The sequence below is a fragment of the Somniosus microcephalus genome, chromosome 19, assembly GCF_052327205.1.
Source record: "Somniosus microcephalus isolate GS21.2 chromosome 19, FLI_Smic_1.0, whole genome shotgun sequence".
In the NCBI taxonomy this organism is placed as follows: domain Eukaryota; kingdom Metazoa; phylum Chordata; class Chondrichthyes; order Squaliformes; family Somniosidae; genus Somniosus; species Somniosus microcephalus.
The window spans coordinates 26058572-26130456 of NC_141005.1; the positions used below are offsets into that span (position 1 = coordinate 26058572).

At 46.6% G+C, this 71885-nt stretch overlaps 2 protein-coding genes and 1 pseudogene across 3 annotated transcripts in view; 2 read left to right on the forward strand and 1 right to left on the reverse strand.

Moving 5' to 3' along the window:
• LOC147104234 (2'-5'-oligoadenylate synthase 1-like) overlaps positions 1 to 21231 on the forward strand; it is a 23347-nt gene extending 2116 nt beyond the window's left edge. Inside the window, exons 2-7 of the mRNA XM_085961425.1 lie at positions 101 to 294; positions 7328 to 7634; positions 8549 to 8721; positions 13539 to 13789; positions 15570 to 15702; positions 20387 to 21231. Coding sequence (XP_085817551.1) covers positions 121 to 294; positions 7328 to 7634; positions 8549 to 8721; positions 13539 to 13789; positions 15570 to 15702; positions 20387 to 20629 — 1281 coding nt within the window. The 5' untranslated portion in view covers positions 101 to 120 and the 3' untranslated portion in view covers positions 20630 to 21231. The remainder of the gene's footprint in view (positions 1 to 100; positions 295 to 7327; positions 7635 to 8548; positions 8722 to 13538; positions 13790 to 15569; positions 15703 to 20386) is intronic.
• A 16736-nt stretch (positions 21232 to 37967) lies between these two features.
• LOC147104235 (2'-5'-oligoadenylate synthase 1-like) lies at positions 37968 to 53419 on the reverse strand (annotated as a pseudogene). The gene is made up of 6 exons (XR_015072291.1): positions 53215 to 53419; positions 50504 to 50804; positions 48523 to 48698; positions 44637 to 44887; positions 43458 to 43590; positions 37968 to 40872 (listed from the first exon to the last, which is right to left on the reverse strand). The product of XR_015072291.1 is annotated as a 2'-5'-oligoadenylate synthase 1-like (transcript).
• A 4288-nt stretch (positions 53420 to 57707) lies between these two features.
• Positions 57708 to 60290, forward strand: LOC147104236 (polyubiquitin-like). The gene is made up of 2 exons (XM_085961433.1): positions 57708 to 58078; positions 58966 to 60290. The coding sequence occupies exon 2, from the start codon at positions 58978 to 58980 to the stop codon at positions 59443 to 59445; it is 468 nt and encodes a 155-aa protein (XP_085817559.1). The 5' UTR covers positions 57708 to 58078; positions 58966 to 58977; the 3' UTR covers positions 59446 to 60290.
• The last annotated feature ends 11595 nt before the right edge of the window (positions 60291 to 71885 follow it).

Consider the following 71885-nt stretch of genomic DNA (forward strand, 5'->3'; position numbering starts at 1 on the left):
GGAGTGTCGAAGCTCAATGATGTGCCCAGATCCAGAGTTGTACAGCCTGAGTTGAAGTAACAGTTACTAAATTCTAGTTTCATTTATTTGTTTTTTCCAGAGAAATCCGTGAAGCATAAGATGGAATTTTATCACTTACCTCCTCGTAACCTGGATACATTTATTTTTAATGATCTCCAACCCGATCAGAGATTTAATCAGCAGGTGGGCGAGACCATCCACAAGATCTGCAGTTTCTTAAAGAAACAATGTTGCTGTGGTAACGGGCCCATCAAAATTATTAAAACAGTAAAGGTGAGTCCAGCAGAACTAGATGTAATATCTCCAAGTTTGCAGATGACACAAAGCTGGGTGGGCGTGCGTGTTGTGAGGAGGATGCCGAGAAACTGCAGTATGATTTGGACAGGTTGGGTGATTGGGCAGATGCATGGCAGATGCAGTATAATGTGGATAAATGCGAGGTTATCCACTTTGGTGGCAAAAACAGGAAGGCAGATTATTATCTGAACAGCAATAGATTGGGAGAAGGGGAAGTGCAATGAGACCTGGGTGTCCTTGTGCACCAGTCACTGAAGGTAAGCATGCAGGTGCAGCAGGAGTTAAGAAGGCAAATGGTATGTTGGCATTCGTAGCAAGAGGATTCGAGTACAGGAACAAGGATGTCTTGCTGCAGTTGTACAGGGCCTTGGTGAGACCACCCCTTGAGTATTGTGTGCAGTTTTGGTCGCCTTACCTGAGAAAGGATATCTTGCCATGGAGGGAGTGCAGCGAAGATTCACCAGACTGATACCTGGATGGCAGGAATGACGTATGAGGAGAGATTGGGTCAATTGGGCTTATACTCGCTGGAGTTTAGAAGAATGAGAGGGGATCTCATTGAAACTTATAAAATTCTAACAGGACTGGACAGACTAGATGCAGGAAGGATGTTCCCGATGGCGGGGGAGTCCAGAACCATGGGTCACAGTCTAAAGATAAGGGGTAAGCCATTTAGGACAGAGATGAGGAGGAATTTCTTCACCCAGAGTGGTGAACCTGTGGAATTCTCTACCACAGAAGGCAGTTGAGGCCAATTCATTAAATATATTCAGGAAGGAGTTGGATATATTTCTTAAGGCTAAAGGGATCAAGGGATATGGGGAGAAGGCAGGGACCGGGTACTGAATTTGGATGATCAGCCATGATCTCATTGAATGGCGGAGCAGGCTTGAGGGGCCGATTGGCCTACTCCTGCTCCTACCTTCTATGTTTCTATGTAGAATCAAATACTTGACAGCACGGTGGCATAGTGGTTAGCACTGTTGCCTCACAGCGCCAGAGACCCGGGTTTGAATCCGGCCTCGGGCGACTGTCTGTGTGGAGTTTGCACATTCTCCCTGTGTTTGCGTGGGTTTTCTCCGGGTGCTCCGGTTTCCTCCCACAGTCCAAAGATGTGCGGGTTAGGTTGATTGGCTATGATAAATTGACCCTTAGTGTTAGGGGGATTAAATACGTGGGGTTACAGGGATAGGGTGGGATATGTGTTGGTGTAGGGGTTACGGGGATCGGGTGGGATATGTGTCGGTGCAGGCTCGATGGGCCGAAATGGCCTCTATCTGCACTGTGGGGTTTCTGTGATTCTGTGTGAAATAGACCAGCAAAAGAGTATTTATACTGGAAAACACTATAGCACCTTTGGTGTCTCATTGAATAATTGCGCCAATATGATACTGAGCCATTCAGACCGGGCAGGTTCCAGGATCAATACCAGGCCTTTGTTGAGTTATGTAATCTCAGCTAGGGCAGCAGGGCCGCTACAACTGGTCTCAGAGCCTCGTGACTAGGGAGAGGGAGAATCATGCAAGCTTCCTTTTCAATGACCCTGATGTCACGGGGATCAATCTCAGTTAGGATACTCCCCCATTATCAAATTACCCAGTAACATCCACTGTCTAGGGTGATGAGGAATGGCCCTCGAGCGAGGTTCCAGAGTGGTTTCGGTGGCCTTGGGACATGAATTAATACCTTCAGTAGAACAGGGAAGAAAAATTGGGTTGTGGGGGTGGAATAAAGGAAAAGAAAGGAAACAAAGACAGAGATGATATCTGTGCCAGAAAGTTCAAACTGAATTTTTATGTTATGCTGAAGGTGAATATGGAAACAATTCTCCCCCAAGTCACTTTAAACTGCACTCTTTAACTTCCAACTGCCGAGCCTTTGTCACGATACCCCTGAAGCTTTTGATTTGCTCAACGACATCCTCACCACCACTTTCAATGCCTTCATCTCCAGTAAATCTTCACTGACTCCCATCTCACTTGTTCCCCCGACTATGGCCCCCATCTTTGCTCTCTCATCCAAGGGACACAAGCTGTCATGTACCTGCTGTCCATCTATCACCTGATCTGACTGGACCACATCAAGCTCTACGGGGCCTCGCTGCCCATTGTAAAAATTGCCCACTATTCTAGGATCATCCTGGAGGGTAAAGATAATCCCAGGCTCCTTCTCTCCACTGCCAACTGTCTCTTTAATTGCCTTTCCCAGACCCCTCCTCACCAGCGAGAGTGATAAGATGGATTTTGTTGTCACCACAATTCAGCTGCCTCTGCTGCTTCGCCTCTTCCCATTGCCCACCAGGCCAAACATTCCCCCAGTTCTCCTCCTCCCGATCACTGAAACCCTGTTTCTCTCTGGTTTATCCTCATCTTCCCCATGCCCTTTCCCAGCTCATATTGTCCATGGGACCTACCTCCTGCTCTCGACTCCATTCCTCCTGGCCCTCTAACTTCCCTTCAATGTCCCTATACTTAATGGCATTGTAAATGGTTCCCTCTCCTCAGGCACTGTACACTCCACTTTCAAAATTGCTGCCATCACCCTCTCCTCAGAAAAAACCCCCACCCCTCATCCATCTGTCCTTAAACTACCACCCCATCTTGCAGTGGGGGCCTCAAACAGCCATTTGGACCCTTATTTGTTTATGCAAAGGGCCTAACGCCCGTTTCAGGCGTGGGCACTGTACCCCAACATTTTCTGGACCGTACCAATATTCCGGCTTGTAATGAGCGTGCGGTTCTTGCTTACTATAATGAAGGCTTAAGAGGCTGCTTAGTGCATGAAGAACAGGCGCTGCACGGACAGATTTCTAACCCATTGTCTTTGGCTGTCTCTGCAAATTCAGGGTCCTTGTGGCTAACTTTATCCTTCCCCTTGGCAGCTCCCTTAGGCTGAACCAGACTGTTTCGATCCCAAGCTGAATTCCTGACCCATATTCCCTCATGCCTGTTCCGCCATTCAATTAAATCATGGCTGATCTGTATCTCAACTCCTTTGATTCATATCCCTCGATACCCTGACCAAACTAAAATCTATCAATTTCAGTCTTGAAAATGTCACTTGACCCAGCATCTACAGCCTTCTGGAGGAGAGAAGTCCAGGGCCTAGAAATTGAGTGGGCTTTGCGCCCATTTTGCGGCGCTAGAGGTCATTGCGCTGGACTTACAGCTGGTTCAGAAATTCCCTGGGGCCCTACCATCGGCGGTAGACCGGTTGCGCTGCGCCGGCACCGATGACGTCATCGGTGTGCGCAGCGTCCCGGTTGCCATGGTGACGGGCCCCAGCGCCGAAATTGAGTTGCGGCCGCCTCGCCCGTGGCAGCCGCAACTAAGACTCTGGCAACCGAGTCTTACAGGAGTTTGCGCCGGCGCATTAAGGTCGCGCGGCGGCCGGCCGCTTTCCCGCCGGCCGCCTGCCCGCACCTCCCTCCCCGGACTCCTCCACCACCCCCCCCCCCCCCTGCGGAACAGATGCTTCTGGGCTGCGAGCCCGGCACTTCCCCGAGGTGCCGGGCTCATTTTTGTGAAGATTTTATCGGCCAGCGGGCGGGTGCAGGCAGCTCCTCCTTAACTGAAGGAGGTGGCCTGCACTTCCCGAGCCTGCCGCACCGCATCGGGCGCCGCAGCGCCGGAATAGCGCCGCAATGCGGCAGGTAGCGCCCATTTTCAGGCGCAAACACCCTTCAGTAGCGCCGGCAGCCGTTTGGGCGCGGCGCTACTGAATTTTTGGCGCGCGCAGGGGGACTTAGCGCCGGCGCTAACTTTCCGGCGCTAAAGCCCTGGCGCCCAGATTTCTACTTCCCTTTATGTGAAGAACTGCTTCCTGGTTTCATTCCTAAATGACCTAGCTCTAATTTTAAGACTATACCCCCCTTGTTCTGGGATATAGTTTCTCTCTATCTACCCTGTCGAATCCCTTTATCATTTGAAATATCTTGAGGAGGCAGAGAGAAAGCAGGGAACTATAGGCCAGTTAGCCAGATATTAGTAGTAGGGGAAATGCTGGAATCTATTATAAGGGACGTGGTAACAGAGCACTTAGAAAATCATAATATGAGTGGCTGAGTCAGCATGGATTTATGAAAGGGAAATCATGTTTGACAAATCTGTTCGAGCTTTTTCAGGTTGTAACTAGCAGAATAGATATGGGGGAACCAGTGGATGTAGCGTATTTGGATATTCAGAAGGCATTCGATAAGGTGCCACACAAGAGGTTATTACAGAAAATTAGGGCTCATGGGATTGGGGATAATATACTAGCATGGATTGAGGATTGGTTAACGGACAGAAAACAGAGAGTAGGAAAAAATGGGTCATTTTTGGATTGGCAGGCTGTAACTAGTGGGGCACCGCAAGGATCAGTGCATGGGCCTCAGCTATTCACAATCTATATCAATGTCTTTGATGAGGGGACTGAGTGTAATATATCCAAGTTTACTGATGTTACAAAGGTGGGAAGGTAAGCTGTGAGAAAGACACAAAGCCCAGGATCTCACCTGAGGAGGCACGTTGGGAGCGGGACTGCTGGTTTCCGGGTTCTAGACTCGCCCCCAGCGACGTCTGATGACCTGATGCTATTTTCCCCTGATTGGCCTTGTTAAGCCCGCCCTGCGGCTTGCCAGCGAATTAGGGAAAGCCGGTGTCAGATGATGTCAGTGCATGACGCTTCATCTACCGGTTTTGTTAAAGTGACAGGCACCATAATTTTTTTGACAGATGAATTATCAGTGTTTGACAGCTTTGAGGTGCTGTCAAACACTGACAATCACTGTCCAAAGGTGAGCCCTTGCACCCAGGCTCACCAACGACCCTCTCCTTAGGAGAAAACAGATGGCAGCTGCATGTGAGATTGCCGGTCAGATGAGGCTTCACAGAAACATCAAATCTTGTCACCTGCAGATACATATAAACAGAATTAAAATATTTCTCCCTACAGTCTCTCACCTGTCATACTTACCTGCGCACCATTGCACCCATCACGCTACCTCAGCAGCTGTCATTTGCACACTTACACTGCAGCAGACCCACAGCTCGCCTCGCTGACCCTGGCAGGGTTTCCCGCCGTCAGGAAGGCCGCATCAGCAGACTGAAAATGGGGAAATGCCTCTTAACTGCCTGTTAACCACCTGTTAACAGGCAGTTAATTGGCTTTAGTCCCCTCCCCGCCGCTAGGAGATGGGTCCTTGTGCAAGTCAGGGACCCGCCTCCCGGGAAGATGGTTCGGAACCCACTCCCAATTTTTCCCATTTTCCCAGCAGTCCCGCCTCCAAACCCGCCTCCTCTAATGGCTGGGAAAATCCAGCCCAAAGAGTCTGCAAAGGGATATAGACAGTGGGCAAGAACATGCAGATGGAATATAATGTGGAGAAATGTGCGGTTAACCACTTTGGTAGGAGAAATAGAAAATCAGAATATTTTTTAAATGGTGAGAGGCTGGGAAATGTTGGTGTTCAGAGGACCTAGGTGTCCTTGTACATGAATCACAGTAAGTTAACTTGCAGGTACAGCAAGCAATTAGGAAAGCAAATGGTATGTTAGCCTTTATTACAAAGAGATTAGAATATAAGAGTAAAGAAGTTTTACTACAATTATGTAGGGCCTTATGGAGTGCTGTGTACCTAAGGAAGGATAGACTTGCCTTAGAGGGAGTGTAACAAAGGTTCACTAGACTGATTCCTCGGATGTGGTGATTATCCTATGAGGAGAGATTGAGTAGACTAGGCCTATATTCCCTAGAGTTTAGAAGAATGAGCGATGATCTCATTGAAACATATAAAATTCTTCAAGGGCTTGACAGGGTAGATGCAGGGAGGATGTTTCCCCTGGCTGGGAAGCCTAGAATCAGGGGTCACAGTCTCAGAATAAGGGGTTGGTCATTTAGGACTGAGATGAGGAGAAATGTCTTCACTCAGAGGGTGGTGAATCTTTGGAATTCTCTACCCCAGAGGGCTGTGGATGCTCAGTCGTTGAGTATATTCAAGACAGAGATCGATAGATTTTTGGATACTAAGGGACTCAAGGGATATGAAGATAGTGCGGGAAGATAGGGCTGAGGTAGAAGATCAGCCATGATCGTATTGAATGGCGGAGCAGGTTCGAAGGGTCGAATGGCCTACTTCTTCTCCTATTTCTTATGCTCCTATCTAGATCATCCCTCAACCTTCTAATCTCAATGGAATACAAAGCAAGTATCAGAATTTAAGCCACAATTTCACCCTTCTGCATTTCTCCTCTGTGTTATTGGATTTGGCAAAAGTTGGCAATACTGGGCATAAGCAAGGACGTTATGATGAACGTTTATAAAACACTGGTTTGGCCTCAACTGAAGTATTGTGTCTAATTCTGGGCACTGCACTTTAGGAAAGATGTGAAGGCCTTAGAGAGGGTGCAGAAGAGATTTGCAAGAATGGTTCCATAATATGAGGGACTTCAGTTACATGGAAAGACTGGAGAAGCTGGGGTTGTACTCCTTAGAGCAGCGAAGGTTGAGAGGAGATTTGATAGAGGTGTTCAAAATCACGAGGAGTCCAGACAGAGTAGATAGAGAGAAACTGTTCCCGTTAGCGGAAGGGTCGAGAACCAGAGGACACAGATTTAAGGTGATTAGCAGAAGAACCACAGGCGACAGGAGGAAAAGCTTTTTTACGCAGCAAGTGCTTAGGATCTGGAATGCACTGCCTGAAAGGGTGGTGGAGGCAGATTCAATCGTGGTTTTCAAAAGGGAATTCAATAAGTACCTGAAGGGAAAAATTTGCAGGGCTACGGGTAAAGTGCGGGGGAGTGGGCCTAGCTGAGGTGCTCTTGTAGAGAGCCAGCATGGGCTTGATGGCCCGAATGGCGGTGCTGTAAGCATTCTATGATTCTATGAAGTGATGATAAGAAGCCTATAAGGTTAACATTGAATTTAGGCCTGAGCTGATGATTTGAGATTCAGTGCTGATTTGAGTGGTAATGCATTTTCCTAATCATTTATTTAAAAGGTTGTGCTGCTATTTCACTTTTGTTTTCAGGGTGGCTCCTCTGGGAAAGGAACAGCTTTAAAAAATGGCTCGGATGCAGATCTGGTTGTCTTTGTCAGTGACTTCAAAAGTTTTAGAGATCAGAAGCAAAATCGGGGTGAAATTTTGAAGATAATTCGTGATATGCTGCAGCAATGCCAGCAATGCATCGCATTCGAGATCATCATGTCAAAACCCAAAATAATTACCTTGTCGTCTGGCTTACCGTTTTCTCCTCGTTCCCTGAACTTCCAGTTCAGATCCACAGAGCTGTCTGATTCTATTGCGGTTGATGTTCTGCCAGCATTTGATGCTTTAGGTATGAGGTTTTGAATGTAAATGGTTGGGTGGAAAATGTGGTAAATTAGATATATTTGAAGGAGTTCTTATTGTGTGGACCAACAGCAGAAACCCATCCATTCAGCTGCCTCTGCTGTTTCTCCCTCCACACCCCACCCCCTTGCCCACCAAGCCAAACCTTCCCCAGGTCTGTCCCGCCATAGTTCTTGATCTTGACTACTCCATCCCCCTCCAACGTCTCTCCTCCATTGGCCAGCTTGGTGAGACGCCAGGTTTCACTCTTATCTATCCAAGTGTAGCCAGGACATCTCTAGAAATGGAATCCATTGTTGGCCCCTCCTTTTCCTTAGCACAGGGCTGGATGGCCACTAGAGGTGCATCGTAGGCAACCACCTGTCCCAGGCTCCAGGAATTCTGGTTTCAGGCTTCCAGATGCGGGGAAGTGGGTGTCAAGCCCTCCGCGGAAACACTCAACAGCCGCGTACATGGGCCGCATTATTCAAAGAAGAATATACCTACTGCAAGTCTTTTCAAGGATAGAAGCGGAGACCACAATTGGGGTCCAAGCCAGGAAAGTAGCCTAGGTCCTCATGGGGGTCTCTACCTCTGCCCTTTAAGAGATGCACTGGGTCCCCAGAAGGCTGGGGTGCAGGTGCAATCCCTGCCCAGGCCCCCCTGTTTCCCTTGCATCAATTGGCCTTGTCGGGGCAAGTGCAGGCTCTTTGCCCCTCAGGAGAGACCCGTGAAAATTCCAAGCGATTGTGCATTTCCAGCATTTTCTGTTTTTATTTCAGATTTTCAGCATTTTATAGATACTTTTCTTTTTACCTCTAGCCCTTCCAAAATGGTGTTCCATCAATCACTAGCAATTTGTGTTGTGTTAAACTGTCCAGTACCTGAACAGTAAGATTTCACCTTTTCAATGTCCTGAAGGTCAACTTACAAGGACCTGCCCGAATGCCCAGGTGTACGTAGACCTGATTGAAACTGAAGGGACTGAAGGAGAATTCTCAACGTGCTTCACCGAACTTCAGAGGAACTTTGTAAAGTGTCGCCCAGTTAAACTTAAAGGCCTCATCCGCCTTGTGAAGCACTGGTACAACGTGGTAGGTTTAGGCTAAATATGCCTGTGCTTCAGGCTCCAACATTCAACTACTGTTGAAATTGCTTTATCATATGAACAACAAACTTGTGAACGTGTTTCTCTGTTATCTTAACAAAGGCACCAACCATTTAAAATAAACAGGTTGACACCTTTGTTAAAATAGCATAGGACTTGTTTCTGCCTAATATTCTACAATATGATTTCAACCTATATGATTCTTGAAGCCTAACCAGTTGATCCAGCCCTGACATGGTGCTATAGAGATTCCGCCTCTATGGTTTCCAGCCAATAGTTTCCCACACATTCATTTTAATTGATGGAAAAGCATAAGCTGGTCAATTTCTACCCAGTGTCTCCAAGTTCTCTAGTTGACCAGTAAGGGCTCTTTCAGACTGACCTTACTTACTTACCATCGGGGTTCCTAAATCAGTAGACAGTGCTACCATGTTAATGTAGCGATATAATGTTAAGGTCATTAGGTTGCACAGTCAGTCATCAACCTGTTCTTCTAGGTTTGTTGGCCTGGTTCTAATCTAGCCCAGACTTAATGGAATAAGAAATAAGAGAGGAAGGAAAAGAGGGCTAAAAATCAGTAGTTTGTGCCTGTTTTTTCAGATGTAAAAGGGTCACAACAATGACAGGTTTAGCAGTGGGTATCCTGCACCCAGTCTGTGTGAGCATTTGGGCCACTGTTAATTTAGTCGGTCCGCTCTTCTACACATCCCGGGTGGTCGCCTAAGCTAGGTGTTCGACCCCCTGCATATGTTAATGAGGAGCCTACCGTCTGTTTAAGGACCGCTCTGGGAAATTGATTACCGGTGAACAGAGCAGGAGGCAGGCCTCCTCGGGAATCTCCTGCACAGTGGATGCCACCAACAGGTGACTTGTTTAAAATAACAATGTTGCAGAACCAGGAGGAGTCAGACACTTTCAGGCTGGCCCCGGGACTCCCAGTTTGTGCGCGGAGTGCGATTTAAAAAAAAAAAAAAAAATGTCTGGCACTGTCAGTTTCTGCATAATCGTATAATCGTTCAAAAAAGGGTGTAAAGATAATCCCAGCAACTACAGGCCAGTCAGTTTAACCTCGGTAATGGGGAAGCTTTTAGAAACGATAATCCGGGACAAAATTAACAGTCACTTGGACAAGAGTGGATTAATTAAGGAAAGCCAGCACGGATTTGTTAAAGGCAAATTGGGTTTAACTAATTGATTGCGTCTTTTGATGAGCTAACAGCGAGGGTTGATGAGGGCAATGCGGTTGATGTGCTGTACATGGATTTCCAAAAGGCGTTTGATAAAGTGCCACATAATAGGCTTGCCAGCAAAGTTGAAGCCCGTGGAATAAAAGGGACAGTGGCAGCATGAATACGAACTTGGCTAAGTGACAGGAAACAGAGAGCAGTGGTGAACGGTTGATCTTTGTACTGGAGGAAGTTACACAGTGGTGTTCTCCAGGGGTCGGTACTAGGACCACTGCTTTTCTTGATTATATATTAATGACTTAGACTTGGGAGTACAGGGGCATAATTTCAACATTTGCAGAGTATAGTGAACAGTGAGGAGGATAGTGATAGTCTTCAAGTAGACATAGACAATCTGGTGGAATGGGCGGACACCTGGCAGATGAAATTTAACGCAGAAAATTGCAAAATGATACATTTTGGTAGGAAGAACGAGGAGAGGCAATATAAACTAAAGGGTACAATTCTAAAGGGGGTGCATGAACAGAAATACCTAGGATATATGTACACAAATTGTTGAAGGTGGCAGGGCAGGTTCAGAAAGTGGTTAAAAAAGCATATGGGATACTGGGCTTCATAAATACCTGTAAAGGCATAGGGCTGGATTTTGCCAGCCCTGAGGAGGTGGGTTTGGAGGCGGGACTGCTGGAAAAATCAAAAAGAATGGGAGTGGGTCCCGAACCCGCTTCCAACCCGCCTCCAACCAATCTTCCCGGGTGTCGGGTCCCTGATTTGCGCAGGGACCCGACTCCTAGCGGCGGGAAGAGGATTATAGCCACTTAACTGCCTGTTAACAGGTACAGGAAACTCTTGTTTAAACGGCACCTAAATAGCTGGAATTCTCTATTAACCGGCAAAATTCTCACTCCGAAAACAACACCTCAATAACCGACAATGTTGCCGAGTCCGAGTCCGAGTCTCCCGCGGTGGCCGAGTTAGCCAGTGGGGGTAATTCTCCAAACTGCCACTACTCGGCTTCTTGACGCTGTCTGAGGTCGGAACACCCCAATACCCCTGTAACAGGAGTCTGACTCTCCCGTGCTGCCGGTAGTCTCTTCTGATCCGCCATTTTACAGGAGTACTGTGTGTCTCCCATGCTGCTGGTAGTCATTGCATTGCATTACCCTCAACTGGCAGTACTGTACTTAATCAAGCATCTTCCATCATCCATTTAACACAATATTCTGTAGGCGAGTACCCAATTACTGTATACTGTACATTTCTTGATTTTTTAAATTTTTCTTTGTTAAAAATAACCTCGGTAGATAACCCTCTCCGTCATCTGGAATTTTTGATCAACCAGCAACATGCCAGTCCCGTCGGTGCCGGATACCAAAGAGTTTCCTGTAGTTAACAGGCAGTTAAGAGGCTTTTTCTAATTTTTAGACTTTTGCTGTGGCTTCTCAATGTTGGGGAACCCCGCCAGGATAAGTGAGGTGTGCTGTGGGTCTGTTATAATGTTTGTGTATAGATGACAGCTGCAGAAGTGGTGTGAAGAATGCAATGGGACACTGGTGAGTATCAGAGGTAAGGAAATGTTGGGAAAGTCATTTATAATGTGTTTAGATTTTTCTGTAGGTGACAAGCTTTGAAGTGTTTGTGTGGCCTCACCTCAATGGGAGAAGTGGCAGATTGCTCCTGTACCCTCACCTACAGCTGCCATCTGTTTTATCCTAAGCAGAGAGTCATTGGAGAGCCTAGGTGCAAGGGCTCACCTTTGTACAGTGATTGTCAGTGTTTGACAACACCTCAATGCTGTCAAACACTGTCAAATCATCTGTCAAAAATAGAAAACCGGCAGATGAAGCGTCATCAACTGACGTCATCTGACACCGGCTTTCCCTTAATTGGCCAGCAAGCCCACAGGGCGGGCTTAACAGGGCCAATCAGGGAAGATAGCGTCTGTGCGTCGGACGTCACTGGAGGTGGGACTAGAACCCAGAAGGCAGCAATCACGCCCCCAATTCATCTTGGTGAGTAAAATCCAGCCCATAGAGTACAAAAGCAAGGAAGTTATGATGAACCTTAAGAAAACACTGGTTCGGCCTCAACTGGAGTACTGTGTCCAATTCTGGGCACCGCACTTTAGGAAGGATGTGAAGTCCTTAGAGAGGGTGCAGAAAAGATTTACGAGAATGATTCCAGGGATGAGGGACTTCAGTTACGTGGCTAGACTGGAGAAGCTGGGGTTGTTCTTGTTAGAGCAGAGAAGGTTGAGAGGAGATCTGATAGAGGTATTCAAAATCATGAGGGGTCTAGACAGAGTAGATAGAGAGAAACTGTTCCCATTGGCAGAAGGGTCGAGAACCAGAGGCCACAGATTCAAGGTGATTGGCAAAAGAACCAAAGGCGACATGAGGAAAAACTTTTTTACGCAGCGAGTGGTTATGATCTGGAATGCACTGCCTGAAAGGGTGGTGGAGGCAGATTCAATCGTGGCTTTCGAAAGGGAATTGGGTAAGTACCTGAGGGGAAAAAATTTGCAGGGCTACGGGGAAAGGGCGGGGGAGTGGGACTAGCTGAATTGCTCTTGCAGAGAGCCGGCACGGGCTCGACAAGCCGAATGGGCTCCTTCTGTGCTGTAACCTTTATTTGATTCTGTGATTCTATTTGGCCCAGTCACTGGTTTTGACATGTAGCCAGTCCTGAGCTCCAAACATTTGGATGTAGCAGGGGATGTTTGGATGTAGCAGGGGATGTTTGGATGTAGCAGGGGATGTTTTAAGGTTGGGCCAGAGGGAAGGAAGCTTTGTCTTTCACCCAACCTATATTATAGCTGCTTGGGATGTGCTTGATCGGATAGTTCAGCTGGAGGATCACTCTGCACGTAACCCATGCTGTACCTACTCTGAGGAGTGCTTGGTGTTAACACTTGATGCCAAAAGTGGAAATGGTTCTATTCCCATCCTCATCTTGATAAGTACGAAGATTTATGCAAAAAGTGTCGGCACTAAAGGCTAAACTTTGTAAAGCGAGGCTGTAGATGCAGAGTCTCCCTCAACAGAAGTGTAGATCAAAGAATCGGGCATAAAGATCAATGCGACCAATTTGTGATTTTCCAGCCATGGCCTCTGCACTCAATTCACAGAATGATACAGCACAGAAGGAGGCCATTCGGCCCATTATGTCTGTGCCGGCTCTTTGAAAGAGCAATCCAATTAGTCCCACTCCCCTGCTCTTTCCCCACAGCCCTGCAAACCTTTCCTTTTCAAGTATATATCCGATTTCCTTTTGAAAGTTACGATTGAATCTTCTTTCACTGCCCTTACAGGCAGTGCATTCCAGATCATCATAACTCGCTGCGTAATAGAACTTCTCCTCATCTCCCCGCTGGTTCTTTTGCCAGTTATCTTAAGGCTGACCCTTTGGTTACTGATCCTTCTGCCAGTGGAAACAGTTTTTCTGTATTTACTCTTTAAAAAAAAACACAAACACAAAAATGTTTTCTTCAATTTGTACTCCATTCAACCGAGACTCTGCACTGGAAGCCTTGCCTGGCAACGTTTACTTTTAAGTGCTTCGAACGAGAAAGTGCAAGGATCACAGGCCTATGCGTTGACTTATTTTTATCCAACAGTATGTTCACCCGTACAAACATCAACTAAAACGTGGAGAGTTCCTCCCACCAAAGTACGCCCTGGAGCTGCTGATCATCTACGCATGGGAGAGCGCTGAGGGGGGAGAGAATTTCAACACCGCCGAAGGATTTTGCACAGTCATGGAATTGATTGTCAAATACAAAGAGCTGTGGATGTTCTGGACCGACAACTACAACTTCGACTGTGTCCCTGTTGGCAATTTCCTGAAAAATAAACTCCGACAACCAAGGTAAGTTGGACTTTTTTTTACAGTATTTTTCTTGATGGGGAACCATAGAATGATAGAGCACAGAAGGAGGCCATTCTGCCCATCATGCCTGTGCCAGCTCTTTGGAAGAGCTATCCTATTAATCCCACTCCCTTGCCCTTTTCCGATAGCCCTGCTAATTTTTCCCCTTGCAGTATTTATCCAATTCTCTTTGCAAGTTATTACTGAATCGTATTGAGTCATTCAGATGCAAATTAGATAGATTTCTTTTGAAAATATAACATTTTGGGATGCAATATATGAGTAATTTGAGGCATAACATGTGGTAAGTGTAGCATGTTTGGGAGGAATAGGTGACTTTGGGGTTATGGTTCCCAAAGCTCTCCACCAATGGGGTTTTCCTCGCCTCATGTCTGGGTCTGTTGTCGAGTAATTGATCGAGATCGATTGCTGTGATTAGTCAACAACTCCATTATCATTGTATCTTGCGACTACCAGGATGGTTTATCGTCTAGGAATTCCAATCTTCCTATGTAACTAATAACACATTAATGCAAATATTTTAGTCACTAGTTCTTGCTCTACTAGTAACTACTTATACATATACCTATTTATCTTAGCGGTACCTCCAAACATCTCCATATATGGACTGTATGGTTAATAGTAACTCATTGTTATTGCTCTCACTTCCCCATGTAGCACTTGATCCTATGATAACTGATCTAAGTATAGTTAATTCAATGCTGGTGGATTTCCTGTGGTGCTGTACACTGTAGTTTGGGAGATATGGTTATTTTATAATGACAGGTGTGTTATACCATGTAATACATAATCTATTATAATATAGTTTAACTCCTTTGGCGTTGCTCACAGACAGAAAAAATGTCCTTCTTGTAACTGCTCTCTACTTCTTTCCCACTCCAATTCTTGTGTGAGTCTGTCTTTATCTTCCACCGTTTTGTGCTCACACACACACACACACTGTTCTCATTGGGATGTCTACCTCTCTGTTCAATTCTTTCATTGGTTCCCCCATTATTTTTTTCTGTCAGTCTCTCCTCCCTCTGTCTCTGTTTCTGAACTGATGCACTTTAGTGTTTTTCTCTTGCTGTTTTTACAGCCCAGGGTACTTAGGAAGATGGGAGACAACAGGTATTGGAGTCAATGGGAAGGACAATTGGGCGGGGTGTTTAACAGTCTTGCGCCTCTGCCGAAGTTGAATTTTATCTCCAGTGTGTTTTTCATGGTGGAATTATGTTCCTGCCTTTATAAAACAGCACATCCTGAGGCTTAATGTGAGCAGTGCCACGGGACATCAGCCGGGAAATGGTTAAATATCCAAATATAACTTCAATACATAGAATCGGATTGTGGGTCAGGAGGGAAATAATTAAATAAATGGATGTGTCTTGAATAAATGGAATCTGGCTTCAGAGACAAAATAGACAATCCAAAAATTTGGGGCAAATGGCATCACTGGGCACCCTGGGCACCTCTCAACAGCTTCCTCAAGCATGGTGTCAGTAGAGGCCCGAGAGGTAAAAAGGGAAGGGGAAGAAAAAAGGAGACATTTACTTAAGTGGGATAGTTTGGTTCAAATGTTTCATTTCGACAACTTATCAGAGCTGGTTATATAATGTCTCTTCTACTGTGTATGCCTCACTGAATCACAAATTGTTTACTGAGGAGTCTTAAAAATGTGCCTGAAAGATAAATCCCCGGAGTTTTGTGTGGTCCAAAGAAGGAGTACATGAAAATACATCTTTTGACTGGTGATTCTTGTGTTGGTTTGAACATTTAGGCCAATGATTCTCGACCCTGCAGACCCAACGGGAAACGTTGCCGGAAATGCTCGATGGGACCTAGTTGCAAGAGAGGCCGAAAATTGTTTAGAGCAGAACTGTTTGTGGAACGTCATCCCCTGGGATGTTAAGGTAAAATATCACAGGAAGCACATGGTGTAGTACCAAAATACTGGAATTTGCTAAGAGGGAACACCTAGAGGGATATACACGATTTATATCAGACAACAATTGTACTCAGTGGGCACTTGATGAGGAAGGGACAGATTACAAGGTAATCCGATCAAAGGGTTCATAAACCGCAAAGACATTTTGTTAGATCACCTGACCCTCAATTTTGGATTATTTTCTGTAATCCTCATTTAGTTTATGATTGCCTTCGGTCCCTGCCACAAAGTCCATTCCCTAGCCATCGACACCATCCCTCTCCCTGGCCACTGTCTGAAGCTGAACCAGACCATTTGCAACCTTGGCCTCCTATTTGACCCTGAGATGAGCTTCTGACCCCATATCCGCTCCATCACAGGGCCTCCGACCACCTCCCCAGGCCTCCGATCCCCACCATGAGGCCCCCCCCACCCCACCGATGATGCTGAGGCCGGCCCCAATTCTCTCTCTCCCCACCCCCCCCCCCCCACCACCCCCGCCAATCCTCGATCTCCCCGACCACCATCCACCCATCTCCGCTCCTCCCCACCCATCGCCGATCATTCCCTGCCGATACCCGATCCTCCCCTGCCGATCCCCGATCCTCCCGCAATCCCTCCCCCGGACCGACCACTTGCTCCCACTCTGCCTCTACAGGCCTACCCGCCCGCAGGAAGCCAGCCTCTCAACCTGGCTGTGGGCAGGAATCTGAGGCCTCACATGCAAATCGGGCCCCGCTGTTAAAGTTGGCAGGGCCTGTGGGAATCACGGCCTCCCAGGTTTCCCAGCCTCCTCGGAGGCCCCCCGCCCCCAACCCGCCTACCTGGAGAAAATTCCGGCCATAGAATGATACAGCACAGAAAGGCTATTCGGCCCATCGTGCCTGTGCTGGCTGTTTGGTGGAGCTATCCAACCAGTCCCACTCCCCTGCTCTTTCCCCATAGTCCTGTAATTGTTCTCCCTTCAACTATTTATCCAATTCTCCTTTGAATGTTTCTATTGACTCTGCTTCCACCAGCCTTTCAGGCAGCGCACTCCAGATCACAACAACTCGCTGTGTAAAAGAAAATGTTTCCTCCTGTCGCCTCTGGTTCGTTTGCCAATCACCTTAAATCTGTGTCCTCTGGTTACTGACCCTTCTGATACTGGAAACAGTTTCTCCTTATTTACTCTATCAAAACCCTTCATGATTTTGAACACCTCTATCAAATCTCCTCTTAACCTTCTCTGCCCTAAGGAGAACAAACCCAGCTTCTCCAGTCTCTCCACATAACTGAAGTCCCTCATCCCTGGTACCATTTTAGTAAATCTCTTCTGCACCCTCTCTAAGGCCTGTGCTGTGGTAAAGTCCCATAGGCCTTGGCAGCCCTCTGGTACCTCAAACAAGTGGCCAGTCTTCATGTGTGAATCGTGACAATGAGTGGCAGTCGTCGATTCGATTGGGAGGAGGGTGGGTTTACAACTGAGCCCAAACATCTCCTCCTGTGATGTCCACATGTGTGCACTTCTAGTAGGGGGTCACAGATTGCGATCGGGAGTGGTAACCATGACGGATACATTTTCTCCCCTGCATAACCCATGGACACTGAGGCAAATTACAGCAACCCTACTGCTATACTAGCTCTGACTGGCTCAAGCAACATGGACCAAAGAGTGAATCTGATTGGCTCACTAACATAGCACAAACAATATTTACTCAATGAGCCATCAGAGGCACTTTGTGGGCTTTTTCGTGTTCTATGATTTCTTACGTTCTCATGATCCAGAGTATGAGTGTCACAAATTCAGAACTGGCATAGTTATCTTCTTGGGTCAGTGGTGTCAGTCGCTCCTTGAAGTGGCCTGTGTGCCTACTCTTTTATAGAAGTTGACTCCCGCTGCCGTACATCTACTTGTACAGTAGTGAGACCCAGGAGGGTAACGAAGAAACTACCCTGTGATTTGGGCCAGATTTCCGTGTCTTACTCACATGTACTCCTTCAATCTTTCTGGAGGCAGACCAAGTTAGCATAGGGTGAGGTGAAGTTTAGTCTGAATCACACGCTACTTTATTGCACAGTAGGTGAAACACACAGAGCAATGAGATTTATGAGAATCACTTGATACAATTGGTATAACTTCTGTTTGTAGACTGTTACAACATTAAAGAATACTTAAGCACTAGCCCACTCTGGTGGTTTGTTTAACTTAACTTAATAGCACAATCTCGCTGTACTCTGCCCTACTACCTAGGACAGCAGGTTTCTCTTACTCAACGGCTTCTTGGTGTCAATGTTCTGACTTTTAAGAGCCTCTCTCACAGCCCTGACGGAGATCAGAAAAGGTGGAAGTATCCTTCTGAATAGTCAGATGAATTGTCCATTATTTTGGTCTCCGAGAGAAACAAACGCCCATCTTGCAATGGGACTGTCTTGGTAAGCTAACCCCCATTAGGCAATCATTTACTAAAAACTACATCCTAGCGTAGCTTGTGTCCAAGTTCATCTTGTGAAAAAACAGCCAAAGAATCCCATACTGTAGTAACTTAGATTCCTCTATCAAGAGCAGCAAAATCAGAAGTCAATGTTAAATGTCTGAACCAGCGATGTTTTTGTTTAATATATTGGTGGATTTCCTGTGGCATTGCTCACTTGGGTCACCGATACGCTCTGTAATTTTTTTAAAAATTCACTTATGGGATCTGGGTGTCACTGGCAAGGCCAGCATTTATTGCCCATCCCTAGTTGCCCTTCAGAAGGTGGTGGTGAGCTGCCTTCTTGAACCGCTGCAGTCTGTGTGGTGAAGGTACTCCCACAGTGCTGTTAGAGAGGGAGTTCCAGGATTTTGACCCAGTGACGATGAAGGATCGGCGATATACTTGGAGGGGAATTTGGAGGTGCTGGTGTTCCCATGCGCCTGCTGCTCTTGTCCTTCTAGGTGGAAAAGGCCGCGGGTTTGCGAGGTGCTGCCGAAGAAGCCTTGGCGAGTTGCTGCAGTGCATCTTGTAGATGGTACACACTGCAGCCACGGTACGCCGGTGATGGAGGGAGTGAATGTTTAAGGTGGTGGATGGGGTGCCAATGAAATGGGCTGCTTTGTCCTGGATGATGTCGAGCTTCTTGAGTGTTGTTGCAGCTGCACTCAGCCAGGCAAGTGGAGAGTATTCCATCACACTCTTTACATGAGCCTTGTAGATGGTGGAAAGGCTTTGGGGAGTCAGGAGGTGAGACACTCGACAGAGAATACCCAGCCTCTGACCTGCTCTTGTTGCCACAGTATTTATGTGGCTGGTCCAGTTAAGTTTCTGGTCAATGGTATCCCCCAGGCTGTTGATGGTGGGGGATTCGGCGATGGTAATGCCGTTGAATATCAAGGGGAGGTGGTTAGACTCTCGCTTGTTGGAGATAGTCATTGCCTGGCACTTGTGTGGCACGAATGTTACCTGCCACTTATCAGCCCAGGCCTGAATGTCGTCCAGGTCTTGTTGCATGCGGGCATTGACTGCTTCATTATCTGAGGAGTTATGAATGGTGCTAAACACTGTGCAGTCATCAGCGAACATCCCCATTTCTGACATTATGTTGGATGGAAGGTCATTGATGAAGCAGCTGAAGATGGTTGGGCCTAGGACACTGCCTGAGGAACTCCTGCAGCGATGTCCTGGGGCTGTGATGATTGACCTTCAGTCACCACAACCATCTTCCTTTGTGCTAGGTATGACTCCAGCCAGTGGAGTGTTTTCCCCCTGATTCCCATTGACTTCAGTTTACTAGGGCTCCTTGATGCCACACTCGGTGAAATGCTGCTTTGATGTCAAGGGCAGCCACTCTCACCTCACCTCTGAAATTCAGCTCCTTCGTCCATGTTTGGACCAAGGCTGTAATGAGGTCGGGAGCCAAGTCGTCTTGGCGGAACCCAAATTGGGCATCAGTGAGCAGGTTATTGGTGAGTAAGTGCCACTTGATAGCATTGTCGATGACACCTTCCATCACTTTGCTGATGATTGAGAGTAGACTGATGGGGCGGTAATTGGCCGGGTTGGATTTGTCCGTACTGTCATTAGGGCCACTGAATTACAATAACTGTATAGGGCGCTACTGGCATGTCGGGAAAACTGGCAAAGGAAAACATTCTTAAAAGTTTGAGTTTTTTTTAATTGGTAAACTTTTCTCAATTTGTCGTTCTGATTGTTTGCAGCCAAAAAGATGTAGATTGTTTTGAATGAGTTGATAGATTCAAGTTCTGCTGTGCTTTATTGGTAGATTCTGGTTGCACTTCTTAGCTACTGAGTTGCGAGTTCTTAAATCAAATTCGACCAAATCAAAAAGTCTGGTGTCAATATAGGAACCAATCAAAAAAAGTGCTAAACCGAAATTTAATACAGGAAGTATGACATGACAAACAGGAAGCAGTGGTATTATAGTTTGTTTTAAATTTTGGATAGATATCAGGGTAGGCTCAGTGACCCTGCACTCCCAGCAGGGGGCCACATTCAAAGCGAGCATGGTTCAGAGGTCGGGTTATGGCGCTCTCACACTGACCATCAGGCCTGTGCTCCTTTCGAGCTTGGCTTCCCACCAACACGGAAGCACTGAATGTACCATAGAGTACAGTGCGATTAGTGATGTATCTTGTACAAAACCTGCGTCCCCTTGTTTATTTTACAATATTTTCTGTTTGTCCTTTTCAGCCCGTGAAAGGTGTTCTGGTTTCTGTGAAGCCCGTGGACATTTGTTTATCCATCAACCCTTTCTTCCCCATTCAAAATATCAAGCAAGAAGTCAAGAATCAGACCAGTATCCCAGTGCTCAATTTTTACTTGGAGTGGAATGACCGGATGCTGGATGAAGATAGAACGCTATCTGATTACAGAATTTTCGATGATGTTACCATCTACCTGAAAGCGCAACCCACCTGCTGCATCTTACAGTAACAAAAAAAAGCCCTGAGGAATCTAGCTGAGTATTGGAGAGCCTGTCAAAATGCCAACCAGAGACAGCAAACCAATGCTTCAGAACAGTGTTACAAACCTTTTGGCAAGGAACACAATCCCAACCAAGGGGAGGAATTTTATCAATGGGGGCGCTTTGGGGGCGGGACTGCTGCTTGTCGGGTTTCATATGCTGTATGCTTGTGACCTCTGACTTCTACTTCAATCAAAGAATGATTTGTTTATTCATTTGTTAGTGCTGATTTAAACTGTATTTACTCCTGGTGTGACCTTTCAGATTCACATTAATAAATTCACAATTTGGATACAACAGTATTTTGTGGAATAACAACAGAAAATGCTGGAAAAACTCAGCAAGTCAGGCAACATCCGTGGAGAGAAATTTGAGTTGACGTTTCGGGTTTGACCCTTCTTCGAAACTGGAGAGAAAAGGAACTAGATCGAAGGCAGGGCTGCGATCGGACAAAAGAATAAAAGAACCAAAAGAAGTAAAAGAGATTAGAAGCTAGACGAGATGGTAATAGGCTGTGATTAGGTGTAAAGTGTACTGGCAGGGTAAAAGATAGCTGTCAGGTGTGAGAGAGAAACAAAAGGAAAGGGGGGGGGGAAGGAAAGGAGTGGAAAAATATAAGTGAAAATGAAATAGGGGCCGAGGTTATGATCTGAAATTGTTGAACTCAATATTGAGACCGGAAGGCTGCAGAGTGCCTAATCGGAAGATGAGGTGCTGTTCCTCGAGTTTACGTTGAGCTTCCGTGGAACAGTACAAGAGGCCAAGGACGGTGAGGTCCGAGTGGGAATGGAGCGGTGAATTGAAATGACAGGCGACCGGAAGCTCGGGGTCACCCTTACGGACTGAACGGAGGTGTTCCGCAAAGCGGTCACCCAATCTGCGTTTGGTCTCCCCAATGTAGAGGAGACCGCATCGTGAGCAGCGAATACAGTATACTAGATTGCGAGAAGTACAAGTAAATCGCTGTTTCACCTGGAAGGGGTGTTTGGGGCCCTGGGGAGGGGGGAGGTATAGGGGCAGGTGTTACATCTCCTCCGCTTGCACGGGAAGGTGCCAGGCGAAGGGGAAGGGCTGTTTGGGGTGATAGAGGAGTGGACTAGGGTGTCTCGGAGAGAGCGGTCCCTGCGGAATGCTGAAAGGGGAGGGGAGGGGAAGATACGTTTGGTGGTGGGATCACTTTGGAGGTAGCGGAAATGCCGGAGGATGATCCGTTGAATGTGGAGGCTGGTGGGGTGAAAGGTGAGGACAAGGGGAACCCTATCGTGGTTCCGGGAGGGAGGGGCAGGGGTGAGGGCAGAGGTGCGGGAGATAGAACTGACACGTGTTTCATTGTTTTTAATATTTGTACTGGGTGCTGAACAACACAACAGTTTGTAATGGTCACTAATGGTGTGTAACCTGTTATTATATGACTTGACTATTATTGCATCATCTTGTCCTTTTTGATACAAAGTGGAGCACCAATGCAACATTGCTCAGATATGGTCTCAGTTTGCAAGCCAACACTGCCATGATTACACAGGCATTCTAACCTCACATTAGTAAAGAAAGAACTTGGTTCAGGTGCAGGGAAATTTAGAAATCTAAAGAGAAAGGTTAAGGCAATAGAGCAGTGTAGCGATTTGGGTAAAAATAAGCAGAGTGTGACAGGAAGGGACAGAGAGTTTAATGGTAGCAGTGCAGCAGAGAATAAGGTCAAAGCAGGGAATAATGGTAAAAAATTTAAATTAAAGGCTCTTTATCTGAATGCATGAAGCATTCGTAACAAGATAGATGAACTAGTGGCACAGATAGAGATAAATGGGTTTGATCTAATAGCCAATACAGAGACATGGTTACAAGGTGGCCAAGGTTGGGAACTAAATGTTCCAGGGTACTTGTCGTTTCGAAAAGACAGGCAGAATGGAAAAGGAGGGGGAGTAGCCCTGAATAAAGGATGACATAAGGACATTAGCAAGAAAGGGTCTCTGTTCGGAAGACCAGGAAGTAGAATCAGTATGGCTGGAGATAAGGAATAACAAGGGGCAGAAAATACTAGTAGTAGTATATAGGCCCCCTAACAGTAGCTATACCGTTGGACATATATTAATCAAGAAATAGTAGGAGCTTGCAACAAAGGTAATGCAATTATCTTGGGGGACTTTAATCTTCATATAGATTGGACAAATCAAATTGGCAAAGGTAGTCTGGAGGACGAGTTCATGGAATACATTCGGGACAGTTTCCTGGAACAATATGTCATGGAACCAACCAGGGAACAGGCTATTTTAGATCTTGTATTGTGTAATGAGACAGGTTTATCTATAGATATGTGAAGAGAAAAAGATTGGTATAGTCAAGCGTAGGTCCCTTGCAGTCAGAATCAGGGGAATTTATAATGGGGAACAAAGACATGGCCAATTAAATACATACTTTGGTTCTGTCTTCACAAAGGAGGACACAAATAAACTCCCAGAGATGTCGGGGAACATAGGGTCTAATGAGAGGGAGGAACTGAATGAAATCAGTATTTGTAGGGAAATGGTGTTAGGGAAATTGACGGGATTGAAGGCTGATAAATCCCCAGGGCCTGATAATCTACATCCTAGAGTACTTAAGGAAGTGGCCCTAGAAATAGTAGATGCATTGCTAGTCATCTTCCAAAATTCTATAGACTCTGGAACAGTTCCCATGGATTGGAGGGTAGCTAATGTAACCCCACTATTTAAAAAAGGTGGTAGAGAAAAAAAGGGGAATTATAGGCCAGTAAGCCTGACATCGGTAGTGGGGAAAATGCTAGAGTCCATTATAAAAGATGTAATAGTAGAGCACTTGGAAAGCAGTGACAGGATCGGACAAAGTCAACATGGATTTACAAAAGGTAAATCGTGCTTGACTAATCTACTGGAATTTTTTGAGGATGTAACTGGTAGAATAGATAAGGGAGAACCAGTAGATATGGTGTATTTGGACTTTCAGAAGGCTTTCGATAAGGTCCTGCATAAAAGACTAGCGTGCAAAGTTAAAGCACATGGGATTGGGGGTAAGGTACTGACTTGGATAGAAAACTGGTTGGCAGACAGGAAGCAAAGAGTTGGAATAAACGGGTCATTTTCCAAGTGGAAGGCAGTGACTAGTGGGGTACCACAGGGATCGGTGCTAGGACCCCAGTTATTCACAATATATATTAATGATCTAGATGAGGGAACTAGATGTAATATCTTCAAGTTTGCAGATGACACAAAGCTGGGTGGGTGTGTGTGCTATGAGGAGGATGCAGAGAAACTCCAGTACGATTTGGTCAGGTTGAGCGATTGGGCAGATGCATAGCAGATGCAGTATAATGTGGATAAATGCGAGGTTATCCACTTTGGTGCCAAAAACAGGAAGGCAGATTATTATCTGAACGGCAATAGATTGGGAAAAGGGGAAGTGCAATGAGGCCTGGGGGTCCTTGTGCACCAGCCGCTGAAGGTAAGCATGCAGGTGCAGCAGGCGGTTAAGAAGGCAAATGGTATGCTGGCCTTCATAGCGAGAGGATTCGAGTACAGGAGCAAGGATGTCTTGCTGCAGTTGTACAGGGCCTTGGTGAGACCACACCTTGAGTATTGTGTGCAGTTTTGGTCGACTTATCTGAGGAAGGATGTTCTTGCCATGGAGGGAGTGCAGCGAAGATTCACCAGACTGATACCTGGGATGGCAGGAATGGCGTATGAGGAGAGATTGGGTCAATTAGGCTTATATTCGCTAGAGTTTAGAAGAATGAAAGGGGACCTCATTGAAACTTATAAAATTCTAACAGGACTAAACAGACTAGATGCAGGAAGGCTGTTCCCGATGGTGGGGGAGTCCAGAACCAGGGGTCACAGTCTAAGGATAAGGGGTAAGCCATTTAGGACTGAGATGAGGAGGAATTTCTTCACCCAGAGAGTGGTGAACCTGTGGAATTCTCTACCACAGAAGACAGTTGAGGCCAAATCATTAAATATATTCAAGAAGGAGTTAGATATATTTCTTAAGGCTAAGGGGATCAAGGGATATGGGGAGAAAGCAGGGACAGGGTACTGAATTTGGATGATCAGCCATGATCGCATTGAATGGCGGAGCAGGCTCGAGGGGCTGAATGGCCTACTCCTGCTCCTATCTTCTATGTTTCTATGTTTAATTAGCAATCTCATAGTAAAGGATCCTCTGAGGCAGAGTGATCATAATATGATAGGATTTTACATTAATTTTGAGAGTGACTTGCCTAAGTCCGAAACTAGAGTCTTAAACTTAAATAAAGCCAATTACATAGGTATGAGGGGCGAGTTGGCTAAGGTAGATTGGAAAAACAGATTAAAAGGTATGGTGGTAGATAAGCAGTGGCTAGCATTTAAAGAAATATTTCATAATTCACAACAAAAATACATTCCATTGAGAAACAAAAACTCCATGGGAAAAGTGATCCAACCGTGGCTAACTAAAGAAGTTAAGGATAGCATTAGATTGAAAGAAGAAGCTGCAAAGGGATATAGATAGGTTAAGTGAGTGGGCAAAAATTTGACAGGTGGAATATAATGGGCCAGAAATTCGTGACCAAATGCGTGAGTACGGTCTGGGTACTCACGCATCTGGCCGTTGGAAATGCCGGCGTTCAGCATGCACAGCGCATGCGGGGAACGCCGGCATTTCCAGTCCTCGGAACGAAGGGGTTCATAGGCACAGCGCGTGCGACTGCACAGGCAGCGCTTGCGCAGTGAACTTCGTCGATTTCATTCATGGATTCAGTGAGGGTAAGTCCTTACAAGTTACACTTGAAAAAAGCATGTGTAAAGTTGTTCCAAGGCTGCGGAGGAAGATATATTTTATCGTGGAGCTTCTGAAAGGCAATATTTTTGTTTGGGAAAGGGAGGGAAGTTATTTTAAGAAATTTTAAGTAAGTTTTAAAGTTAAAATTTTTTTTTTTAAACGGGTTTTCAGAATGGTAGGTAGAAGGAGCAATTGTGGCTGTGTGAATTGAATGTGAAAATGAGTGTTCTAAAATGAGTAATGTAACATTTCCAGCACTTTTAAGAAAGAAACTTTTCATCAGTAATAAGTAATTATGTATGTATGTCCGCATATATTCCTTTATGTATATGTATGTATGTTTTATATTCCTTTACTTATGTGTATGAATGTATGTTTTTAATTATGATTTTCCAATAAGTTACTTTCTCTGAAAGTCATAATTAAATAATACATTCATACACATAAGTAAAGGAATATATACATAACACGCAAAGGAATATATACAGACATACATACTTTCAGAAGCTCCACGATAAGAAATATCTTCCTCCGCAGCCTCTGGAGCAACTGTACCCATGCTTTTTTCATGTGTAAGTTGTAAGGACTTGACCTCACTGAAAGCATGAATGAAAGCGGCGAATTTTACTGCGCACGTGTTCTGCCTCTGAACCCCTTCGTTCAGAGGACAGGAAATGCCGGTTTTCCCCGCATGCGCTGTGCATGCTGAAAACCGGCATTTCCTCCGGCCAGACGCGTAAGTACCCCGACCGTACTCGCGCATTTGGAAGGGAATTACTGGGCCAACATTTTACATGTCAATAAAATGAAAAATTTAACAATTGCACGATTTGCCCCCTCGCATCTGCGACTGAGGGTCCAAGGAGGTGCATTGCGCAAGAGGTCATCGTTGTACGTATCCTCACACTGTTCCCTTTCGGGAACTGTATGAAGTGGTGGAAGGATTTATGGCCGTGATTAACGCTCATTCCGTGACCGTAACCATCTTTGAACCAGCCATTAGGGTGGTTAGTCCTATGGCGTGAGGGTTTTACGGGCTCCCACAACCCATCTGGGGGGGGGGGGTGCCACCCACACCCACACCCACACCCACGGATGCAAGTATCCCGCTGGATGTCCACCCAGAATTTATAGTTGGAGCTCCGACTCCACTTGCCGGGACTGTCTGGAGTGGGGTTCGAAACCCTACTCCTTCTGGCCCAGCGGCGGGGATGCTTACTGCTACGCAAAAGGCCCACTCCGCACAAAAGGTGACACCCATACGTTTCCTGCGCCTTTTCCCTCCCCGTGACTGGAGCCCTATGCTGCCACTTGAAAGACCAAGCTATCATCTGCCCTTTTTGCGGCGCCTTTGACTTCTCATTACCAATGATGAGCAGGCGCTGCGCCTCCACCTCCTTGAGGAGATTGCTGAGGTCATCATCAGTTCAATTGTGAGTTCTTTTAATGCCGTGAATTGTGCTCATTCCAGCCATTTCACGTTGCTAATCGGATTGGGCCTTTGGCATAGCGGTAGGATCCCCGCCGCTGGGCCAGATCAGGGTAGGGTTTCGAACCCCGCTCCAGACAGTCCTGGCAAGTGGAGTCGGAGCTCCGGCTCTAAATTCTGGGTTGACATCCAGTGGGATATTTGCGTCCGTGGGTGTGGGTGGCCCCCCCTCCTTGTATAGCTTGTGGGAGTCCGTAAAACCCTCCTGCCATAGGACTAACCGCCCTAATGGCTGGTTCAAAGATGGTTACGGTCACGGAATGAGCGTTAATCATGGCCATAAATCCTTCCACCACTTCATACAGTTCCCCAAAGGGAACAGTGTGAAGACACGTATGACGACGACATTGCTAAATAAATAAATGGAATTTAAAAAATTCTTTTAGGGCTTTTAAAAGTCTTTAAATTGCTTTAATTCTGTTTAAAACTACTTCAGATTCTTCAAAATAATGTAAACGTTTTTAAAAGTTTATAAAAGCTTCAAAAAACTTCCAAAAACCTATTTAAACTGCTGCTTTGCATGTAAAAATGCTTAGCAGCTTGGCAGAAACATTGGGGGCGTGTCCTGTTAAACTGAGACCTCAAGGGGCGTGTCTCAGTTGCACAGCGCGCTACAGGCTTCGCGCTGGCTGCACTCCTGGGCGGCGTGACGTCAGACGCTGCCCGGGAGTCAACATTTTAAAACAGCAATTCCAGGCGTCCCTGAAGCTCAACGGCAGGCGCGTCGGGTAAGTGCAGATCGGGGGCTTACACGCGCGGCAAGCCCCCGACTCGAATTTCTGGGCCAATGTGGGAAAATGTGAAGTTATCCACTTTGGAAGGAAGAATGAAAAAGCAAATTATTATTTAAATGGAGTGAGGCAACAAAATGCTGCGGTACAAAGGGATCTGGGGGTCCTAGTACATGAAACACAAAAAGTTAGCATGCAGGCACAGCAGGTAATTAGGATGGCTAATGGAATGTTGGCCTCTATTGCAAGGGGTATGGAGTATAAAAGTAGGGAAGCTTTGATGCAACTGTACAGGGCACTGGTGAGACCACACCTGGAGTACTGCGTATAGTTTTGGTCTCCATATTTAAGGAAGGATATACTTGCATTGGAGGCAGTTCAGAGAAGGTTCACTAGGTTGATTCCTGGGATGAAGGGGTTGACGTATGATGAAAGGTTGAGCAGGTTGGGCCTATACTCATTGGAGTTTAGAAGAATGAGAGGTGATCTTATTGAAACATATAAGATTCTGAGGGGGATTGACCGGGTGGATGCTGAGAGGATGTTTCCCCTAGTGGGGGAATCTAGAACTAGGGGGCAAAGTTTCAGAATAAGGAGTCGCCCATTTAAGACTGCGATGAGGAGGAATTTCTTCTCTCAGAGGGTCGTGAATCTTTGGAATTCTCTACCCCAGAGAGCTGTGGAGGCGGAGTCATTGAATATATTCAAGGCGGAGATTGACAGACATTTGAACTACAAGGGAGTCAAGGGGTATGGGGAGAGAGCGGGAAAGTGGTGTTGAGGCCAAGATTGGATCAGCCATGATCTTATTGAATGGCGGAGCAGGCTCGAGGGGCCGATTGGCCTACTCCTGCTCCTGTTTCTTTTGTTCTTATAATGTTGCAAAGAGTAATAGTAAGCCTGAGGATTGGGAGCGTTTCAGAAACCAGCAAAGGTTGACCAAAACATTGATAAAAAGGGAAAAAATAGAATGAGAGAAAACTAGCAAGAAATGTAAAAGCAGATTGTAAGAGTTTCTACGAGTATGTAAAAAGGAAAAGAGTAGCAGAAGTAAATGTTTGTCCCTTAGAGGGTGAGACAGGAGAAATTATTATCGGGAACAAGGAAATGGCAGAAACGTTAAACAAATATTTTGTATCTGTCTTCACAGTAGAAGACACAAAAAGCATACCAAAAATGGTGGGGAACCAAGGGTCTAATGAGGGTGAGGAACTTAACGTAATTAATATAAGTAGAGAAAAAGCACTAGAGAAACTAATGAGACTAAAAGCCGACAAATCCCCTGGACCTGATGGCCTACATCCTAGGGTTCTAAAAGAGGTGACTGAAGAGATAGTGGATGCATTGGTATTGATCTTCCAAAATTCCCATGATTCTGGAGAGGTCCCAGCGGATTGGAAGGTCGCTTATGTAACACCGCTATTCAAGAAAGGAGGGAGTGAAAAAACAGGGAACTACAGGCCAGTTAGCCTGACATCAGTCATCGGGAAAATGCTGGAATCCATTGTTAAGGAAGTGGTATCAGGGTACTTAGAAAATCATAACATGATTAGGCAGAGTCAACATGGTTTTATGAAAGGGAAATCGTGTTTGACAAATATATTAGAGTTTTTTGAGGATGTAACTAGCAGGGTAGATAAAGGGGAACCAGTGGCTGTAGTATATTTGGATTTCCAAAAGGCATTCAATAAGGTGCCACATAAAAGATTATTACACAAGATTAGGGCTCATGGTGTTAGGGGTAATTTGGTAGCATGGATAGAAGATTGGTTAATGGACAGAAAACAGAGAGTAGGGATAAACGGATCTTTTTCAGGTTGGCAGGCTGTAACTAGTGGGTTGCCACAAGGATCAGTGTTGGGGCCTCAGCTATTTACAATCTATATTAATGACCTAGATGAAGGAACCAAGTGTAATGTATCCAAGTTTGCTGATGATACAAAGCTAGGTGGGACAGTAAGCTGTGAGGAGAACTGGGCTGGATTTTGCCAATGGGGAGCTTTTGGAGGCGGGACTCCCACTTGTCGGGTTTCAGTCCTGCCTCCAACAACTTCTGGCCAACCCACGCTATTTTCCCTTGAATGACCTTGTTAAGCCCGCCTAGCTGGCTTAGAAGGTCAATTAAGGGAAAGCCTGTTACAGAGAACGTGAACATATGATGTTTCATCTGTCAAAAATTTTTGACAGATGAATTGTCATCTTTTGACAGCTCTGTGAAGCTGTCAACACTGACATTCTATATAGATTGATGAGTTCTTGAATTCAAGACACATCAAAGCTCTTTTGCAGAAATTAGATGGTTGTTGCATTGGAGAAAAGGCCCAAAGACTCTGCAAAGGGATATAGATACACTAAGTGAATAGGCAGTAAGGTGGCAGATGGAGTATAATGTAGGGAAATGTGAGGTTATTCACTTTGGTAGGAAGAATAGAAAAACAGAATATTTTTAAATGGTGAGAAACTTTCAAATGTTGGTGTTCAGAGAGATTTGGGTGTCCTCATGCAAGAAACACAGAAAGCTAGCATGCAGGTACAGCAAGCAATAAGGAAGGCAAATGGCATGTTGACCTTTATTGCAAGGGGGTTGGAGTATAAGAGTAAGGGAGTCTTGCTACAATTGTACAGGGCCTTGGTGAGAACACACCTGGAGTACTGTGCACAGTTCTGGTCTCCTTATCTAGGGAAGGATATACTTGCCTTGGAGGCGGTGCAACGAAGGTTCACTAGATTGATTCCTGGGATGAGAGGGCTGTCCTATGATGAGAGATTGTGTAGAATGGGCCTATACTCTCTGGAGTTTAGAAGAATGAGAGGTGATCTCATTGAAACATACAAGATTCTGAAGGGAATTGACAGGGTAGATGCTGAGAGGTTGATTCCCCTGGCTTTTATGTATTACAAGCCAAATGAATGTTGAATGTTAAATGTCTTAATCAAAATGTACACTCTCGGGAGCCGCAAGCTTACATTTCGTTGTACTGCACTTGTGCACTAACAATGACAATAAAGTTGATTATTATTATTATTATTATAGTCTCAGGATAAGGGCCTGCCCACTTTCTGATGAAACGATAACATGACCCAGGGATATTAACAGTGAATCCTTGCTCTGTAAACCGGCTACTAAAATACCACACGTGACCCATGTGACTTCTCTCTTTATGGAAAGTGGTGTGAAAAACATTCTATTGAGACAAGACACAGCTTCAAACCAATAACGGAGTTATTTGACATTAATAACATGAATGAGTAGTTTACAGCTCACTCTGGCTCTGGAAGGGAAACACTGGTGCTCGGAGAACTGCTTCCTTAAGACAGTCAGTTCAGGCCCACTGAGCCGTCAATCACCGAGGGCTACAGCCTGTCGAACTCTGGGCAAACAACATACCTCTCATTGACCCAGAACGGCAATCCATCAATATTGAATGAAAACAATCTTTACTGTTAGTCTGAGATACTTGTCAATGACTGTGACTATTCCAGCTAACGGACAGCATGGGGGGTTTGAAGCCACAGCAACTTGTGTAAGTAGTGTCATTGCTGACCCATCTACCCTGGGAGTCTACTAACTCCCCTCTGAGAAATCTTGGGTGACTCCTTACAAGCTGATCCTAGCAGAACAGAAATATTGTAAATTAAAAACTTCCTGCCCAGGCAACCCAGGCAGCATCCAAGATATCACAGTCCACTGGCTATTTCTGTAAGCGGACCTCTCGACTTCTGAGATTTGTAGGGTGTCTTAATCTGCCCAAAATCGAGGTAAACAGCAGCAAGATCCAGGGATCAAATACAGACCCCTTCCTATCGTACACCAGCTGACTGGAATGTACATCTACATGTCTCACCTACAGTCTATCAGGCTGAGTCTCGGCCATCATCTACAGATATTTTGAAGACATTTTAACACCACCCGGGGTGGTATGGGGAGTTAAAAATAAAAAACATGAAACCCCACCCCCGCCTGTTTCCACCCCGCCCACGTCCAGTTTTAACAGTAGCGGGTCACTGGGTGGGCGACAATCCGCTCTCAGGAGACGGGTCAGTCACTAAAATATTTATGGAGGCTGCGTGTCTCCATTTTAACTCAAGTTTTATTCTTAGCGCTTGCAGATTGGGTTTCCCAAGCTTCAGGAATCCCGGCAGCTGAAAGGAGGTGAGATGGGCTGGATCCATGAGGTAATTGCCTTTATTGCACTGCTTGTGTGCCAGGAACAGGAATGCTTCCCCCAGCCCACCAAGCTTACCTTTTAAATACCGCGCTGTGGCAGAGCCACCAAGGGACTCTTATATGGATGTACATAATTGCCTTTAACAGAGTGAATCGGTATCTGTATTCGTTTGCTGCATGTTAACAGCGCGGTCTCTAAAGGGTTAAGACCAAACGCGATGACGTCACTACGTGGGTCACGTGACGTTCCCAACGGCAGGAAACGTGATGACGTCATGACGTCGGACTGAGGAGCCTCCCCTCTCAGTCCTCGTGGAGCCAGCCTTAAGCAAACACCTGTTGTTTAGTTCTCCTGCGTTTTTGAATGTTTCTTCCACCAGTTTGCATTAAACATCGTTTGGTTATCTGATTGACTCGCTCTCAGTATTTTCGTCAGGAATTTACCAATTCCTACAGTGGTGACCCCGAATCTTCGCGGACGATCTTCGCGGAGGAAGCAAGACGCAGTGACACGATGGAAGTGAATGCAGTGGCTTTGAAGCTCCCTCAGTTTTGGGAACAACAGGCGGCCTCCTGGTTTGTGCAAGCAGAGGCTCAGTTCGAGCTTCGGAACATAGTGCAGGATCAGACCCGTTACCTCTACGTGGTCTCCACATTCGACAGCTCCACGACTTTGAGGATCATAAGCCTGCTTGAAAACCCCCCGGCCGACAGCAAGTACGACACACTTAAGGCGCGGCTTATCCAGGTATTCGGCCTCACAAAGTCGGAGCGCGCACGGCGGTTACTCACGCTGCCAGGGTTAGGCGACTCCAAGCCTTCGGAGTTAATGAGCCAGATGCTCACGCTCCTTGATTCAGAACCGCAATGTTTCCTCTTTCGGGAATTGTTCCTGAGCCAATTGCCCGAGCAGGTGCAGGCAGCCCTCGCGAGGTCAGAAACTGCGGATTGTGTGGCGCTTGCTGCCGAGGCTGACAAAATTTACGCCGTCATGCAACAATACTGCGCTGCCTCGAGGCATCCCTCCCAGAAGGGCCCCGCATTGACGCCTCCACCATCCGGCTGGTGTTATTACCACGCCCGTTTCGACCCAAAGGCCCGATGCTGCCGCCCTCCCTGCGGGTTCAAGCCTAAAGCAACGAGAAAACACCAGCACCAACCGCGCGACGGGAAGACCGAACCTGAAGTATGCCCCACGGCCGCGATGGCGATTGGCGATTCCGGGAAGCTACTCTATATCACCGATTCTATCTCAGGCCGGCGGTTTTTATGCGACACGGGAGCGCAGTGTAGCATCCTTCCCGCATCAGTCCTCGACATCCGGACTGGGAGGCGCGGTTGTCCACTCCAAGCTGCCAACGGCGGTGCTATTCGTACATTTGGGAAACGGCGGGCCCAGGTGTGTTTCGGCAGTCAACGCGTCCAATGGGAGTTTATCATCGCCAAGATTGCGCAAGCGATCCTTGGCACCGATTTTTTATGCGCCAACAGCTTGTTGGTAGATTAAAAAAATCGTCAACTGATCAACGCTGCCACGTTCAACTCCATCCCGTGCTTTCGAGGTTCAGTCGCGTCGCACACGGTCTCCTGCGCTTTGCCAGCGCCCAACGAATTCACCCGCCTCCTTGGGGAATTCCCAGAGTTAACCAGGCCCACTTTCTCTGCAACAACCGCCAAGCATGGGGTGGAGCACCATATTACAACGACCGGCTCCCCAGTCTACACACGGGCTCGGCGACTAGAACACAGCAAACTCGCGGCCGCAAAGGCGGAGTTCGCCGCAATGGAGCGGTTGGGAATTATTCGCCGATCGAATAGTCCCTGGTCCTCGCCTCTCCATATCGTCCCTAAACCCGGCGGCGGATGGCGGCCCTGCGGTGACTACCGACGGCTTAATGAAGTCACAACTCCTGATCAGTACCCCATACCACACATTCAGGATTTCTCCGCGCATTTGGCAGGGAATTCGATCTTTTCCAAGGTCGACCTCGTCCGTGGGTACCATAAAGTGCCTGTGCACCCCCAGGACGTCCCAAAGACGGCGGTTATTACCCCCTTCGGCCTATTTGAGTTCCTCCGAATGCCATTTGTGCTCAAAAATGCGGCACAGGCGTTTCAGCTGCGGTACCTTAAGTTTTTATTTGTGTACCTCGATGATATCCTGATCGCCAGCGCCACTAAAGAGGAGCACATCAATCATCTGCGCATCCTTTTTCACCGCCTCCATCAGCATGGCCTGATAATCAACCCGGCCAAATTCCAGTTCGGGCTACAGCAGATGAACTTTTTGGGCCACCGCATCACTTCGGAGGGGGCACTGCCACTTCAGTCAAAGGTGGAGACGATCGCAGCATTTCCGCGGCCGCAGTCCGTCAAAGCCCTCCAGGAGTTCCTGGGTATGGTGAATTTTTACCATCGCTTTGTGCCCAGGGCCGCGCAACTTATGCAACCACTCTACGAGGCCCTCAGAGGAAAGCCGGGAAAGGAACCGGGGTTTGGATGCCTGAGATGGATTGCACCTTCGGAGACACGAAGGCCGTTCTCACAAACACAACGATGTTGGCACACCCATTGCCTGGAGCCACCATCGCTCTTACGACCGACACTTCTGATTATGCAATAGGAGCCGTGCAAGAGCAGTGGGTCAACGGCGCGTGGCAGCCACTGCCGTTTTTTAGTCGCCAACTGCGCCGTAACAAGCGCAAGTACAGCACGTTCGACAGGGAGTTGTTGCCGCTGTTTCTGGCTATCCGCCATTTTCGTTTTCTATTGGAAGGGCGCCACTTCACCGCATTTGTGGACCACAAACCGCTGACGTTTGCTATGGCCAAGACTACCGAACCGTGGTCGGCTCGGCAGCAGCGGTAACTCACCTTTATTTCAGAGTTCACCACAGACATCCGTCATGTGGCCGGCAAGGACAACGTGGTGGCCGATTGCCTCTCGCGTGCGACCGTCCAGGCCATCCAGCTGGGAATAGATTATTCACACATGGCTGCCGACCAAGCAGCCGACCTGGAAACTCAAGCATTTCATACCGACTCCTCCTGCCTCCAGCCAACGGATGTGCATTTCCACTCGGCGGGCACCTCCTTGCTCTGCGACGTCTCCTTGGGGGATCCCCGCCCGATCGTTCCAGTTTCCTGGCGTCGGAAAGTCTTTGACGCCATACACGGACTTTCACATCCTGGTGTGAAGGCGTCTCAAAAGTTACTGGCATCCAAATTCGTCTGGAGAGGGATGCGTAAGTCGTTTGCCAAAGAGCCAAAGTGCAACGTCATGTTAAAGCCCCCTTGGCCACCTTCGAAGTGCCGGAACGCTGTTTCGACCACGTCAACGTCGACCTCGTTGGGCCACTTCCACCGTCACAAGGTTTCACTCACCTCCTGACCATGGTTGACCGCACTACGAGATGGCCAGAGGCGGTTCCTCTGACGTCCACTACCTTCGCAGATGTCGCCAGGGCTTTTATTTCCTCGTGGGTGGCACGGTTCGGCATCCCATCGGATATTTCGTCCGACCGCGGTCCACAATTCTCGTCCAAACTTTGGAATGCTGTAGCCTTAGGCTTGGGCACCAAGCTCCATCGCACCACGGCCTACCACCCGCAGGCCAACGGGTTATGTGAGCGCTTTCATCAGTCGTTGAAGGCGTCGCTAAGAGCCAGCCTCCAGGGCACCGCATGGGTAGACAGGCTGCCTTGGGTTATGCTTGGTTTGCGTACGGCACCAAAAGAAGACCTGCAGTCATCTGCCGCGGAACTGGTGTACGGCCAGACACTTCGGGTGCCAGGCGAGTTCCTGCCGTCACCAACGAAGCCGTGGTCCACAGCCAACCAACTAGACGCCCACCGGGAAGCAGCCCAAGTTTTCCAGCCAATTCCAACGTCACATCACGGTTTTCCGGCCTCCCACATTCCAATGGAGCTAATGCGGGCCAAGTTCGTTTTTGTTCGTCACGATGCCCATCGCAGTCCACTCAAGCCTCCTTATACGGGCCCTTTCCGAGTATTGCGGGGAGGTGCCAAGAGTTTTTTGGTCGACATCGGTGGCAAACCCGACCACATTTCAGTTGACCGCCTCAAGCCCGCGCACCTGGACTTCGAACAGCCAGTCGAAACTGCACAGCCACCGCGTCGTGGTCGACTGCCCGCTGCTACCACGCCCGACCGGATCATTGCACCTGCCAGTTCATCAACTGCCCAGCACGTTCCTCTCCGGGAATATAGGAGTCGTTCGAACAGGCTTGTCCGACCTCCTCTTCGATTGACTTCCATTGTTAAAGACAATTCTGGAGGGGCGCATGTGGCAGAGCCACCAAGGGACTCTTATATGGATGTACATAATTGCCTTTAACAGAGTGAATCGGTATCTGTATTCGTTTGCTGCATGTTAACAGCGCGGTCTCTAAAGGGTTAAGACCAAACGCGATGATGTCACCACGTGGGTCACGTGATGTTCCCAACGGCGGGAAACGTGATGACGTCATGATGTCGGACTGAGGAGCCTCCCCTCTCAGTCCTTGTGGAGCCAGCCTTAAGCAAACACCTGTTGTTTAGTTCTCCTGCGTTTTTGAATGTTACTTCCACCAGTTTGCATTAAACATAATTTGGTTATCTGATTGACTCGCTCTCAGTATTTTCGTCAGGAATTTACCATTTCCTACAGCGCGATGGGAACCCCACAATCGGCCCATGCTCCACCCCCCCCCATTTACAACTGCCCCCATCCCTGCGATGTTCGATTTCCCCCACCCCACCCCCGCACTGTCGGACTTACCTGACCTCTGCTCCCCAGCTGTTTTCCAGACCGACAGACAGCCTGTCAATCTAGCTGGTTGTCGGGTGGGAAACCTGTTGAAAAATTAAAAACCTGGCGGGACCTGCGGGAAAAATAACTTCTGGGTTTCCCCTCCAAAAATCCTCCTCCCCCCACTTTGCTCTTTTCCTGGCTCTGAGTTATTATCAGGCCCTTTATTTAACAAAGAACAGTATTCAGAACACAACAGTGACCCTGAAATCCCATGGGCTACAAGGCTGGCAGATGTGCCAGGATCGTGCCTGCTGATCCCGCCGCAGTTTGTGAGGTCAATAGGAGGTCACATCATTTACAATGTTGGGGATATCTTTGGTGCTCACCTTCCCATGCACCTAAAAACCTGGACGCCCACCAGCCTGTGGACAGGGGCGTTGTCCTGTCCCCCACCCCCTCCCCCAATCTTCCAGCTGCTTTGATCACCTCCCAAGTAAGGGGTAGAGTCCAGGCCACTTGACCTTCAATATCCGTCCTTAACTCTGACACCATGGGGGTTCCAATAAGTGACAGTGTTTTACTGTGAAAATGTAAAGGATGTGAAGACACTGTACAGAATCACAGATTTTATTGAAATTTCAATGAAAATGATTAATTGTTACAAAACCATATTGACAATGGAACTAGTGACAACAGAATGAACGTGTACATTAGCATGAAATATACACACCAACCAAATCACAGCTGGGTTCAAATTCCACCCTTGTCAATGGGAAGCAATAGTCAATGAATATAGATTTGGGGATCAGACACCGGGGACACTGGATGATTATCAAATCAGTTCAATGTGTGTAATCCAACTGAGGGGTCCAATAGCTCTCTGTTTTCACCCCTCTACACTGTTCCAATGAAGCTCGAGGAATAGCATCTTATCTTTCTACTAGGCACTATGTAGCCCTCTGGCCTGAACGTTAACTTTAATAACTTTGGACCATAAATATAGCTCCCACTGACTCTTCGACAGGAAGTGCTGACACTGTGGGAAGGGATGCATTAGCATTTCTGTGGATAGGAGGAAGGAGCAGGTTGGTGCTTGGGCTGGGGTCCATCAGAATACTTTGCTGACAAGGTGGTCTACACCTTGGTGACAACCTGCTTCTACCTTTACTTTGCCAATTTTTTCTGCTTCCCTTTCTACCTGCCTCATTCTCTCCCGCCCCCCCCCATGTTAAACTATCCACACACTCTCCGTGTCCCTATGTCTTTCATTTCTTTGATTGTTCTCATTATGCCTCCTATTGTCTCATCCGATTATCACTTCTGCCATTTAACCATCTCCTGTTTTCCACGTAAGCAGTTTGCAGATCATTCTATTTCTTTTCCTGTGTGTGTTTCCCCCCCCCCCCCCTTCCCATGCTCTGTTCCTTTTTAAATGTTGCTCATTGGTCATTGAAGTGGATTTTTAGAAATCACACTTAGTAGAAGCATAGCTTCATGGGTAAGAATAAGTAGTCAAGGCATTTCTGCTTCGCAACAACAGCCAGAAATATAGAGGCTTTGCAAATGGCTCAGAAGTAAAGCATTGGCACCCTTCAGGAATTAAGGGGTTAACAATGCAGCTTGCACACGAGACAACAGCGGAGACAGTTCAGACATGTTGACCGCAAGGTCTTGAAGCTTTTGCAAGATTAGATAAAACAGGTACAGAAGCACCAACCACAAGCAATGGAACCTAGGGTTAAGTAAAACCACACGGGGAACAGTTAGACAGAAATGCAGATATGTGGTTTTACTAAGGGTCACAAAATAAAACAACAGGTTGACAATAAATATAGGCTGAAGGGGTTAAAATGAATCCTCTCAGAATTCAGACAGCCACCAGCAGAATTAAAATCAGAACAAAGGAGTGGGGTCATGTGAAGATGAACGAGAACTAAAAGAAACCAGGTGGCGATAAGAAATATCACAATAAAAATTGACTTACGTAAAAAGGCAAAACTAAACAAAGGACAGACTGAAAAGTGCTACTTTCTTATGTGAAAAACAAAGATAAGATGCAGCTGTGGGACAAGACAGAATGTGTGTGTTAAGCGATAAGAAATGTGCTGCTTTAGCTAAAATTGTAGACACAGCAGAATATAGGGGTCATGGGAATTTGACCAAAGGCATAGTAAGATGTAACTAACTTTTAACCACAAGCATGACTAATACTGAAAAGAACAAGTAAGCCATATGTGATCAGGTGATTATTGTAATACAATGTGATTGAATGAAAATAGAATAAAAAGCTGTACCAACCAAGAGAGAACGAGAAGGTTGTCACTAGACCGCGGGGTCTATGACCTTCTCCCAGAACGTTCTGTTAATAAACTGTGTACTTTCACTTTTACTTTAAGACAGACTCGAGTGAATTTATTTTTCAACAACATAGGCGAAAGGTCATTATGTGATGCGAGATAGGGAATCAGCCAATTAGCAAATCTGCACGCGGGCTTTAGAGCCTGCCACGGTTTTTGTATGCTTAAATACCGCAGACCAAAGACAATTGGAGGGACAGCCAGGAACGAGCTGCGGGGCTCTAAGCTGTCTCCCTGATCAGCCCATAGGTACCTCCGCGGACTGTCTGTATTGTACTGTTGAATAATTTTGTGTTCTTGTGTTTTAAATAAACTGCTTGGCTATTTTACCATTTACAGACTAGTGTGCGGATTTAATTAATTTTATTTCACCACAACAGTCATAACTTCCAATTTTCACAGAAGGTCTGAAACCAAAACAAACACTTGTCTGATCTCTCCCCGGATGCTGCCTGACCCGCTGAGCGTTCCCAGCATTTTCTGTGCTTTTTCAGATTTCCAGCATCTGCAGTATTTTGCTTTTTGTTTGTATTGAAGGTTAAAGGTGAGAAGGATTGGCTGGTGGGTGAAACCCTTTACTTGCAGTCCATCCAGGCATGGAAGAGGTGGTACAGATACGATGGGCTGAATGGCCTCCTTCTGTGCTGTATGACTCTATGATACTATGGTTATTGTAATACATACAATTTAATTGACAAATAATCTACTCACTGTATCTTAATAAACAAATTTGTAAAATATTCATAAAAGATAATTACAGCCAAGGAATGCATGATCTACGAATGAGCAAAGCCAGGCTAATAAATCTACCGAACTTTAAAGGAGTTTTATTTACTCACTGCTGCAGTTGCTAACAGAATTCCTACCGCTACAAAATGTAAAATAAATGTAAACGATTGTTATTCAGTTAATTTTGAGCAGAGTAGCGCTCCTGCCAACAGGCCAGTGGCCGCCATCTTCAATGTGCACTGACAGAGCAGACAGGAGCCGTCCAAATCACAGACTGACCCCAATTCCCAGGCAGATGATGCTGGTCACACCGACGGACCTGGAGGAGCGGGTGGTGGGACCACAGTCTAACAAAAACAAATAAAAGGGCAAAATGTGCAAAGATCTCTGGAGGGTTGAGGGTAAATATATTCTACTCTAAGTACCATTCTTTCAATGACTGATACTCTAACAGACATGTTTCACAATGCACAGAATCACCCACACTTGAGCCTTACTCTGTTACAAATGTGTTATCTCATTCTACACAGGAATTCAATTTAAATTATAGGTATTTTCAGATTCAGGCAGATCAGTGGAAAGGTTCAAATGCATTAAGCAGATCTTATCTGTCACAAAGCAGTTATAAGTAATTCTAATTCAATCTTGTTGATATGATGTAATATCAAAATTCAATTTAAAATCATTAGTATTGCTATTAATTTTCAAACTGTTTAATTCTGATGCTCCGCATTAAGAAGCTGAATCTTCCTGCCACCACGCAGACGCAAGTTGATGTTGATGGTAGAACCAGGCTTAATGCCGTAGTATTTCAGTGTGTGTCCATCTTCTAGTGGCTTCGACTGAAAGGTCAGGTAGTACTGGGCTGACCGAAGGCGCTCCAAAGATTCAACTTTATTTTTCAGACTAGAAACCTCATCAGTTGGCAATACATTAATTGTCAGGTTATGCCCATTACCTAAATTCTTGACAAATATCTCCATTGTGTTTGTCAGGAGTAGGTGGAGCTTTGCATCAAAGAATATTCCGGAATCCAACAAGGTGTTGCCGTCAATCAGAATGATTTCATTAAACATCAGGCGCTGCTGGTGAGCTGGGATTTTCCTGTCTTGCTGGATTTCCTGTTTGATCTTTGAGATGTTGTTGTAAATGTTGGCATTCAGGTGTAACGGGGACCCATCCAGGCCAATCACAGTGATTGCAAACTCCTTCACTGGCTGCGACAAGAAAAACACACAAGAGATAAAATGATGTACTTCTTTTATTTTGGGGGCTGGGAAAGACGCACACAGTCAGTTATGTCCTTTTTTATAAATACTCTGATAAATATATTTCCCTAATTGTCTTCCTGTCCTCTTCTGATTGGTTCTTGCTGGGGTGATAGCTACGCTCCAGTCCCTCACACAAGCGTCCTAGAACCATACCTTCTGCCATATTGATTTAGTAAGGAGTAATGAGCCAGATTAAGTAAACAGCTTAATGGTGCGTGGACATTATATCAAATACCATCATAACATGATCGAGTTCAACATAGTGTTTGAAAAGGAGAAACGTGAAACAGCGACTAAGGGGGGAATTTTTCGAGGGGTCAGCGGGCACGTTCGGTGGCAGGTTGGGTAGGAAACATTTTTTTTTGACAGAGGAAGAGGATAGCATGCCGGAAATCCCAAAGAAAGTAATATTGAATCAGGGAAAGGGACTCAACAAAATTGATGTAAGCAAAATAACAGTAATGAAGAAAATAATGGCACCAAAGAGTGACAAATCCCCAGGACCAGATGGTTTCGATCCCAGGGTTTTAAAGGAAGTAGGTGAGCACATTGCAGACGCCGTAATTATAATCTTCCAAAGTTCTCTCGATTCAGCAACCGTTCCTTTAGAATGGAAAATTGCGCATGTCACTCCGCTATTTAAGAATGGTGAGAGCGGGAAACCAAGGAATTATAGACTAGTTAGCTGAACATCTGTTGTCAGGAAATTACCAGTGTCTATAATTAAGGATAGGGTGACTTGAAAATTTTCAGCTGATCAGAGAGCCAGCATGGATTTGTGAAAGGTAGGTCACACCTGATGAATTTTTTGTAGAGGCGACTAAAGTAGTGGACAGGGGAATGTCTATTGATGTTATTTATATGGACTTCCAGAAGACATTTGATAAAGTCCCTCATAAGAAACTGTTAACTAAGGTTGAAGCTCATGGAATTGAAGGCAAATTATTGACCTGGTTAGGAAATTGGCTGAGCGGCAGGAGACAGAGAGTAGGCATAATAGGCAGGTACTCCAATTGACAAGATGTGACTAGTGGAGTACCGCAGGGATCTATTTTGGAGCCTCAACTGTTCACTGTATTTATTAACAACTTAGATGATGGGATAGAAAGACACATATCCAAATTTGCCGAAGACACAAAGATAAGCGGCATTGTAGGCAATGTAGATGAAAGCATAGAATTACAAAGAGATATTGGGAGATTAAGTGAATGGGCAAAAACTGTGGCAAATGAATTTCAAGTAGGCAAATGTCAGGTCATCCACTTTGGACCTAAAAAGGATAGAACAGGGTACTTTCTAAATGGTGAAAAGCTGAAAACAGTGGAGGTCCAAAGAGACTTGGGGGGGTTCCAGGTACATGGATCATTAAAATGTCAAGAACAGGTACAGAAAATAATCAAAAAGGCTAATGGGATATTGGCCTTTATATCCAGAGGACTAGAATACAAGGGGGTAGAAGTTATGCTGCAGCTATATAAAGCCCTGGTTAGACCAGAGCTGGAGTACTGTGAGCAGTTCTGGGCACCACACCTTAGGAAAGATATATTGTCCTTGGAGGGCTTGTAGCGTACCTTTACTAGAATGTTACCCGGAGTTGAGGGGTTAAATTAGGAGGAGAGATTACACAAATTAGGGTTGTATTCCCTGGAATTTAAAAGGTTAAGGGGTGATTTGATCAAAATTTTCCAAGATATTAAAGGGAACAGATAGGGCAGATAGAGAGAAACTACTTCCACTGGTTGGGGATTCTGGGACTAGGGGGAATAGTCTAAACATTAGAGCCAGACCTTTCAGGAGTGAAATTAGGAAACACTTCTACACACAAAGGGTGGTAAAAGTTGGGAACTCTCTTTAACAAACGGCAATTGATGCTAGATCAGTTGTTAATTTTAAATCTGAGATTGATAAATTTTTGTTTAGCAAAGGTAGTAAGGGAGATGGGGCAAAGGCGGGTAAATGGGGTTAGGTCATAGATCAGCCATGATCTCATTGAATGGTGGAACAGGCTCGAGGGGCTAAATGGCCTACTCCTGCTCCTATGTTGCTATGGCCAATCTTCATGTGTGAGCTTGGACAGTTAGTGTTGTTTGAGCATTCAACCAGTCTGATCCTGTACTTATCCAATGTCCACACACATATAATATATGGTCAGTGGGAATCTCAGCTGATTCCTTCCCACCTCCATGTAGGGGTGCTGAGGCCAATTGTCACACTCCACAGTCATCCAGCTGAGATCAGCAAACTCAGTATGGACTGAGGATTGAACCTGGGGAGTTTCTGATTAGTGTGGCTTTTCATATATCTTTAATACTTGAAAGCTGGGCTATCATTACCAGCCCCGATAAAAAAAATAAAAGTTCCAATTGAGGATTGAGGTAAATAATGAGAACAATGTCCATTCACCTTTGTGACCTGAGCTCAAATCCATTCTAGACAGAAGGAACTCCTGGATCTAACATCACAATTTCTACAATCTCTACAATCTACATTCCCTCGGATCAAAACTTCATCATTTATTAAAACCATTTTACCTGGACATCCCATGCTTGGACGCCAAAGAAACATGGCATGCTCAGGCATTCCGAGGCCTCATTTACCATCACGGGCCATCCAGTCGATGAAGCCACATTTCCTGTCGGATCAGCTGGATCAAGAATTATTGGTCTGAAAAATAAAACCGTACAAGCAACGATTATTAAGCGTGGGGCTGGATTTGCTGGCAAAATAACATTTGGGACGAAATTCAGCTCCTTTGCAGCCGACGTTAGTGCCTCCGGGGGGGAAAAAACGCCTCCTGCAAAACTCGGTGGCATTGCTGAGGTGCTACCCGATAGCGCTGCGCCACTGCCAGTACAGCCCCAGTCCGCCACGTCTCCGGCAATGCTATCATCGCCGTGCGAGGCGACCTCTTACCGCCCCGTTGCGTCCCCTTACCGCCCTGCGGCAGAAATTCGGCTGCGTCCTGTGAGGCTGCCGCGGGCGGAGTCAGCGCTAGCCTCAAGGGTCGGTAGTTAAAGGGGAGAGGCGGCCGCGACTTGACCTAATGGAAGCAGGATTGAAGGGATTCAAATAGGAACTGGTGCAAGAGTGAATGCAGGGCTGTGTGGTGACAATATGTTTGAGGACCTTAGAATGGAATGGGAGGCAAGAGTTGGGTTGGTAAATAGATACGGCAAGGGCTCAGGGGTGGAATTTCTGAGGGGGTGATTATGGCACTTTTGAAAAGTCGGGAAACAATGTCAATTCATCTGATCCGTTAATAAGGTCAGCAAGCAGTGTACCAAAGGAAGATAGATTTGTGTTTAGGAGTAGGTTGGGTGGAGCTGGTTATGGTGAGTAGGAGATAGGCTTCATGTATTAGATGAGTCTAGTGAGAGCTAACCCGGAGAAGTTGAGTCACATGGAGTAGGAGCTGGATGAGGTGAAAACTTGGGGAAGGTCAGGTAGAGGAGAAGGCAGTTGGAGATGGAAAGCTCTATGAGGTCCTTACACTTGGCATTGGAGGAGTCAATGGAGGGAGGTCAAGAAAGGTGTCCGAACAGATGGTTTATTATTGAGGAGGCTGTGAAGTGCTTTGGGGCATCTTGATATTAATGCCAGTTCTTTTCATTGTACCCGTCTGTACAGCAGGTCAGAAGGAGGTTAATATAAACTAAAAATACTGGAGCAGTTATAATTAGTCTAGTTTCAAACGCGGTTGAAGATTTTACCTGTTGGCACGGAGTTTCTGTATTAAAAATTCTGCAATGACTTTATTATTGACATCATAGTACTCGGTCCAGTAGATGCACAGCTCCTGATATCTGCAGATCAGTTCAAGGACTGTCCGGAACCCTTCAGCCATGACAAATCTCTCCTGCCCACTGCCTTTCTCCCAGGCGTAAATAGTCAGCAGCTCCACTGCATACTGAGCAGGCAGGCGCACTCCAGCTCCCAGCTCAGATCTCCGTGGCTTGACATACTAGAGAAAATTGATCACAAATATAAATACACAAATGTAATATTAAAAGTATTCTCCAGTCCTCCCCGTCCTGTATTTTTGTTTCTATATATTTAAGCTTTATTATTCTTCCGAGACCACACAACTTCCCTGAGAGTACAGGCTGGGGCTATACGCAGACCAATGCTGCCATTTAAGCATCCCCCAAGAAGACCACAAGATCAGCCCAGAGTGGCCCTCATTCCAACTTCTTCTCCTTCCATCGGACAAAATCCATAATCTCTGCTCATCATCCCCCCACAACTGTAAGGCCGAGAACAGAAACTCTCCGTGTGGAAATTGCAGACATGAACCTATAGAACAGTTTGTTGGAGTGCCAGGATTCCAAAGAAAGAAAGAACTTGGATTTATATCACACCTTTCACAACCTTACGATACTCTAAAGAGCTTCCCAGATATTAAGTATTTTGAAGTGTAGTTGCTGTTGTAATGTAGGGAAACGCAGCAGGCAATTTGCACACAGCAAGATCCAACAAACAGTAATGTGATAAATGACTAAATAACTTGTTTTTGGTGGTGTTGGTTGAGGGTTAAATGTTGGCCAGAACTCCTTGCACTTTCTCAAATAGTCCCTTGGGATCTATGACGTGCACCTGAGAGGGCAGACAGGGCTTTAGTTTAACATCTCACCTGAAAAACACTGGGGTAGAAATTTGCGTCGGCCCATCTTCTGGCCTGAAATAGGCAGCATGCTGGGAGTGTGTGCCAGAAACCGGAGCGGAGACACAATCGAAATTTGGCCTCGGGCCTTATCAACATATTGCCGGCAAGCGGCGGATGTCAATCTGGCATCGAATGGCAGCTCGCGGGTTCCACGAGGATGCAGTTGGGCCTGCTGCCTCTCCAGCAACAGCCATCAGGTAGGTCCTGGGGGAGGGGCAGGAGAACGGGGAAGGGTGGGGGCGATGGGCTGGCCAGAGTCCCCAGCAGTGCTGTGGAGCTGGGAGGAGCACTCCTGCTCCCTGGCTCTACGTAAAGAGAAGTGTCAAAAAAATGTATTTACATTGAGGCTGCAAGTAGCACCAAACAACTGAGGGGAACAGGCCCGATGGCTGCTCCGTTCAGCACCGACCAATTGCACTAAAGGTCCTTAAACAGGAGTTTATTCAAGGTGTCTTAACATCTGTTTAAGGCTGCTGTCCAGGACAGCTGAAAATTGCCGGAGGACATTATGGGGTCGGACCTATTTCAGGCGTCCTTGGGATGCAGGGCATGGCCTGGTGAAATTGATCACTTTGCCCCTATTTCCCACCCGGAAAACAAGCACAAGGTGGACCAATTTATAACCCATCATTTTTCAATTGATCTTTCAACAATTAATTATCTTTTACAAAAAGAAAATACTGCAGGTGCTGGAGATCTGAAATAAAAACAGAAAATGCTGGAGATACTCAGCAGGTCAGGCAGCATCTGTGAAGAGAGAAACAGAGTTAACGTTTCAGGTCGATGAACTTTCTTCAGAACTGAAAAAGAGCAGGAAATGGAAGAGATTTTTAAGCAAGTGTAGGGGCTGGGAAATGGGGGAGAGGATGAAAGAACAAAAGGGAAGGTCTGTGATAGGATGGAAGACAGGAGAAGTAAAGAGACATTAAGAGATATTCAAGGCAAGAGGAGATGGTAATGGGACAGGTTAAGAAACAAAGGATGGTTCTAGATGAAGGGTGAATTGCGCTGGCAGAATGGAAGACAGCTGCCATGTAGGAGAGAAGAACAGAAGGCACAAACAAAAAGTGTGGATAAAAAATATATATGATAGGGGCCGGGTTATGATCTGAAATTGTTGAACTCTATGTTAAGTCCAGAGGGCTGTAGAGTGCCTAATCGAAAGGTAGGAGGAGGTGTTGGAGAGTTGGCGTTCAGCTTCCGCTAGGTAGAGGTCGGTTCGTCAAACAACAACAGCACCACCCTTGTCAGCAGGTTTAATGACAATGTCGCAGTTGGATCGGAGAGAACAGAGTGCTGCAAGTTCAGAGGGAGGTAGGTTGGAGTGAGTGAGGGGAGCAGAGAAATGGAGACGGTCGATGTCACGCCGGCAGTTTGCAATGAAAAGATCTAGAGAGGGTAAGACGCCAAAGGAAGGGGTCCAGGTAGAATGACAATTCTGAAAGCGGGAGAAAGGGTCAGCCATGTGTGGGGAAGACTCCTGGCCAAAGAAGTGGGCACAGAGACGAAGGTGGTGGAAAAAGAGCTCAACATCTTGCCGAACTCAAAATTCATTGAGGTGGGGGCGTAAGGGGATGAAGTTCAGGCCTTTGCTGAGGACTGATCGTTCGGGGTCAGAGAGAATTATCTTTAGTTTGATTTTCTTCTGTGGTGAATGCTGGAGTCCGCGGGCAATGGAAGATTGGATGCAGCTTTTGGCTCAGAATAGGAGGAGACTGATCAAACTTGCCATGTGCAGGTTCAAAGAAACCAAGAAGGTCACTCATTCCACGACACAATGTTGAGGGACTGGGTGAACTGTAAAAGATTTAAGGATAAAATCCCTGGTCCTCGCTCCCAATGGGAATATAGGAACAGGAGTAGGCCATTCAGCCCCTCAAGCCTGTTCCGCCGTTCAGTGAGATCGTGGCTGATCTGCGACCTTACTTCACAGACCTGCCTTTGGCCCTTGTCCCTTAATGCCTTTGGTTAACAAAAATCTATCAATCTCAGGTTTAAAATGAACACTTGAACTAGCATCAATTGCCATTTGAGAAAGAGGTTTCCAAACTTCTACCACCCTGTGTGTGTAGAGGTGTTTCCTGATTTCACTCCTGAATTTTTAGACTATGCCCCCTTATTTAACCCCTGGACTCTAGGTATCATTCTGGTAAACCTACGCTGCACTCCCTCCAAGGACAATATATCCTTCCTAAGGTGTGGTGCCCAGAACTGCTCACAGTACTCCAGCTGTGGTCTAACCAGGGCTTTATATAGCTGTAGCATAACTTCTACCCCCTTGTATTCTAGTCCTCTGGATATAAAGACCAGCATTCCATTAGCCTTTTTGATTCTTTCTGTAGCTGTTCATGACATTTCAATTATCTATCTAACTATCTGGACCCCGCCCCCTGCCACCCACAAGCCTCTTAATACCTCCACTGTTTTTAGCTTTTCACCATTTAGAAAGTACCCTTTTAGGTCAAAAGTGGAGGGCCTGACATTTGCCTGCATTGAAATCCATTTGCCATAGTTTTGCCCATTCACTTCATCTATCAATATCTCTGTAATTTTATACTTTCATCTACACTGCCTACAATGCCGCCTATCTTTGCATCATCGGCAAATTTGGATATGTTCGCAGGAGGTGCAGATCAAAGGATTGCGGCTCGATCTCTGACCTCTACTCCCTTTGAACATAGCTCCTCCACAGAGCATGGGATCAGGAAATTAGTCTTTAATTTCTTTGATCAGGATCTGGTATAACCTGTGTTCAGCCTAAGCCAGAAGATGTACAGGAGCTCTCCCCTTCCTCCACATTCCTTCCAACAGTTTTGAGCAAAGCCAGATTCCAGCAGAGGAGAAACAAGAACCTTCAATGATTCCAAATACTGACCCGAATCCTCCCATAGTCCTCCAAGGATTAACAATTGCCCTGTTCCCCAGTCACTCACCTGTTTGTACCAATATTTCAGCAGGCGAATCAAGTCTTTGACTTTTGAAGGATGCCGCTTCACAAATTTTCTCTGAAGCTCAGTAAAGCAGGCAGAAAATTCCCCATGTGGATCTTCATTTGCGCTCACAAAATTGATTAGTTTGAGATGGGCTTCGTTTGCACTGTCCGCTCCCACTGCAAGAAATAAAATGATTAATGAGCAACAGCTTACTGTGGCTCCAAGTAGTTTTGAAGACAAGTACTTAGCGAGAACAGTTAATTTAGCCCATCAATCAAATAGACCATGTATACCTGCATTTTAGTGGATGACCCCCATTTACTTAATCTCATGAAAGTTTCTCACATTCCTCTCGGTGTCCCGGGAGGTCTCTCTCTCTCTCCTCCAACTCCCAATTAGATGTCTATAGATCTTGTTCCATTTCCACAGTTGACCAGATCCAAAGTATCTGCTAATGCTGCTTTAGATCTGGCAGCGAACAAGTGTGTCTGCAAGAGGACCAACTCATTCTCTAACCTTTCCTCCTTCCCTGTTGGAAAGTATTTGCTTGCTGATAGCCCTTGATTATGTTCGATATCAATGACGTATGGTGAGCATTAAGGTAATCTAATATGACAGCTAATGTTAAAGCCACTAAGTAAGAGTGCTGTAGTACTTGAGCCAATTGGAGCAAGAAAGTCCCAGATTTCAGTGCTGATCTCAGCATGGGCCGCAGTGGGTTACTACAGAAGAGCTCAGAGTCTCTGGGTTGGGAAGAGAAACAAAATGTTGCAGGTTTTTGACTCCTGATCACGTCCCAGAGACCCCTTCTGGAAAGTGGACCGTGTGTGGTCATCAGATGTAAACCGGGTTTTGTTCCCCCGCTCTCCATGGCCAAATAGGCTGTTGACATTCTTGTCTTGGTATGAAGAATGATCAGCTGGGAAAAGTACCACAGCACTTTTAGTGGCCAAGGAACTGAATCACTTTCTCTAGAAACGGAGGGCAAAGGTAACTAATTTAAACAATTGTTCAAATTTTTGAAAAAAATAATTTTTTTTAAAATTAGGTCTAAAAATACACTTACCTTACTGTAAAGTCTTTAAAAATAATAAACCTGTGGAAAAAAATTTCTAACTTTAATTAATAGACCACTTACCTTTTAAAACTAAGTACTTACGTCTGCTTTTTTCTCGCGTAAAAACTGGAGGCCTTATCGCACGGGCAACCCTGTAAAAAAAAGGAATTTCAGCGCGCACGCGCAGACTCCTGTGCGCACGCGTTCCACCTCTGAACCCCTTGGTTCAGAGGAAAGGAAATGCCGGTTTTCCACGCATGCGCTGTGCATGCTGAAAACCGGCACTTCCATCGGGCCCACGCGTGAGTACACGATGCTTACTCACGCGTTGGGACCCGAATTACTGGGCCAATATAAGAAATAGGAGCAGGAGTAGGTCATATGACCCGTCGCGCTGTTCAATAAGATTACGGCTAAACTTCGACATCCACCCCACTTTCCCGCCCTATCCCCATATCCCTCGATTCACTTAGTGCCCAAAAATCCAACGATCTCAGTCTTGAATATTCGCATCGTCTGATTACTGGTTAGATTTACTTTCAGAATTAGTAGCCTAGACTTCCCATCAGCATCATTTTAATACCAAACTGGGTACATGCCAGTGTTAAAATAATGCCAATCAAAAAACTTAAGCTAATATCCCTCATTACTTCTCCTGCGAAGGGTCGCCATGTGTCTGACAGGCTATTGCACCTGATTCACTCAAAGTGCATTGTAACATTCTTCCTTAGCAATAACTAAATATGGCACTCAATCGTTGCATCATCTTAACTAGGAACGGGACATGTGATGGAGCAAAGCGGATAAGGTCCACCCTCGTCCCGTCTTTCGTGATGAGTAGCAGAGGCTCATGGAAGAATTTAAATTAAATTTGAGCTTTAATGATAAGGGCAGGTGTCTTATAACATGGATATCAATTCTTACTTAATGCATCAAAGGCTGGCAAAACATCGAACTCCACAATGTCTGAACTCTTCTTCTTCGATTTCAGTGCGAAGCTCATCGATTTTGGTGGGATGCCGCTGTTTTGTATTATAGTGATACTGATATCACGGATCTCATATGCAATGCTTGATCAGCACGTTTCCAGTACTTCTCGAATTCCCTCAAGAATTTCATGCCTGGTGTCTCTCTGCTCCTGGAAACTCTTGAAACAGCTGAGGAAGACGACCAGATCCGCATCTGAGCCATTTCTTAAAGCTGTTCCTTTCCCTGATGACCCGCCCTGAGGAGAGGAAGAACAGACAATTATTTCTGACTATTTCAGCTACTGGTGAACTTAACCATTCAAGAAATCTTGCACAAAAAAATGACCGCATTGATTCTCTTCAGTCTTGAACAGTCATAGAGACAATATCTGTATCGTTGCTTTGGGCTCTGAATTAGCATTGATACAATTTTTTGTTGCCATTTTCTTTCCTCTTTGTCTTAAGACGCTGACTCTTGATGGGACACAGTTCCACGAGCACTTCCTCAATTCCCCTAAGTGGCCATTCTTCATGTGTGATCTTCGACCGCATGTGTCAGTAGGCTATTCAACTGTGTGGAGCATCACAGCCCAATCTTGTCCTCACTGGAGGAATACACGTGCAGGCTTTCCAGTAAGGGTGACTGGAAAGTGAGCAGGAGCGGAATCCATGGGCTGATAGTTGAATTCTTGTCTGGAGTGTTGTGGTCACTTTTAACACCTGCATCTGTTTTCAAATGAGTGATGTTGCCATATTTGGGGATTTTTTGGGGGGTTGGCTTAATTCCTTGCATTTCCCATATTAGGCACTGACGGAGCCAATGCCAAGTCAGGATCTGCCAAACAACATACTGTTTAAGCATGAGAATAAAATCACACGATGCAAACTAGGGCTCTTGATACTTGTCATGGTGACCTTTTGCCAAAGGGAACAGACACCAATCAGTGAGAAGCCACTAACTATCACCGAGCTGTGGTGTACTCTCTCCTCCATCCCTTCCACAAGAGTTTATGTGACAGACTCACTATGTTGTTTCTTCATTGCAGCTGACTGGAGATAGGATGAATGGAGGCAGCATTGGGAGGGATGGTGAGGTGAGAGGGGAGTGTATTGAGGGAGCAATACTCACATCCTTTCCCAAATGGTTAAGTATATTTTATCGATAAATAACCTGAAATTTGTATTTTAAATAACACAAAGTACAATATTGCTTTTGATTAACAAAATACTTTCAAAGCATGCTGGCCCTTTAAAGAAACAAAAGCATGCTGATTATGAGAGGAGCAGATTTAAAGCACACTGTACTTCGAGAAAATTGCTTCTAAATGCCGATCTTTAAGAGGAGCAGATTTAAAGTGAACTTTCTCTTTAAGAGAGGTACATCTAAAACCACTGAAACTTTAAAACAAGCAGATCAAAAACATTCTCTCCTTTTAGGTAAAGCATCCCCAATTGGCCGAGATTTTTAGGAACCGTTTTAAGGCCAGAATTTGCAGGAAATTTTGGCGATCCCACCCAGCCCCGTTAATTTGGGTGAGGCACTGCAGGCAGCTGGTCCCACGATTAGTCTGCACCGTCCGGAGAGGAGGAGCCAAGCGCAGAAAACAGGAAACGTAATATAGAAACATAGAAACATAGAAACATAGAAGATAGGAGCAGGAGTAGGCCATTCGGCCCTTCGAGCCTGCTCCGCCATTCAATGAGATCATGGCTGATCATCCAAATTCAGTACCCTGTCCCTGCCTTCTCCCCATATCCCTTGATCCCTTTAGCCTCAAGAAACATATCCAACTCTTTCTTGAATATATTTAATGAACTGGCCTCCACCGCCCTCTGTGGCAGAGAATTCCACAGGTTCACCACTCTCTGGGTGAAGAAATTCCTCCTCATTTCTGTCCTAAATGGCTTACCCCTTATCCTTTGACTATGACTCCTGGTTCTGGACTCCCGGCCATCAGAAACATCCTTTCTGCATCTAGTCTGTCCAGACCTGACAGAATTGTATAGGTTTCGATGAGATCCCCTCTCAATCTTCTAAACTCCAGTGAGTATAAGCCCAATCGACACAATCTCTCCTCGTACGTCATTCCTGCCATCCCAGGTATCAGCCTAGTGAATCTTCGCTGCACTCCCTCCATGGCAAGAACGTCCTTTCTCAGGTAAGGTGACCAAAACTGCACACAATACTCAAGGTGTGGTCTCACCAAGGCCCTGTACAACTGCAGCAAGACATCCTTGCTCCTGTACTCGAATCCTCTCGCTATGAAGGCCAGCATACCATTTGCCTTCTTAACTGCCTGCTGCACCTGCATGCTTACCTTCAGCGGCTGGTGCACAAGGACCCCCAGGCCTCGTTGCACTTCCCCTTTTCCCAATCTATTGCCGTTTAGATAATAATCTGCCTTCCTGTTTTTGGCACCAAAGTGGATAACCTCGCATTTATCCACATTATACTGCATCTGCCATGCATCTGCCCAATCGCCCAACCTGACCAAATCGTACTGGAGTTTCACGACATCCTCCTCACAGCTTACCCTCCCACCCAAAATAATTAAAAATGAGCAATCACATCAGAAAACACCTCCATTCATAAATAAGGGAAGGTATCTGATAGTTTAAATAGTAATTTATTATTAACTATTCTCCATTAAAACTAAAATAACTTACTTTAAAGGCTTTGATTACTTTGATCTCGGGTTGTTTGATAAAACACCGATTCCTTAAAAATTCACAGATCCTGTGTACGGCGTTCCGCACTTCAATGTTAAATTCATTCGGCTCCAGGTTAGTTTTAATGAAATCCTCCAACCTCCTGGGGTTAGTTGTGTATAATAACTCCATCGTTCCAGCTTTCACTGAAGTGAGGTTGGAGTGACAACACCCTCTTATAAACCGGCTGCTAACCCCACCTTCAAATATCTCGTTTCCATTTCCTCAGAAACTTGACTCTTATCTTTCGGTTTCATTACTCCAGTTGCCAGAGCAGTCTGTAAATTGCAACATGACACTGGCGCTGGTCACAAGTTAATGGAAACTATAATTGTAGCTTTCTTCCTTCATTTCAGAGACCCAAGAAATCCAACCTGGCCAGCCAGTGGTGCAAGAAGAAGAGGGAGAGGAGAGTGATGATGAAGAAGAGACACCGTCACTCTCTCTAACACTCACAGCCACCAGCTCAGATACTGGCACTGCACGGACTTTAGAGGGTAGCTTAGAGGCAGGATCTGCACATGGTGAGTCACTGGGCACGAGTGGGCTACAACCAGGACAGAGGGAAAGGGTAGCGCTGCTGCCAGTTCCACGGAGGGCAAGGTCGCACAGGAGTTCTGCTGCAGAGCACTCGGGTGAGGACTCGGATGGGGTAGCCTACAGAAGAACGTTGATGGGAATGCACAATGAAATGCTTGGTGCATTGGCAGGCCTGCCAGAAAGCTTAATGCAGTGTCAAGGAGCATGGAGGAGTCCGGCACAAACCTTGCCGAGGGCTCGGGCGTTCCTCGCTTCAACGTTAAATTTATCCGGCTCCAGATTATTTTTAATGAAATCGTCCTACCTCCTGGGTTCAGTGCTGCAAACTTCCATCGTACCAGCTTTCAAACAGGTGAGGTTGGTGTGTGCAGTGGGGAAAGAGTTAAACTGACATCGCTGGCAGTTTCACTGAATGGTGTAATAAAGACCATCTTTTTCTAAGTTGCTGAATTGGCAGTGGAGATAACATAGCCGGACATGGAACCATAAGAGGCCTAAGAGGATGTAAGTTCTGTTCTGGCAGGAAAATAAAACAATGAGTTGGAAGTAAAAGAGGCCGAGAGGGGCAGGAAAAGAGGTCAATGAACCAGAAGTATGAGACCCATTTGGCATAAACAGAGGTCATAGGTGCAACAACAGCTTGATATATACTTTTCAGGTAATAAAGGTGGTACTTTAATGTAACACGGCATAGGCAACCAATCAGTGAAGATGCATGCGGGCCAAGGTCCAATCAGGTGGCAGGAATTAATTTTGACATGTGTATTGTAATGTATAAAAATGTAGTGTTTGCTGTACCAATTTGGAAAGGTCTGGCTAAGACAGAGCAGACTGGTTCCCCACCGGTGCAATAAAGACAACTTGACTATCGATCTAAAACCTTGTGTCGAGTGTTGGTTTAAAATACTCCAGAACAGTGTGACAACAGCCTCCTTAGAAACCAGCTGCTGACCCCTCCTTCAAATATTCCAAAAATAGTAAGACACAATTGTTAAAACTTTCTAACAATGAAATGTTATACACATCACTGATTTGCATCCACAACCAGTCCAAAGTTTATATTTGTTCAATGATCGCTTTGTAGCTGCTTTCATGTCAACGCCAAAGCTGTTTCCATTTCCTCAGAACTTGGCTCTTTGCTTTCGGTTTTATTCCTCCAGTTGCCTGAGCAGTCTGTAAATTTCAACATGACACTGGCGCTGGTCATGAGTTAATGGAAAATATTATTGTAGCTTTCTTCCTTCCCACACCTCAAGTTTTCTTCCCCTCCTCCTCTAGGGTCTTGAGTTTGTAATCTGGGCTGACATTACAGCGTGGTCCTGCAGGAGAAACCGCCAAGCAGACATATCTCTGAAATTCCTATCTAATCCCAAAGGGAATTGTTTGGAAAGCATCTAACTATAAAGTCTGAATCCCTCCCACTGCACTGATGACATGCCCACCTTCAAAGGAGGACTGCAGCCATAGTGTTCCTTACAGTATTTGATTATCTGGATCTATATTTCCATCTATAGCCCCTTTATTTTACTATTTTGTGGGCTCATGGGGTTAGGGGTAATATATTTGCATGGATAGAGGATTGGTTAACAGACAGAAAACAGAGAGTGGGGATAAGCAGGTCATTTTCAGGTTGGCAGGCTGTAACTAGTGGGGTGCCGCAAGGATCAGTACTTGGGGCCTCAGCTATTTACAATCTATATTAAAGATTTGATGAAGGGATCAAGTGTAATGTATCCATGTTTGCTGACAATACAAAGCTAGGTGAGAAAGTAAGCTGTGAGGACACAAAGGGGGGAAAATTCAGTTGTTTGCGCCTCCTGTTAGCGCCTTAAGAGGGCGCCAATTGGGGCGCAAAGCAACTAGCGCCCGGGCGCGGTGATGTTTGCGCCGCTCACGAAATTAACTAGATATTTTGCGGCGGCACTAAACACTACCGCCACGATCTCCTGCGCCGGCAGATTGTGACGTCAGTCGAGTGCACAACGCCCCGTTAGTGCCCCAGACCGGATATTGAGTGGCGCCCCCTGCCTTACCACCTGCTGCTAGCAACGACAGGTTGAGGGGAGCGTTTTGCTGTCAGAAAGGGACTGGGGGAGCGCTATTTAAAGACGACCGCTTCCTGCCTTTTATTGTCGGTGACATTTTTGCACCACGCATTCTGAGAGAGAGAGAGAGACTTCTGCAGAGATTCAACGCTGTGTGAAGGAGTTTTGAGTACTGAGCAACACTTTGCAGGTTCATTTTGATTTGCCCTTCCTTGCTTCACCAGCGCTCTGAGGTAGCGCATCGCTCCTTGGCCTTTGCGCCTTAAGGCAGGTATGAAGCGCCTGATTTAGCGCTCCAATCACCTCCAGGGACGATAAAAGCCAAGTTTGCTGTCGGAGGCGATAATTAGTGCCAGGCGCTAAACTTTGCGCACGGCCGATAATGGCGGCCCAAACGGGGCGAGACTGAATTTTTCCCCCAAAGAACCTGGAAAGGGATATAGACAGGTTCAGTGAGTGAGGAATAAGGTGGCAGATGGAGTATTATCTGGGGATATGTGAGATTATTCATTTTGGTAGGGAGAATAGAAAAACAATATTTTTTTAAATGTTGAGAAACTATTAAATGTTGGTGTTCAGAGAGATTCAGTTGTCCTCGTACAGGAAACACAGAGAGTTAGCATACAGGTACAGTAAGCAATTAGGAAGGCAAATGGCATGTTGGCCTTTATTGCAAGAGGTTGGAGTACAAGACTAAGGAAGTCTTGCTACAATTGTACAGGATCTTGGTGAGACCACACCTGGAGTACTGGGCACAGTTTTGGTCTTTTATCTGAGGAAGGATATACTTGTCTCAGAGGCGGTGCAACGAAGGTTCACTAGATTGATTCCGGGGATGACAGGGGTGTCCTAGGATAAGAGATTGTGTAGATTGGGCCTAGACTCTCTGGAGTTGAGAAGGATGAGAGGTGATCTCATTGAAACATAAGATTCAGAGGGGGATTGACAGGGTAGATGCTGAGAGGTTGTTTCCCCTGGCTGGAGAGTCTAGAGCTAGAGGGAATAGTCTCAGGATAAGGGGTCGGCCATTTAAGACTGAGGTGAGGAGGAATTTCTTCACTCAGAGGGTTGTGAATCTTTGGCATTCTCTACCTCAAAGGGCTGTGGATGCTGAATCATCGAGTGTATACAAGACAGAGATCAATAGATTTTTGAACATTAAGGGAATCAAGGGATATGGGGATAGTGCAGAAAGTGGAGAAGAGGTAGAAGATCAGCCATGATCTTATTGAATGGTGGAGCAGGCTCGAAGGGCCGAATGGCCTACTCCTGCTCCTATTTCTTATGTGCTTATGATAGCTTTGGGCCTGAAATTGCAGGTGACCCTCTCCACCAGTACAAATGAGGTACAGCAAAACCCCTCTACCCGTCTAAACACAAGGCTGAGAAATTTCTCCTCATCTCAGTCCTAAATGGCTGACCCCTTATGTTGAGACTGTGACCCCTGGTTCTAGACTCCCCAGCCAGGGGAAACATCCTCCCTGCATTTACCCTGTCAAGCCCTGTAAGAATTTTGTAGGTTTCAATGAGATAGATCAATTGATAGCTGTGAGGCAATGTATTTTTATGTGGGTATTGTTTAGATGATTACTTCCATTTTATCAATTAAATTGTCACAAATAAAACATTTAATAAAATAAATGTAGGGATGATGTTTTTAAGACAATAACTGTCCAATACCCGACTACAGCTTCGAACAGGAAACAGATTCTACTGAGTCACTGATCAGCTGCTGTTGCTCTGTTGTTGTTTTAGAATGTGGCTTGGAAAGGAATCTGAAAGTGAGACAGATCAGAGCCCAGAACCTGTTACCGCACGAAGGTTCTGTCAGTGCTGCTGATCCTGAGTTCATTTCTCAGACACTGAGGGGAGGGAGTTTTGGGGAAATGAAACTTCAGCTCAGATCTCACTGGTCTGTGATAACGGAGCAGCAGGGAGTTGGGCAATCAGAGGGCAGCAGAGCGGTGACGTTCTGAGAGTGGGTTTGAGAATAAAAGGAGGAGGGAGCCAGAGACACAGTGAGAGAGGATTGTTTAACAGAGAGAAACACAGAAGAGACGGAGCAAGACACCGGGGAGTTGAAGCAGAGAGTTTTATTCACTTATTCCATCCAGATCTGAGAGATTCTGTGTGGAGAAAAACAGAGAAGACAAACTGCTCAGAAAAGTGAATCAGGAAAGTTTCTGCAGATCAACTTTCCTTCAGATTCGCCTGGACGTGTGGTTCCAACAAGGATTGTGAGTTTATTCTGTCTTTTATTTAGGAATCTCAATATTCTAATTCTAGACTTTAAAACGGGTTGTTTTGAATCTCAATGAAATTCACAATTTCCAACAAGTAATTAATATTCTCTGAACCGGGTGAGAAAACATATCAAAGGAATCATTAAAACACTGTAGTCTGTAAGTTACTGTTGACAATATTAGGAGACAAAAACTTAATGTGTCATTTGTTTATCTGCCATTTTAATGGAGGCATTCACCTGTTTAAAACAATGCATCAAGCATTTATTAACTAATATTACCCAGGTAATTTCTTGCTTTTAAATAGAAAGGCTCCTCTGAGTCTGAGAGAAACCATTTCTGTACAGGACAGCTCTCTGCTGCTTGGTTTTCCATAACTGTACAGATTCCATTCATAGATCAAGAGAAAACCCACAGAATTTCAGAGCCCGGGATCTTATCTCCCCATTAACCCGAGTCTCAGACTCTTAAACGTTACACAGCTCACTGAGGGCTTCTTCTGGCAGATGCCCAGTATTGCAACTCAGTACCCAGCGCACCCCCGGGTCCCTGAATATTTTAACAATGTCAGGCTAGGGCAGAAAAGACATATCTCCGTGCAAAAGGGGGATCAGATTGGGAATCTGCCATTTGTTGCCTGGCTGTCAGTAAGGAGTGTGTGAAGAATATTGGTTTGTTTGGGATTCAGATATCAGTAGGAAGCCAGATTGGATTGACATTACTGTAGGTGCATTTACACAAGACTTGATCCTCAGCATCTGCCTGTACAGCCAATGCCTGGGACAATGTGTAGTGTGTTTAAAATTCTATCATTCATTCTTTGCAATTGATCTGTGATATAAAGCGTCCCAGTCACTGACGTCCTGTTCATTTCTCAACAGCAATTTGAGGAGATGAGACTCCAGGTGAAGTTTATAACCGGTGAGGGGATCGAACTTGAGATCGATCCTTCCATCCAAGTGTCGACTCTCAAGATGAAAATATATGAAAAGACCGGGGTGCCCACTTACCAGCAGCGTCTGGTGGTGCAGAACGGGAGCAGCGTGGAGCTGAGGGACGACAGAAGGCTGTCCGACTACAGTGTCTCTCCCAGCGACGCTATCAGGCTGATCGTCAAGAACGAGGAGCACATGCAGATATTCCTGAAGAACGACAAGGGGAGCACATCTACATACGATGTTCTGCCCTCTGAGTCTGTTCAGAACTTTAGAGCACAAGTACAACGGCAGGAGGGTGTCCCACCCGAGCAGCAGCGCCTGATGTATGAGGGGAAACAGCTGGAAGATGGCCGGTTGCTCTCCGACTACAACATTAAGGCTCAGGGCACCATCTTTCTCCTGCTCCGTCTACGGGGTGGTTAACCTGTGCTTGCAGCAGGTTGTACTATAGAAATTCTTCACTTTTTTCATAATATTCCGGTTTCTGATGCGCAGTTTGTGAGAGGTCAATTTTGCATAGTCACTGACTTGTCCATTACACTTTGGTTCTCATTCCTGTCTCCCCTGGTACACTTTGTAACAGCAGGAAGTTTGGTCATCTGTTAATGTCTGGCTCCAGAATGATGCCGACTGAGGCCTGGGAGCAGGTCACCTTCCTGCATTCTCAGCTCGGAAAAGATGCTGATTCAAGACACTGGATGTGAACTTTACAAGGAAGAGCAACGTAATTAACGACAGCAGGAATCAGGGGACTGGTGATGCAGTGTGTTAGATACTGACCTTTGACCTCTGATACTTGGGTCGAAAGTATGTTCTGTGACCCTTCAGGGCTCTACTGAAGAGTTAGGCTAATCTCAATCTGGCCCCTAATGAGTCCACAGCACAAAACCCATTCAGTACTATTTGACTTTCTCACTCCGAGCGGCCATAAGATAGCCGATGTGGCTATTCCAAAAACGATACACTGTGCAGGAGGGGCCACGTCACTTTGTTGAAGCCAAAAATTCCCCACACAAAGATCATAAAAAGATCGATGAAGATAGTCTTCCTGCTTCACTTTAAAATGATTCTAGGTAGTCTGCAAGTATTTGCTTTAGCCTCAGTGTGTTCTCGGAGAAATGTATGTGTTCAGCTTAGGAATGCTTTAGCATGAGCACTTGTTTTACAAAGCAGAGTGTATCAGGCCTGGACTTTGTATCTGCCAAAATATCCAAAGTGATTTGAAACTAATGTTGTTCATTTTAATAAAAATCTAAATGTTTGTTTATTTCTGTCTCTTAAGTGCGTGATGCTGTTAATTGTCTGTGGATCTGTGAGCGTTATATTCGGGATCCACATTTAAACCCAGTTTTAGATGAATCGCCCGAACCAAGTGTTGATTAAAGAATCGGCTGTGACTGAGGCACCTATTAACAGAGTCAACCAATCTCACCGGCCCAAATCCCCATTTCATATTTAGCACAATTGAATGATTATATTGGCCTGGGTTTTGCGTTCAGCGGCGAAGGAATGCGTTCACTGTGCTGACAGCTGCCCACAGAGATTTTGGGGACTTTTGAGCAGAGAATTGCTGTCATCGGGTGTCTGATAAATGCCGCACCCTCTACTGTGGATTTGTGGAGTTGTGAGCAGGTAAAAAGCAACAGCGAGGCTCCTCAACCAATCAGAGTGAAGAATCCTTACTGAAGCACGCAGTCTAAACCAGGATGTATAAATTAGGAAGTATAGATTATATTTAAATCATGTACAGAAAGTGAAAGAAAGATTGGGAAAGAAAGATGGGATTAAGAGAGATAAAAGAGACATAAAAAGTAAAAAATAAAATTATTCAAATTTTTAAAAAATTTCCAACACTAATTAAAGTCCGAAGGAATGAGACTCCACACTTGTAAAATTAAGTTTTCAGGGTCATAGAGATTGTTTGACAGTAATTATGACTGATCACCGTGTTAAAAATACACTGACACCTGAATACACCAGCCCTAAATTTTTCTGCCTTGTTTAGTCAGTAACTAGTGGGTAAATACCACAACTTCATGCCCTTACATTGATTTCAGTGCTGAGTCTCTCGGCGAGGTACTGTTATAGCGCAGCCTGTAGAGGAGCAGCGTAACTCGGGTGCAACTTCCAGATTTCCGCGTTTAACTGGGCATGTGCGTACTTCGGAAGTTGCTGTCCTATTTACTCCATAACAACGTTGAGGCCTGTTAGCCTCACCATTATACTCAATGAAAAATCCGAGCCATTATACCAGTTGATCTTTTGTGGCCTTAACATGATATGTTAGAGAATATGGGCCTAGAAATTCAGTATCGCCACGTTTGGGGCGCTACAGCCGGGCGTTCGCTAAATTTAGCGGCCGGCGCAACTTAGCGCCACCTTCGCCGAAATTGAGTTGCATCGCCCCAAGAGGTTGCTGCTGTGCTAAAGCAGGCAGTGCACGACTATCATAAGGCGCTAAGCCGGCGAGCCGAGGCGCTACCACCGAGGGCGGGCTCAGCGCAGGTGTGGTGAGTTATTGATTGAAGGCAGACATGCTGGCGCCGGTCAGCTCTTAAAGGGGGAGGGTTGATTTGGATTGTACCCATGCCCTGCACACTGCAGCCCTGAATCTAGGCCTAAACAGCTGCTTCAAGAACGCTATGCCCACGACTATGGAGAAGGCCAGGGAGCAAGCGCAGCACTTCAGCGAGGGTGCCCTGAAGCTTCTGGTTGGCGCAGTGGAGCGCAGGCGCCATGTCCTCTTCCCTGACAGTGGCAGGAGGCCGCTGCCCAGCGAGTACAGAAAAGCCTGGAGGGAGGTGGCGAACAGAGTGACCTCCCAACAGCTTGGTCCCCAGGACACCCACACAGTGCAGAAAAAGGTTCAACAACCTCACTCGGGTTGTCAGGGTGAGTACCCTTTCCAGTATCCTCTTCATCCCTGCATGGGCACCTCACTTTACGGCCAAAGGGTCCTGAAAGCCTCAATGCCCAGCCCTCATCCAACACCTATGGGACTCTCATGAAAATCACTTGTACATTCACCACTTTACACACTGTCAGGGCTATTCGACCATGGGAAACAGTGCAGGCAAGATGAGGGCTTGACACTGTCAGGGCTATTCGACCATGGGAGACAGTGCAGGCAAGATCAGGGCTTGACACTGTCAGGGCTATTCGACCATGGGAGACAGTGCAGGCAAGATGAGGGCTTGACACTGTCAGGGCTATTCCACCATGGGAGACAGTGCAGGCAAGATGAGGGCTTGACACTGTCAGGGCTATTTGACCATGGGAGACAGTGCAGGCACGATGAGGGCTTGACACTGTCAGGGCTATTCAACCATGGGAGACAGTGCAGGCAAGATGAGGGCTTGACACTGTCAGGGCTATTCCACCATGGGAGACAATGCAGGCAAGATCAGGGCTTGACACTGTGTTCAGAGGCCGTCCTTTCTCTTGCAGGGCAAGCTGGCCCACAATCGAAGGCAGCAGCGATGGACCGGGGGAGGCCGTCCTGACCTTAAAGACCTGAGCGACCTGGAGCAGCGAGTGGAGCAGATAATGGGAGGCCGGCTGATTGGCCCCATCACCACTGGAGATGCTGACCCCATTTTGGACAGCAATGGTAAGGTCATCACCTTTTTGACCTCTCTCTTTCCACTTGTGCCTCACACCAGCATCCTTTGCCACTCTCGAACCAATGCAGTGCATTGCAGCACTCATGCCTCCCTCGCTGCCGCCCTGTCCTCACTCTAAAGCAACTCCTGTGCCTCCCTGCTTTCAGATGATGAATCGCCAGGTGAGGAGGCGGGCCCTCAAGCTGGCACTGCGACTGATTCGGAATTCGAGGAGGAGGAAGAGGAAGCCGGCCCATCAGTGCCACCCTCAGCCGAGGCAGCCCATGGCCATGATGGGGACACGTCTTCCCTGGAGGGGAGCAGGGGGGAAGGGTCTGATGACAGTGAAGCTCCGGGGCCCAGCTGGCTGCAGCAACGCGGGAGGGGTGGGGAAGCTCGGCGGCCTTCTCCCCGGAGGGTGAGTGCGGCCTCCAGTCCTGCTACGGTGAGCACAGAGGAGGTGCGGCTCCTTGGTGAAATGGGCGCCCAGGCTGAGCGCAGGCACACTGAGCTCATGGCTGCAGTGGCAAGGATGCCTGACTCCATAGAGTCACTGGCAAGGAGTGTTCAGGAATTCGGGGTAGGACAGGCCAGGAGTCTGCAGGACTTCGGGGCAGCACAGGCGGCTTCCAGTCAAGTGCTTAGTCGTGCCATGCAATCACTGGCTGGTCTGATGCAGACACAGATCAGGGCCACACGGGCACTAACTGCTGCCACCCTTGCTGGATCGGCCAGGAATCGCCGGGGCCCTCACCGCGCCGCAGCAGCCCAGCAGTCTGTGCTTCAGCAGATTGCTGCGCATGCTTCAGTGCTGGCCCGTGCGAGTGCCAGTGTATCAGCCGACCAGGGAGTGCCTATGCTCTGTCAGGTTGGTAGCATTCCTGCTGCCAACACTGTCACTCCTCCACTGCAGCTGCCACCACCCATAGGACAGACTGCTGCCGCCCAAGCAGAGTTGGAGCAGTCAGCAGCCGGGCCCTCCAGGCCCAGAGCTGATCCAGGCCGTCCCCCAAGGGCATCTGCCGACTCACCATCTGACCCTCAGCAGCCTTCCCCCAGCCTTGCTGCAGCCACTGGGGTCCCATTGAGGAGGAGCTGCAGGGCGGGAAGGGGCAAATCGCACAAGCGAGGCGGATCACCCTCGCAGACGAAAAAGTAGAAGGTGTGGCAAAATGTTTTTTTTTATATGAAGGCCGAGAATGTGGTGTTTGTTTTTTATATGAAGGCCGACAATGTTGTGTTTGTTTTTAATCACATGTGCTTCCCCTCACACTCTCGCTATGATGTCTCTGCTATCCCTTTGCCTTGCTAGGAGCTAAAGAAATCAATTCAATCAATGATCGAATGGTACCAATGCACACTGCACATGCTCAGTCTGCACAATCCAAATTGATCTCACAGCACCGCAGCTTTGGGCAAAACTATCAAATCCAAGCCCAGGCTTTTGGGAAAACCATAGGTGTTTACAACATTGGCCTGTCGTGTCTGCATCAACTCTTTTCTGAATTATCAAATAAAACATTTAATGAAGGCATTAAATATAATTCAACGGGTAAGTTTAATCGTCATTGTGAAATACTTAAGTTTTTATAATTTTCTACTTTGTTTAAAGTCTTATTTTGCACATTAGAAATTTCCACATGGCATCTCACTCATTCAAACACCTGCCCAGATACACCTACTTGGGACAAGGGTGTGACTGAGGCACAGGGGCCATCACTGGGTGAATCACAGAGCACCAGTGGGCAGAAGGAGCTGGGAGCAAATGACGAGGAAGGAGCTGTCTCTCCCTGGAGGGGCCAGAAACCTCTCCACTCAGGAACCCAAATACCAAGATCGCAGAGGCCCAGTCTTTAAAAGATCCAGGATTCACGAGTATAGATCTCATGTGTAGGCAGTGGAGACAGTCTCCTCTCATGTGGTGCTAAAGGTGAAAAAGTCAGAGTCCACACCCACATTGCAATACAATGCAGGAGGTACGGCATGTCGTCAGGAACACCAGGAGTACATCATTCTCTTCAAATAGTAACGCAAGGCTTCAATTTAACATCTCGTTTGAAATATGACACCTCCAACAATGCAGCTCCCTCTTAGTGCTGCACCACAGTGCCATCCTAAATCATGTACTCAAGTTCTGGATTGGGTATTTGTGGTAAACCACTGTTATCGTTTTCATTGTTGTTCACTGTTGTTCACTACTGTTATCGTTATTACACATTGTTACCTCTTGCTACTCACTGTGTACCAATGCATGCCTCAGCTGGCTCCACCCATGGCTCCGCCTACATGACCTGGTATAAAGGTGGCTGCTCGGCAACCCACTTCCTTCTTGGAACCAGTCATCCACGAGAGGCATGCTCTGTTCTTTAGTTAATAAAAACCTTTTCATTACCATCCTAATTCATCGCTTTTTATGGATTAATTGATAAGCGTATCAATTTTATTAACTAAATTAAAATGTCGGGACCTGAGCAGCAACAACAGCAGGCGTTGCTGCGAGCCCTTAGACCAGCATGCCTGGACCTCGACCCTCAAGTGGTGGGTTCAGCTACCAATTTCGAACACTGGCTGAGCTGTTTTGAATCCTTCCTAGAAGCCTCCGCCGTGATATCGGAGGAGAACAAATTAAAAGTTCTGACCGCCCAGGTGAGCCCTCAAGTATATACACTCATCCGGGATGCTACTACGTACACGGCGGCTCTCGACCTGCTAAAAGGGCAATACACGCGCCCAGTGAATACGATTTACGCCAGACACCTCCTGGGATCCCGCAGGCAGCAACCGGGGGAATCGGTAGAGGCATTTTTACGGGCGTTACAGACACTCTGCAGGGACTGCGACTGTAAGGCGGTATCGGCTGCGGCGCACGCGGAGGGACTTATCTGTGATGCCTTCGTTAAGGGCCTCCAGTCCGACTACTCCCGGCAGAGACTGCTCGAAAGCAAGGAGCTTGACCTGAAGACGGCCGTAGCCCTCGCACTCTCATTAGATGCGGCCCACCGAAACCTCGAAGCATACTCACGTAACGGTGCCGCGCCATGGTCATCGCGACCTTGGGACATGGGACCGCCGCCCCCGGTACCAACTACTGCAGCGATGTCCCGTAACCAGGCCCAAAAATGCTATTTCTGTGGCCAGTTAAAACACCCTAGAGCGCGCTGCCCGGCGAAGACCGCTACCTGCTCTGGCTGCGGGAAGAAAGGCCATTACGCCAACGCCTGCAGAGGGAAACCCGCGAACGCCAGCAGCGCCGCGTGTGAACCGTGGGGGCAGCCATCTTATCCGCCATTTTGTGCACCTCCGGCCGCGTGGGGATCGGAATCATGGCCGCCGCCATTTTGCCCGCCGCACTCAACCGCCATTTTGTCTCCGGACTCGACCACCGTCTCGTCTGACGACCACATCGGCTCACTCAGCCATACACTGGCCTCCGTTACGCTGGATCAAGCTCTCCCTCATCATCTGTCCAGGTCCATGATGGACATTACGGTAAACGACCGCGCCACTACTTGCCTGTTTGACAGCGGGAGCACGGAGAGTTTTATTCACCCCGACACGGTGCGTAGCCACTCCCTCACGGTCCTGCCAATGCGCCATCGGATTTCTATGGCGTCCAAGTCCCATTCAACGGACATCGGCGGCTACTGTGTGGTGACCCTTTCGGTTAGGGGCACGGAATATAAAAATTTTAAACTTCTTGTCCTGCCCCGTCTTTGCGCTGCCGTTCTGCTAGGGTTGGATTTTCAGTGCCACCTTAAAAGTGTCACATTGGCATACGGTGGACCCCTCCCCCCACTCACAGTCTGCAACCAACAGCTTTTAAATCGCCCGCCGCGCACCATTTGCAGTCTTTCCACACTCAAAGTCTCCCCCCCTCCCTTGTTCGCTAACCTCACCTGCGACTGTAAACCCATCGCTACCAAGAGCAGGCGGTACAGTGCCGGGGACAGAGCTTTTATTAGCTCTGAGGTGGAGCGGCTCCTGAAGGAGGGCATTATCGAAGGGAGCACCAGCCCCTGGCGAGCCCAGGTTGTAGTCGTTAAGACCGGCAATAAAAACCGCCTGGTCATTGACTACAGCCAAACCATAAACCGGTACACTCAGCTGGACGCGTACCCCCTTCCCCGCATATCTGATATGGTCAATCAGATTGTGCAATACAGGGTATTCTCCACCATTGACCTTAAGTCAGCATACCACCAACTCCCTATCCGCCCTGAGGACCGCCAGTATACTGCCTTCGAGGCAAACGGCCGCCTCTACCACTTCCTTAGGGTTCCCTTCGGCGTCACCAATGGGGTTTCGGTCTTCCAAAGGGAGATGGACCGGATGGTTGACCAGAACGCGCTGCAGGCCACCTTCCCCTATCTGGATAACGTCACCATCTGCGGCCACGGCCAGCAGGACCATGACGTTAATCTAGGGAAATTCCTCCGTACGGCCCAGCGGCTGAATTTAACATACAATAAGGAGAAATGTATGTTTCGCACCACGCGCCTTGCCATTCTCGGCTGCGTAGTGGAGAACGGAGTCATCGGCCCCGACCCCGACAGAATGCACCCCCTTATGGAGCTCCCCCTCCCCCACTGCCAAAAAGCACTGAAGAGATGCCTGGGGTTTTTCTCTTACTATGCTCAGTGGGTGCCCAACTATGCGGACAAAGCCAGACCCCTCATCAAGTCCACCTCCTTCCCCCTGACATCTGAGGCGTGTGCAGCCTTCACTCTTATTAAGAGTGATATTGCGAAGACCACAATGCACGCAGTGGATGAGTCCATCCCTTTCCAAGTGGAGGGCGATGCATCCGACTTCGCCCTAGCTGCAACCCTTAACCAGGCGGGGAGACCCGTGGCCTTTTTCTCAAGGACCCTCCAGGGCCCCGAGATTCGACACTCCTCTGTCGAAAAGGAGGCCCAGGCTATTGTGGAAGCGGTGCGACACTGGAGGCATTACCTGGCCGGAAAACGATTTACCCTTCTCACTGACCAGCGTTCAGTTGCTTTTATGTTCAATAATAAGCAGAGGGGCAAAATCAAGAATGACAAGATCTTGAGGTGGAGAATTGAACTCTCCACCTACAAGTACGATATCTTGTACCGGCCCGGGAAACTCAATGAGCCCCCAGATGCTCTATCACGAGGTACATGCGCCAACGCGCAAGTTGATAGACTGCAGACCCTCCACAATGACCTCTGCCACCCCGGGGTCACCAGATTCTGCCATTTCATTAAGGCCCGCAACCTGCCCTACTCCATCGAGGAGGTCAGGACTATGACCAGGAACTGCCAAATCTGTGCCGAATGCAAACCGCATTTTTATAGGCCAGACAGAGCACGCCTGATCAAGGCCACTCGCCCCTTCGAGCGCTTGAGCATCGACTTTAAGGGGCCTCTCCCTTCCTCTGACCGCAACGTGTACTTCCTCAACATAGTTGATGAGTACTCCCGTTTCCCTTTTGCCATCCCTTGCCCAGACATGACCAGTACCACGGTCATCAAATGTCTGAATGACCTCTTCGCCTTGTTCGGGTTCCCTAGCTATATACATAGCAACCGGGGCTCATCTTTCATGAGCGACGAACTTCGTCAGTACCTGCTCGTGAGAGGTATTGCTACGAGCAGGACCACCAGCTACAACCCCCGGGGGAACGGCCAGGTGGAAAGAGAGAACGCGACGGTTTGGAAGGCCGTCCTCTTAGCCTTAAAATCTAAGGGCCTTCTGACCTCTCGCTGGCAGGAGGTCCTCCCTGCGGCGCTCCACTCCATCCGGTCACTGCTTTGTACTGCCACTAATGCCACCCCTCATGAGCAAATGTTCATTTTCCCCAGGAAGTCCACATCGGGAACCTTGCTACCGACATGGCTGACTTCTCCTGGGCCCGTCCTACTGCGGAGGCACGTGAGAACCCATAAAATGGACCCCCTGGTTGAGAGGGTGAACCTCCTACACGCCAACCCCCAGTATGCCTACGTGGCATACCCAGACGGGCGGGAGGACACGGTCTCCATACGAGACCTCGCACCCTCGGGCGCCCCTGAATCACCACCGTTATTCTCCACCACTACTCCCAACCCAACCCCTGTAGACGGCATCCCGGAGCCCCAGGATCCTTCGTTGACCACTCAGACACCAGATTCGACGTTGGATACTGCATCACCGCCGCCGCTGCTACGGCGATCAGGACGGCATACAAGGCCTCCTGATAGACTTACCTACACGAACTTTTAGTACACTTCACCCCGCCGGACTCAATTTTAAACAAGGGGTGAATGTGGTAAACCACTGTTATCGTTTTCATTGTTGTTCACTGTTGTTCACTACTGTTATCGTTATTACACATTGTTACCTCTTGCTACTCACTGTGTACCAATGCATGCCTCAGCTGGCTCCACCCATGGCTCCGCCTACATGACCTGGTATAAAGGTGGCTGCTCGGCAACCCACTTCCTTCTTGGAACCAGTCATCCACGAGAGGCATGCTCTGTTCTTTAGTTAATAAAAACCTTTTCATTACCATCCTAATTCATCGCTTTTTATGGATTAATTGATAAGCGTATCAGTATTGAACACTCAACACTAGGTGGGTGCCAATAAAATCAGTTATTTCGACAGCAAATCCTGGTCCATGGTTAATAATTGTTGTTGGTACGGTTTGCTGATCCGACAGGAAACGTGGCTTCATCGACTGTATGGCACATGATGGAAAATGAGACCAGGAAATGCCCGAGCAAGCCATGTATTGCCAACTGACAAGGTTTCGAGTCTGAAAAATTAATTTGAATCTTTGGAGCGTAATCGATCAGACCAGTACTACCTGACCTTTCAGTCGAGGCCATGAGAAGACGGACGCACACTGGAATCCTACGGCATTAAGCCACACCATCGAGGTCAACTTGCGTCTGTATGGTGGCAGGAAGATTCAGCTTCTTAATGCGGAGCATCAGAATTAAACAGTTTGAAAATTAATAGCGATACTAATGACTTTAAATTGAGCTTTGATATTACATAATTGAATTAAAATTAGTTAAAACTGTTTTGTGACAGATAAGATCTAGTTAATGCATATTAATGCTTTCCACTGATCTGCCTGAATCTGAAAATACCTATAATTTAAATTGAATTGATGTGTAGAATGAGACAACACATTTGTAACAGGGTAAGGCTCAAGTGTGGGTGATTGTGTGCATTGTGAAACATGTCTGTTAGAGTATCAGTCATTGAAAGAATGGTACTTAGAGTAGAATATATTTACCCTCATCCCTCCAGAGATCAGGATGTGGTCCCACCACCCGCTCCGCCAGGTCTACATTTATTTTACATTTTGTATTGGCAGCAATTCTATTGCCAACTGCAATGAATAAATAAAGCTCCTTTAAAGTTATTAGACTGGTTTTTCTCATTCGTAGATCATACATTCATTTGCTGTAATTATCTGTTATAAATGTTTTACAAGTTTGTTGATATATTAAAATGCAGCGAGTAGATTATTTGCCGATTAAATTGTATGTATTACAATAATAGTAGTATCATAGAATCACACGGCACAGAAGGAGGCCATTCAGCCCATCGTGTCTGTACCACCTCTTTGAAAGAGATATCCAATTAGTCCCACTCCGTTGTTCTTTCCCCCATAACCCGACAAATTACTCCTTTTCAAGTATATATCTAATTCTCTTTTGAAAGTTACTATTGAATCTGCTTCCACAATATCACAATAGATTTCCGATCTAATGCTGCACCATAAAGATCGTTCAGAATAGTGAGCCCTAATCTACGCCCTAACTCACTCAAGGGCAGGACTTGCCTCTGGATGTCCAGATACTATTTTGTGAATAGCAAACTTTAATAGCGTTACACTATTCCCATGCCTGGGAAGGCTCTTCTGACACCTCTCTGCCATGCCTGGATGGACTGCAAATAACGGTTTCACCCGCTGTTATGTATTGTGTGTTCTATTGTGTGTTCTCCTCCCACCTGTGGTGGCGCTGTCACAGGAGATAAATGGTTGGGTATTCTCTCGGTTAAGTTTAGCTCTCTTTGTTCGGAACTTGCCAGAACTTCCTTTCCTTCCAATAAAGCACTTCATGTTTGAATCTCTGAGTTCTGAGTCCTAAATTGTGTCTAGGTAGAAAGGTACCGACACAAGTGGCAACGAGGAGCGGATGAATCTGCGTATGTTACGGGTGCAGTGAGTAAACAGAAAATTTAATTTGAAACGTGAGATGGCTACTATATTAGGAAACATCGGTGATTTTGATGAAAATGTGGAGCAATGGAGCGCATATACGGAACGTTTTGACTATTTTGTATTGGCGAATGCGGTGGCAAATGAAAAGGTCGTGCCTACCTTTTTGAGTGTAATCGGGCCGAAGACTTTCAATTTACTTCGCAGCCTCGTGCAGCCAGATAAGCCAGGAACTAAAACATATAAGCAACTAGTGGAAATTCTTGGAGCACATTTTTCACCAAAACCTCTGGTTATTGCTGAGAGATTTAGATTTCACAAACGGAATCACGAGGAGGGGGAATCAGTGACGATGTTTATTGCTGCTTTAAAAAGGTTGTCAGAACACTGCCAGTTCAAGGAGGTGCTGAATGACACCATTAGAGACAGACTTGTGTGTGGTCTGCAAAATGCAGCCACACTGAAGCGCCTTCTTACTGAGGACCTTACTCTTGAAAAGGCCATTGAAGTTAGTGTCTCCATGGAGATGGCGGAAAAGGAGGCTCACCAGTTGAGTTCCGAACAAAGAGAGCTAAACTTAACCGAGAGAATACCCAACCATTTATCTCATGTGACAGCGCCACCACAGGTGGGAGGAGAACACACAATAGAACACACAATACATAACATTTCCTCCCCTCTTAAATGGAAGGTCCACAGTATTCCTCAATAGGTAAGTTACTTTCAATACACTCAACTAACCTAGGGTAGAGGTAGACTGCCTCAAACCCTGACTTTACCCTGGGGTTTATTCTGCCCCAGTCTTGTGGGTAAGTCACTAAGCCTACAGATCCAAGCGTCTTGGAGGCCGCCGCTCTCTGACAGGATAGGAGCACCTGTCACTGCAGTTCAGGTGCGAAGGTACACCCGCAACGATCCAGTCCTGTCTGAGGTAATGGACGATGTCATTCGAGGGAGAGCGATAGGAGATTCTCCTAGTTTGAAACCTTACGTTTCAAAAAGAAATGAGCTCTCCGTCCAGGCAGGTTGTCTTCTTTGGGGACACCGTGTCATCATTCCGCCACCTCTGAGGGAAC

Excerpts from the sequence above, each read along its gene's own strand:
- LOC147104236 (XM_085961433.1), top strand. The coding sequence starts at position 58,978 with ATGAGACTCCAGGTGAAGTTTATAACCGGTGAGGGGATCGAACTTGAG.